General features: G+C 42.6%; 1 protein-coding gene across 4 annotated transcripts; it reads left to right on the top strand.

The window, feature by feature from the left end:
• Nucleotides 1–19,916: 19,916 nt before the first annotated feature.
• LOC139474549 (serine-rich adhesin for platelets-like) lies at nt 19,917–54,402 on the top strand. Of its 4 annotated transcripts, none has more exons than XM_071257608.1 (7): nt 19,917–20,063; nt 36,422–36,475; nt 39,188–39,349; nt 42,722–42,877; nt 43,951–44,019; nt 44,627–47,896; nt 52,978–54,402. In XM_071257608.1, the coding sequence occupies exons 2-7, from the start codon at nt 36,466–36,468 to the stop codon at nt 53,031–53,033; spliced, it is 3,723 nt and encodes a 1,240-aa protein (XP_071113709.1). In that variant the 5' UTR covers nt 19,917–20,063; nt 36,422–36,465; the 3' UTR covers nt 53,034–54,402. The 4 variants fall into 4 exon arrangements, with proteins under 4 accessions (XP_071113709.1, XP_071113710.1, XP_071113711.1 ...); XM_071257609.1 differs by lacking the exon at nt 19,917–20,063 and adding an exon at nt 34,475–34,536; XM_071257610.1 differs by lacking the exon at nt 19,917–20,063 and adding an exon at nt 34,478–34,690 and having other exon boundaries at nt 42,722–42,865.
• Nucleotides 54,403–55,011: the final 609 nt, after the last annotated feature.

Raw genomic sequence — 55,011 nt, 5'->3', positions numbered from 1 at the left:
GATTGTTCTCAGGTTTCCTTCTTCATGCGCATGCATTACCCCCACCGTAAACTATCTCTTCACAGTGTTCTACTCCTTTAGGAATTACATTGTGTTACGCACACACGCACACACACACAATCACGCACACACGCACAGGCACGCACACACACACACACACACACACACACACACACACGCACAAAAAAATGAGGTAAATGTTCATTCGGTGTACATGTAATATATAATAAAATAATAAAGTCCATCTTCTTTATATCAGTTTCATATATATTGTGTTACGGGGACCTATATATATTGTGTTATGCATAAACATACAAAGGTAAAGTCTGTCTTCACTGATTTCAAGTTCCTGTGATTCAACATCCCATGGCATTAATTGTTTCGTATAGTTGTGAAGGCAATTTCGATTGACAAAGACGCAGACCCACCGTATTACATTCACTGCTCACGTCGAACCGAACACCACAGAGCGCATCTAAGTAAGCATGTTAACATAAATTACAACCGAGTATCAAAATGTCCCATTAAACTGATCCATGTCGGATAAATGTGGACATGCAATTCCCACTAAGCACGGCGGCATTCCTGAGGTGTGTCAATGTGTCAGGCTGGCATGTGCCCGCATCCAAGTAAATTCATTACCTCCTTCCATACAAATGTATACCACCGTCCAGCACATGGATCACTAACCACATTCTTTCGGAGGAATTTATATCACGTTGTTTGAATATTACACAAAATTGGGTGAAGTGACGTTTCAGGGAAACACTTCAAACGCATGGTTATGGCATGTGTTTGCACCTGGCGTTAGATTACTTCACGTGCAATGAATGGATTGGCTATGCTTTTTGAAACCTTGGTTAGTTTAAGGAACAGGTCATCCAATATTGCACTTTGTTTGTACCGTCGCAATTCCTGCAAAGTAACAGGTCAATGTGGTGATATCATACACTACCCAAAGTTTGATAGGGATGTTTGTGTTATCCCCCGCCCAACAAAGCATAAGTCAGAAACTGTTCAATATTTTTTCATGAAACTTTGCAGGTCTGTCAAGTACATGCTGAACTGGTGCCTTGTGCTATTAAGAATTTTTAGAAATTTATATTTTTTACGTTTCCATGGCAACAAGATGGACTTTGGTTCAAACTCTTCCTTTTTTTACAATTTCCATAACAAGTTCCACCTTAAAGGTTAGGGTTTGTTAAGATTTAATTATGTCATAAATTCCGCAACAGGGGCGGGAGATATAGCCACGTTAGTTGCAAACTCTTTCTTTTTCTTTTTCAAATGTTGAGTTGTATATTATTATTGGCCCATCGTCGCATTACACGTTTAGCCGCCCATCTTTATTGACAGTGTTCACCTTCTACAACTTGTCTGTCCTAGCCGTCACCTACCACCTGTCCATCAAGCTGGTCCAGGACTGCAGCGTAATGGTATACTCCGATAAAGCGCTGATAAAATACTGCTGTAATTATTGACATTTAACCTGAATTCTTCAAATGGCTGGAAGCTTTTTTCATTATCTCTGCCGTCCGTGAATATGTGTCAGGACATTGTATGAAAGAGCCCGGCTTTGTAACGTGAGAACTGGGTCGTCCTTATGTGTATTGATCTGATGAGGCACGCCGTACGTAGGTAATCTTAGCCCGCCCACAACTTACCTCCCTACTCATCGTCACTGTCGCTGCGATGTGGACATAAACAGGCCCATAGTGATGTATACGACCTTGAAGCTGGTAATATTTGCTTATGCGTATGTGCTTATAGTTATATGGTCTTTCCCAACGATTGCTCTATTGAGTTGATGGGTAAAGGTCAAAGTCGAGAATGTTTGGATTGTATTTAACAGTCACACATTAAAGTAAGATACTCAAACAAATACATTGTCTTTGTACCTGTGAAGTTATATAGGCCACGTTATGTTGTGAAAAAAGAATAAACACTGACCATGGTCTGTGAAGCAATACTCTTCGACGAAGTCCATGCTGACCCACAGATAGTTCGTTTTTCAACTTGCAGATTTCCATTCGATCGTATTCGTAATCATCGTTTGTAATGCATTGGGAGACCACACACAAATGTATTTGGATACACACTTAAGCATGGTTTTCCATTCAATTCAAAGCTCGACATGGATACGGGGGCACGGGTGGCCCAATCGTCTAAGGTGCCGCGATTCGCTGTGCAGAGTTGCGTCCCTTGGGCACGCCAGAAACCTATGATTGTGGGTTCGAATCCCGGTTCGCCCCGATTATGTTTCTAGGTGTGTCAGCACCATACCCGAGCTCGTTGGTTTCACCGAAGTGGTAAACGTCTGAGACCTGCATCACTTCGGGCTTTCCTCCCACATTAAGCTGACACGCCGCGATATAACTGGAATACTGTTAAAAGCGGCGGTAAACCCAACTCACTCACTCGACATAGATACACTTTAATACTAATAATAGCATTGTTTTGTAAGATGATTAATGTCTATAACGATATACACTGAACGTGGTTTCAGGCGGTTTGCGGAAACAACTGGGCAAAGTGTAAGTCCCAACAATATTACACACTGAGCAAGTTAATCCATGTGAATCTCAACAACGTTACATCCTGCGCAAGGTAGATCATGTCAATCTAGTTACTGTTTCACACTGAGCAAGGTGAGTGATGGAGTGAAGTTTTACGCGGCCTTTAACAATATTACGCAGTATCACGGCAGACACCAAAAATGGGCTTCACATATTGTACCCATGTGGGAAATCGAACCGTTCGGCATGCCAAGCGAACGCTTTAACCACCAGGCTACCCCACCGCCCCTTGAACGAGGTAGACCATGTAAATCTCAGCAACGTTACTCTCAGCACGGTAGACCATGTTCATTTCGACAACGTTACACATTAAGCTAGGTAGGCCATGCATGTCTCGTTAATGTTACACACTGAGCACACTGCAGCATGTAAATCTCGACCTTACACATTTAGCTGACCCGTGAAGATCCGGGGTAGAATAGATCTTCAGCAACCCACGGTTGCCGTAAAAGGCGACTGTGCTTGTCGTAAAAGGCGACTAATGAGATCGGGTGGTCAGGCTCGCTGACTTGGTTGATGCATGTCATCGATCCCAATTGCGTGGATCGGTGCTCATGATGTCAATCACTGGATTGGCTGGTCCGGACTCGATTGTTGACAGACCACCGTCATACAGCTGGAATTAAACTGAGTGCGCTTAAAACAACAAACCAAACCAAAACCTTGAACGCACATGATCGTGTTTTTAAAACCCGCCTTATCGGTTGTCCCCCAAATCTCCACCAAATTTACTTTTGTCTGAATTCAACTCGTGTTATATCTTGTGTAGAATTAGAGCCATCCATGATAAAGATAACAGTGAGAGTGGAATGGGATTAGATGTGCACGGTACCAGTCAGTTTGAAGAAGTGAGTGCGTGATTGCACCACATCAGTAAGGAACTGTCATCGGAGAAGCAAAAAGTCAGTCAACTAATCATCCTGGCATTTTACGCAAAGACAATATTTGGCTAAGTCCAAAATAAGCCATTAACACTGAAATGAAAACTGAAATTGTTTTGATTCTGTTTGAAGTACTGTTTTGTATTGTGTGTCACTTCCTTGTACCTGCGTCTGGTGTTGTTACCTTAATCCCCGCTGTGTTGTACAAGACAAGCATTGTTGTCCAGAGAGGTTTCCCTTGTGGGCCTTACGAGACATGTATACTAGACCAGGATGCTACTACGCGTTAGCTGGCCCAGGATGTCAGCCCGGCGTAATATTGTCGTTTAGCTATGGGTGGAACGGCGGTAGCAAGTCACAATTAACAACACTCAACACGGAAACTTGAAACATAAACTGACAGTTTTGCTTTATGGTAGTAGTAGAAGTTGTAAAATGAACCACGTGATCATACTGGGGAAAAAGAGTTGTGGAATAGAATGTAGAAATTACCATTATTGTGGGTCCACATTTGGAAAGGTGACATGAACGAGATATAAAATTATAAATGAATGCATCAAGGTGAAATATTAACGGTTTACTCCCACGTTTTCTCCTTTGTGCGGTGTGGTGTGGTGGTGGTGTGTGTGTGCGTGCGTGCGTGCGTGGGTGGGTGGGTGGGTGGGTGGGTGTGGTGTGGTGTGTGCGCGTGCGAGTGTATGTGCTGTGTATGCGGGGTCAGTTTGCATAAACATTTGCTCATTTCGTTATAGTTACATGAGTTTTCAAACAAAACAAACACATTTAGTAAAATTGTAACTTGTGTTCCAAATACCTCCAGGGAATTATAGCGATTTTCTTTTCGTTTGGGGCGGGTTGTTTCAGCAGATCCTCTGACTGTATGTGGACTACGAGTAAAGGAAACACACACTTAGCGAAACTCAAATCAGCACGTAAGACACAGGTGGTTCGGTGTTGTTTATGTGCTTTGCATTATTTCACAATGACAGGAATGTGAATTTAGGATTGGTTATGACCTTGGAGAAATAACGCACGGGTGAGTGCTCCCTACATGCATATACGTGGTGCGAGATGACGGATCTTCGCGATGAATGTGCCTCTTTTGCATCAACACAAATAGAGTTGTCAAAAAGTAAGGAAAAGGTGATGGTTTTGCCTGCGAATGACATACTGCGTCGTGCGACGGTGTCGCCAGTGGTGTTAGCGTATGTCGCTGAGTCATGTCGTAATGGGCATTGGAGCGTGAAAGTGCGGAAACGCACTACAGTCGACTTGATCCCCCGTTGCATGATAAAATGTACTTCAATCGAATTTATCTTATTTGTATTGTTGATGACACCTTCATGATCGAAACCCTGACCTCTCTGTGTACTGTACGCCCACTTTGGTTATGAGTGAGTGCGTTCGGTTAACACCGCTTTGAACAGTATTTCGGTAATATGGCCCCGATGGTGATCCGAGCCTTCGACGTTTCCCACTTTGTTGAAACCAACGAGCACGGATGTGGTGATGACAACTGATAACCTACAAACGTCATTGATCATGAAGTATTTTGTTTATGATACATGCATAAACATATCGATATTAAACCAGTTGAAACAGGGTTAAAAATGACTGTACATGCTGTCGATGGTTGCATTGTTTGTAATGACTAGATGCTGTTGAAGGTTGCAACGTTTGTAATGACTACATGCTGTTGAAGGTCGCAACGTTTGTAATGACTACATGCTGTTGAAGGTTGCAACGTTTGTAATGACAGTACATGTTGTTGAAGGTTGCAACGTTTGTAATGACAGTACATGTTGTTGAAGGTTGCAACGTTTGTAATGACTACATGCTGTTGAAGGTTGCAACGTTTGTAATGACTACATGCTGTTGAAGGTTGCAACGTTTGTAATGACTACATGCTTTTAAAGGTTGGAACAGTATCAGTAGAGATCTTCCTCCCATTCGTCCCCAAGACACCGATCATTGTGGCACGTCACAGTTATTGGTGCTCGGACAATGTACCCGGAAGAACGTACATGGTGTAGGAATCACACAGAAATCTAACGCATTGGTCAATCAACATTTAGTGGAAACCAAATGACAAACATATTTTGGGAAGCATTTGAAAATGAAATGCGTACCAAATCCCCGAGCCTCGTCTCACACGCGATCGTAGCCCTTCCACTAAAGAAAGTTAAGTTTCGTCCTCAAAGGCTTGGTGAAACGGGGCCAAGACGCCAGTGTCCGTAACACTATACTCTCGATTAACATACCAGAACTCTGATGTTAAACTATTCAGTGATAACACAAAATATTGCGTTTTAATTGGTATAATTATGTAGCAGATAAGATTTCCCGAACTCTGACAATCAACGGGGTCTCCTTAATACCTGATGTGAGCCATCGAAATGTTTGTAAGCCAAGGTTAATAATCCGTTTCGACTTTTGTATGTCCACACCATTCCAGTGGGTGGGTGTGTTGGTGGGCGTGGCATATTGACGCATGCTTGGACACCTTGGTAAGGATGACACGTGTTCTAGAAGCCATTCGCTGATGATACTTGACGATAACCTTTAAGAAACCTTGTTGTAATGACAGTCGACGAAACAATCTCTGGTCAGTGTGTTTACAGGCGAGTGTTGGCGACAATAATATGGCGTTCTTTTAACTTAGCTCGGATTCCACGGTGGAACAGGCTTAAGCGCTGATACACACGACTTATGTTTTGTTTGTTACTGCGATTCTTCGTGACAGGCTGTAATTTATATGAACATGTATCACATATGTCTGTGTATTTCTTTCAGTCCCCATGAAGATCCGGGTTAGAATTGTTCTTCAATAATCCATGCTTGTACAGAACAAAAATTATTTATTATAGTGCCATTAGTAGTGTCGTAGTAGAACGCGACGTTAAACCCCGTTGCACCCCACCTACAACCTGGTTGTCGCGTAAAAGCCGATTAACATTAGAATAATAATGTCACAATGGTTGATTTTCATCGTGCCCGACATCGTCATGCTTTCGTGCAGTCATCCATTTAATAGCGTGGCCCAGACTATTAATATTCTCCAATAGTGCCGACAACTGTGTAAAACAAGATTCACGCTATCACCATTATTGACACCACGAGTGTTGACACCGCCTTGGTGTCATTCTATATCAATCTCTTTTACATCCCTGGGAAATGTTTTATTTTGCCGCTGGTCCATGTGGGGCATGGTGTATGACCTTAAGAACAACCACAACCATTCAAACACTTGATTACACACAGCTTAAGAAATATTTACTGTATCTCAATGACACTTGGTATATGAAATGACACACGAACGTATAAGGTCAAAATCATTCAAGTTCACACGCTTTAGGTAGGGGGGGCATGGGTTGCCCAGTCCTCTAAGGGCCCGCGATTCGCTGTGCAGAGTTGCGTCCCTTGGGTACGCCAGAAACCTATGATTGTGGGTTCGAATCCCGGTTCGCCCCGATTATGTTACTAGGTTTGTCAGCACCAGTAGTGCTCGTGCTCGTTTGAGACCTGCATCACTTCGGGTTTTCCACCCACATTAAGCTGACACGCCGTGATATAACTGAAATACTGTTAAAAGCAACTCACTCACTCACGTAATTACGTATATCACGTAATTACGTATATCTGCAGTGCATGAAGTGGTCACACGATTTGATTGAACGTACATATAGCATGGACAACAAGTAACATGCATACTCTTCAGAACAGTTAAAGGTCGCTGTCACCTACTTTTAACGCTAGAGATCACACTAGAGATATAGTTGATTTGACATTCCTTGTTACCTGTAGAAAGTTGAATTAACTCGCATGGTGATGCTCAAATTGAACTTGTTTACCCGATGACTTACTTCAAGTGGTTAGAGCTTGTTACAAACCATCCTTATTTATGGCGTGGATGGAATAACCTTCGCCTGTGTGTGTGCAAGCACGTCGCTGAATAAGTGCAATTATCTTGAACGCGACGTAAAGCCCCATTTCACCCCACCTCTTATTTGAGGAGCACATTTGATACTTTTTGGTATTTTTTAGATCATCCTGATCATGGTGTGGGAAGTTGTTGAAGCTAGTGATGTCAGCAGATGTACGATGATGTCAACAGATAACCGCCAACTTTGCAAAATTGTGGTCTCAGACAGACCCACTTTGGTTCTGAGTATATGGGAAACCATTCACGTCTTGAAACGGTATAAGCGAGTGTATGCTAGTCTGCTTCTTTATTCGTGTGGGGCAGTGGATTAGCTGAGTGGTTAAAGCGTTCCCTCGTCACGCCGAAGGCCCGGGTTCGATTCTCCAAACGGGTACAATGTGTGAAGCCCGTTCCTGGTGTCCCTCGATGTTGCTGGAATATTGCTAAAATTGCTAAAATATTCGTAATGGTAGTAGTCATCATTGCAATTCACTTTAACGGACACTGTTTGTGGCTGTCTTTCGCTGTCTTTGAATACTTGATTCCCGATACATGTCTTGACTTTGAGCGAACTGAGTTTTTTGTTCCTTAGCGCATCGATACTATTCTGATGACTGAAGAAGTTTGTATTTAAGCGTTCGTCAACAAGATGTTCCCCATGACCCTTCACTAAACACCCCAAAGGCAACCGCTTGTGGCTCGTGGGCTCAGTGGCAAATTGCAGATTGATGTAGATTGGATGGTTGGTTTGTTTTACGTCGCACTCAGCAATATTCCAGCTTTATGACGGTGGTCTGTAAATAATCGTGTCTGGACCAGACAATCCAGTGATTGACATCATGAACATCGATCCAGGCAATTGGGATCAATGACATGCATCAACCAAGGCAGCGAGCCTGACCACCCGATTCTGTTAGTCGCCTCTTACGACAAGCATGGTCGCCTTTTACGGCAAACATGGGTTGCTGAAGACCTATTCTACCCCGGATCTTCACACGATGATGTGGACTGAGATCAAATGTACAAACCATATACAAACCAATACACTATACATGGTTGAGTTTGGTTTATAGTGTAATTCTTCTTCGCCGTGATATAACTTACCCCTCAGCTGAGGTAAAACTGTAATTGAGTATCGTTAGCCTGACAGCTTAATGTGGGAGGAATGGCCCACGTGACTCAGATTTCTTATTTTGTTTTGTTTGTTTGTTGTGTAACTCCGTAGCCAGTATTATTCCAGCTATATGACAGCGGCCTGTAAATAATCGAGTATGTACCAGGCAATCCAGTGATTGATATCATGAGCATCGATCCACGCAATTAGGATACGATGACATGCATCAACCAAGTCAGCGAGCCTGACCACCAGATCCCGTTACTCCTTTGGTGAAACCCACGGGAACATGTATTGTGCTGACATTAAAGATGACAACCAGGGTTAAACATTATCCTTCAAGCTGTTAACATATTTAGTGTCTGCCACCTGAAGTAACTGCCGAAAAGACGGGCAGAATCAGGCACAATGGAATGTTTCTAACTCAGATTAGTAATTCCTAGCGTCGCCAGATGGACTTAGCTCGCTTAGCTGTGACTTTGTTTATAAGTGGAACGTCATTATATTTGTTGTGTTTTTTATAACCGGCGTGTGTAACTGATGGGAATTACCATATTCGACGTAATAAGCGCCCACGGCGATATTTGCTAATATATTGGCTAGTGAACAATCCAAATTAGCACCCCTTTCGATTGATCAATGTACACTTATTTATTTGTGTCTAATACGCACTCGTGTTTTATATGTACCCTCAATTATGGGCAGTTAAGTTCTAGAAAATATATCTGTCGTGTAAAATACGCACATACTTTTCTTTTGTATCATTTCAGGCTGTCAGCATAAAACAAGAAATTTACGATCTTTCAACTCTATTTTTTTTCTCCAAAATTATATTCAGATTAGTAATTCCTAGCGTCGCCAGATGGACTTAGCTCGCTTAGCTGTGACTTTGTTTATAAGTGGAACGTCATTATATTTGTTGTGTTTTTTATAACCGGCGTGTGTAACTGATGGGAATTACCATATTCGACGTAATAAGCGCCCACGGCGATATTTGCTAATATATTGGCTAGTGAACAATCCAAATTAGCACCCCTTTCGATTGATCAATGTACACTTATTTATTTGTGTCTAATACGCATTCGTGTTTTATATGTACCCTCAATTATGGGCAGTTAAGTTCTAGAAAATATATCTGTCGTGTAAAATACGCACATACTTTTCTTTTGTATCATTTCAGGCTGTCAGCATAAAACAAGAAATTTACGATCTTTCAACTCTATTTTTTTTCTCCAAAATTATATTCTTATAAGAGACCACTACTTCTAATTTTGCGCGCTTATTACGTCGACTACGGTAGTAAACATCCACCGTGTTGAATGGCCGAGTAACTGTAGTGATGTATGACAATTTGCCTCCACATATCTCGCCAGCTTACGCCAGGTCGGAATAAATACCACTGGAGATGGTTGTGCGTGTGCTTGGTGTGTATCGGGGGATTTGGAGTACACCTGTGTACGATCTGTTTCCTGTTTGTTCGGTGCATATTTCCAGATGAAATACCAACGTTTTGTCATGGTACACGTCATTCATAGAAACTGGTCAGTGCGCCAACACTGCCTGTGGTGTTGTCGTGAATATGTTCAGTATGAATGAACTACATGTACAAAAAATGAAAAAAGTTTCGCCGCTTTCTAAAGTACCCCCCTCCCCATTTTAGTCCCTTTTCATCGCATACGTGCGATAGCTAAGGTAGGGACTACTACTCCGCAGTTTATTTCTGTCTGGTGGTTATGTACAATAGCCAGACTTTAGTAGAAAACAACTAATCCTTGATTTTCGCTTGATTCTGTCCCTGTAAAGATGAAAGCACCTTAAGAAGATATTTAAGAAGTGGCCTCAAGGGGTTAAGCTTTTTTGAAAGAACGTATGGATCCGCCTCTGTGTAACATGTAGCTGGTTCTCATCAAGATGGGGGCGGTCGGGTAGCCAAGTGGTTAAAGCGTTCGCTCGTCACGCCGGAGACCCGGGTTCGATTCCCGACATGGGTACAATGTGTGAGGCCATTCCTGGTGTCCCCCGCCGTGATATTGCTGGAATATTGCTAAAAGCGGCGTAAAATCATACTCATTTACTCACTCACCAAGATGACCCCCAAGTCGACCAGACTCAAGTTAGTGTCACTTCTAAACAGTACGTGCGAGCGCAAACAATGGCCAATTACGGCGATCGCCCTACCCAGCGAGCCGCAGCATTTACAAAATGTCTACCTCGTTACGTATGCTACCACACAGAAAGTTAATAGGCGCAACGAAATCTCGGTCACTTGGACGCTCATTAATTCTACATACTTGTGATACTTAAGTACGCTCATGTATTACAATAGCAAGCTCCTTGACATTTAGACATTCATCTTCAGTTACATGTGACGGTTAAAGAAATCCTGACACTGGAACGAAATTGAAACTTAGTACCCCACATACCATTTGCTATAAGCCTTTTATTTGTTAAAAGAAAGTATTACCAATACCTCCATTGCAATTTGGTATTTTTGTTCTTCTGTATTCTTGCTTATATTTGGGTATTCTATGTCATTATGTACCGTGTACAAGATATTCGTAGTCTTCGTCGAAAAACAGTTGTCCTGGCAATGTCACTGGCGATAGCTTCGTCTGACATGACGTGTGTTGTGAATGTCCAGCATGAGTTCCAGCTCTTCTTCCTATTTAAAACATACTTTCTTACTTGGCCACCCGTGACGAGCCGACACATGGGATCGGGTGGCCAGGCTCGCTGACTTGGTTGCTGCGTGTCATCGTATCCCAATTGCGTGGATCTATGCTCATAATATCAATCACTGGATTTTCAGGTCAATTTCAAATTTCAATTTCTGGTGCCCCAGATGTGATATTGCTGGAATATTGCTAAAAGCGGCGTAAAACCATACTCACTCAATAAATCAATCAAATGTGTAGATCGATTCTCATGGTGTCAATCACTTGATTGTCCTGTCCAGACTCGACTAGTTACAGCCCGCCGTCACATTGCTGGAATACTGTTGAGTTCGGCGTTAAACAACAAAGAAACACAGTTAATTTGACTGACATTTATCGTCATGACATTTTCACTGCCATTTCATCAGTTCCCTTTAGTTAGCTTTTCACTGAACAAACAAACAAACAAACAAATGTCACTTGGCCAGGTTCCTTTCCTTCATACAAATAGGTTTTATTGTACATTCCGTCATGTGCTACGGCATTGATCTTGTTTTCAGCTAATTGATATACCACAAAAGATAAACACGCTTTCTAACATAGCCAAGCTCCAACCCATGAAACGAGCTTTCGTTATACTTTCCGTCATGTGGGACGACATTGATTTTGAGTGATATGGGTAGTGGCTATATATATTTAAGAGGGGCCATACATTTTGTTCAGTTTATTTAGGGGGACAGGTAGAAGTATATCCCTGACGTTTTCCTGCCAAGGACGGGGTAGGTATGTTATATTAATATCTATCCTGGGGTTATTACACGGAGTAGAAAGTCACGTCCCCGGGGCTTGTTTAGCTGGTGTTGTACACTGTGTTCATTGATTCACCGAGATTTACATGACCAATTACTGTAACTAATCGCCCTGTCAGATTGCAGAGACATGAAATTGTTTTGCACATCTTAATTTAAATATTAAAAATATCACATCCAACCATTAAACGTGTGCCTCGATAGTTTACACATAACTGGTAGAATTACTTGGTACTAGAATAAGATTAATAACATTCATTTCGAACGCGCTCAATTTCAGGTCAAATGCTTTGTCGCGAATTTGTACCTGGACGTGGTCTCCTCAATGTTGAATGTTGCGCCACCTCCGGTGTTTCACCATATGCAGAATGTACAGGCGACTTTTCCAGCCCACAGCAAATGCAAGACGTAAGATGAAGTCTTAATTGATAATCAACATTAGGCCCCGAGTCGGTTTGGCTATCAGACGTCGTCTCATCACTGGAAACAGTGTACGCTTTATTTTCTGAGTGAGTTCCTCTCTGTTGTATTCTGATTTATGATTATTCATTGCCCAAGGCCATGTCAGGCAATAAACGTCCTATCCAACAAACTAGATTCACGGTTTGGCATACAACACATACCAACAGACGTGTGTGAAGTTCTGTTCTTAAGGGGGCACGGGAGGCTCAGTCGTCTAAGCCGCTCCAAGTCGCTGTGAAAAGTTGCGTCCCTTGGGCGTAACAGAAGCTTATGATTGTGGTTTCGAATCCCGATTCGCCTTGATTGTCTTTTCTTCACGGGCTGTTAGCACCATACCCGACCTCATCAAAGTGGTAAACACTTGTAACCATTAAGCGGGCATGCCATGATATAACTATGCGTGTGCTTATGCGTATGCGTATGCGTGTGCATGTGCGTGTGCATGTGCGTGTGCGTGTGCGGGTGCATGTTCGCGTGCGTGTACGTGTACGTGTGCGGGTGCATGTTCGTGTGCATGTACGTGTGCGGGTACGTGTTCGTGTACGTGTGCGTGTACGTGTGCGTGTGCGTGTACGTGTACGTACCATCTTTTGACTAAAAAGACGGGTTATCAAGAGCAGTAAAAACCACGCATTGCATTATACATTATGCCTTAAGCAGACATCTGTGCGTTATATCTCCAACGTCCCTGTGGTATGCACAGACTGACAGGGTCTCCCACTGTAATGACAGTAATGTCCCAGGTAAATGTAAATGCGTAACAATATGCTATGTATACAGAGTCGGGATTATCGGAACTGTCCTCCCACTTAGGGACGCGTATTGTGAATTAGGTAAGCGGATCATGTATGGTAATGTTTGGCAACCGATCATCAGGTTAACATCGAGGGCTACATAACGGTGAAATGGATAGCGTCTATAACGCTCATGTTTACTAACTTAGACGTAAGGTATCCAAAGATATTCTGTAAACAACACTGAACACCTTTAAGTATGACAAGTCATAAAACTTCCTCACGATTCTAACATTGTTATTTTGTACATCTGAAGACATGACTCCTGGATGATGAGCAAGTTGTTACAGATGTACATGTAGAAATGTTATAAATTCGACGGGTTCACAAGACAGAATAACTTCAGTAATATGAAACTTTGCGTGTTCTGTAACTTCTTGTGAGTTGTATTGTATTTTGTGTTGTAACAAATGAGGGGGCACGGGTGGCCCAGTCGTCTGAGGCGACGCTATTCGCCGTGCAGTGTTGTGCGTCCCTTGGGCACACCAGAATCCTATTATCGTGGATTCGAATCCCGGTTCGCTCCGATTATGTTTCTAGGTTTGTCAGGACCATACCTGTGCTCGTGGGTTTCACCGAAGTGGTAAACGTCTGAGACCTGCATCATTTCGGGCTTTCCTTCCACATTAAGCTGACACGCCGTGATATAACTGGGATACTGTTCAAAACGGCGTTAATCCCAACTCAGTAATAATGTGATAACTATATGTATATTCTGTGCACTGGTACATCAGTACTTCTCCTACCCTCCAGTTTTCTCTATAGACGTTCAACTAGAGATACATATATATGGCATGGGCATGGGCGGAGCATATTGCCAGATCACCAGGTATGTCACTCATCATACACGTAGCACGATGTCTTAAAGGGTGTGACATTTATAGCCTGTTTGTTGGAAATACAGGTGAGGTGAGGGGAAATTGGGATTAACCTCGTGTCTAAGATTATTGCACTTATATAGCGACGTGCGTACGTGCGTGGCTGCTTGTACTAGTCTGGACTGATGCCGATTTATAGTGTCAGCTCACTGAGATTCCATGCCGCAGTTTAACATGAATACCCCACTCAGACACAGTATACTGACTCGGAGCAGACAGGTCCTTGTTTTATCCCCTTAATGCCGAACGCCAGACAGGGTAACAACAAGTACCATCTTTTAACGTCTTTTGGTATGACGCGGCCGGTGATCGAATCCCGGACCTTCCGCTCTCCGAGCGGACGCTCTACCACTAGACCACGGAGGCGGTCTGGGAATACAGGTACAAGGGTATCCAGTGCCATGAAGGTCCGGGTCAGGCGACTAACGAGATCGGGTGGTCAGGCTCGCTGACTTGGTTGATTCATGTCATCGTATCCCAATGGCGTGGATCGATGCTCACGTTGTGAATCACAAGATTGTCTGGTTCAGACTTGATTATATACAGATTGTCATCATAGATATGGAATATTGCTGAGTGCGGCGTTAAACAGCAAACAAACAAGGATATCCAAGGAATACCCACAGGCTGAGGCAGTCGACAATGGACCAGTGTGATCTATACACGAACTTCTTGTGTGGGCTGGAAGATATGGTATAGCCTCATACCCTACATTGGCCTGGGGGCAGATGCACAGTCTTTGCTCAACAGAAATGTCTTATGAATATGGAAAGGGTTTTGTCGCTTTTATTTAAATATCCTCCATGTATATAGTGCATTTCTGACACTCATGATATTAACAGAACTAGAAATATGGAAGCACTGTCACAAGATGGGTAGGTACTGTCAGCCACGATATGCTTGCCCATAGTAGTTGTAGGGTTTCATTTACACCGATTGCAGGTCACTGTGATTTACCTGTGGGATATGTAATGGACGGTTTAAAGTCCAAACCATTTGCCCTTCCACTCACTCGCGCACCATGTAGGAACCTTTGACCACCCATGCCCATCTCCGTCCAGGCCGACTCAGGTGATTTACGACTCCGTGGTGCTAAACATGGGTTGGCAATCGGAAACCTCGCAGTTTCAATTAAGTACGACACAGAGTATACATGTATCGGGAAAGGCAGCTTGACGTTTTTCAGCGTCAGGTGTGCCTGTATGTGAAACTGATCTTGAAGAAATCTTGTCAGAAACATTTGACCTGCATTGCTGAGGTCTGAGACAGTCTTGATATATGCGGTATTTGCACTTTTATCTAGGCGACTCGTGATTCTCCGCAGTGAAATGACACTAAGAATCGAGAATAACCTTAGTGAATACGTATACGTGTGTGGTTTTAATTTGAGGTAAGAGCTTAATCAAGCATAAACTGAATTTTGAGAGCTATCTCTGTCAACGTAAAATGTATAACTTTAATGTAATTTGATTTTACTAAAATGGTGCGTATATAAGCTAAGTCAAATATTAAATCTTGCATCCACTTGTAATAATTATATAAACCACTCGATATGTATTCGTACGTTGATAAACAAATTGAAAATTATTTAGTATGTCAAAGGTGTGTTTGTCAGATGTTTCTCATCAGAACATGGCTCCATCGATCAGCTGAAGTCATTCATGTTGCTATTTGTGGCGGGTGCTTTGCTATTTTGACGGGACTTATATGTTGAAACGATGTGATCATAATTATATTTGTAACATGTGTCAGCCCTTATGTTCCTCTTCCAGATCGCTATACCAAGAGGCCAACTATCTCACATTTACATCGTCTCGTCCACGTACAAATTAAACTAAAGCAATTTCACAAAGCGAGGATATCACAAGTACCACTGAAGGTCGAGAGTATATGTAGGGATTTTAAAGTTGGATATAATTATATGTATTGGAGGCAAGAAGTAGCCCTGAAATGTTGTGTAGGTATATTAAAAAAAGTTGTTATCCATAATACTCCTTGTCATATTACTGTAGGACGAAGTTACAGGAAGAGAGTTTTGGAGGATCCCTTTGTGCAACGGAAACCAGGTTCTGAGAAATGAAGTACTCGGTTGGGATTCTGGGGCAGAATGGATCCACTGTACCCTGCTCAAACCGACAAACATTGGGGGTTGTATGGTCACTGTGGTCATGGAATACGATACCAAAATAGAGACGCTCCACGATGGATACATGAACGGGTCGTATCGTCGATCTCGCTATCGTCCACCGATTTGTCTGGTCCAGACGTTGACTCTGCTGCAATAATGCGGACTAATGCGTGACACACTACCCATTCGCTCTCACTGAGGACGTCGCTTGTGCGCCAACATTCGAACATTATAAGATAAAGAGCAATTCATTTATGCCGAGCGATGACAGTACATCCTTATCTGACCCGTGAAAAGTCGACTATGCTTGTCGTAATAGACAACTAACGGGATCGGGTGGTCAGGCTCCCTGTCTTGGGTGATGCATGTCATCATATACTAATTGCATGGATAGATGCTCATGATGTTAATCACTAGCTTGTCTTGTCCAGACTCAATTATTTACAGACCGTCGTCATATAGCTGGAATAATTCAGTGCGGCGTTAAATAACAAACAAAAACAAAACGTCTCTAACCTGCGTCACTTTGGGCTTTTCCCCCACATTAAGCTCCATATTAAACAAACAAAAACAAATATACAAAACATCATTCTCAGGACACACCATTTTCATTCTAAAAACATAATTAACAACTGGGCTGTTGAAGTATTGGTGCCTAAGACAAGTATAGAGTTAAAGAGCTTAGAGCCATAAGGGCCAATGTCATGTGGTGTCTGTTTTGAGAAAAGTGATAAAAACACATACTATTATGCATGTTAATAAACTTTTTTTTACCGATAAATTCCTAGACATTAACGCATTCTGACAGCAGAGATATAAATGTTGTTATAAAAAAAAAACATTCAAAAAAGGAAATAAACTTACATTTTTAATTTGTGTAAGGGTGGAAAGGGTCAATGTCTGTATTTTGGCCCTTTTTTACCCTCAGGCATTTGCATGGGATTTACCATGTGAGATTGATAAACTACTACTGAAAGTACAAACACATTCTATTGAAGTACTTTTAGATGATTTTAAACTAATGCCAACTTTGTTGAAATAGTTGAAATATGATTATAAGGTGACAAACTTTCAAAATCTCTCTCAGACAACCACTCTCAACCACACACGGAAATGAGAGCTAAAAGGGCCCAAATCTAGCGGGGTGACTTTGGCCCTTTTATAGAATTTTAAGTAGCTATATTTCAAAAACGCATCAATGAAAACATACAATATTTTTTCTACAGGTAGACAAGAACTCATAGATGTTATTTATGCAGTAATATGCAAAAAGGGCCAAAGTGCACTTTGGCCCCTTTTAGCTCTAAGCTCTTCAGTTGTAGTAAAGCATTGAATCACACCGGAGAGTGATTCACTAAACCAGCTAGGCTTCGGCAGAGATAGGGTCATCCATTCAAACGCTGTCTGTGCTGCTAGAGGTAATAGCCCTTCGTTACGGACGATAGAATGAGAAAGGATGGATCACGGTTTGTTAATTGTGCTACAGCGGTTTAGAATATCTACAACAGTTACTTCATTCATTTGTGGGTCATGACTGATCCTTTGTAGTAAACGTTTTCGAATGCACTTAAAACCCATCTTACCTCAATGACATGTGACATTCGTCTTGCTTATGACATGTGCCATTTTCAAAGTGCTGGAAAGCCTTAGCTTCCTGTCAACAAAGCAGATTAATGCTGACATCATCGGCCTCTAGGTTATTTCCGGGGCTGTCGGGTAGCCTAGTGGTTAAAGCGTTCGCTCGTCACGTCGAAGACCCGGGTTCGATTCCCGACATGGGTACAATGTGTGGCGTCCCCAACCGTGACATTGCTGGAATATTGCTAAAAGCGGTGTAAAAGCGTACTCACTCACTGGCTTATTTCCTGCAAATTCAACATATTACAGGCCACCATTAACTTGTTGGCGGAGTTAACTCAATCTCACATTTGATTAAGATGCTGCCTTGCCATCTTCGAAGGTGTAATAAATGCTTGTGATGCTTTGTTTATCCATCGTCGTTATATCAAAAATATAAAACCAAGAAGAACATTAATTCTCGATTATCTGCCGAAACAGTCTTCATTTGGCGTAAAAGATCAAGTAGCGGTGACAATGCTATGAATGGATCACCAAAATGATGCCAGTTGTTCGGGGGACGGTCGGGTAGCCTTGTGGTTAAAGCTTTCGCTCGTCACGCCGAAGACCCGGGTTCGATTCCCGACATGGGTGCAATGTGTGAAGCCCATTTCTGGTGTGCCCCGCCGTGAAGTTGCTGGAATATTGATGAAAGCGGCATAAAACCATACTCACTCACTCACTCACCAGGTTTTCGGGAGAAGGGTAAGGATGTCTTGCCCTTTTGGCAATACGCGCCAAAAACATTTTGCATAAAAAGTAAGTGATCGTTTGTTGCCTGACGCCGCACATCAAGCTAAATTTTAGTATACTCCTGCCACACGACGACAGCCATGTAAAAGAAATCGAGTCTTGACCACTCGATCGAGAGGACCAGACAATCAAGTGAAACGATAGTCTAGAGTATTTACTGATTTTGTTGAAACTTTAAAGCGTCGTGGAGTACACGTGCATATTGTTATGAGGAAAAATACAACTAAAACAGACGCTTTCCTAAATTGTGTAAGTCATTCAAGTTGTATCGGTGGGCGATTAATATACTTCCTTGCTTGCAGCTGAAACTTGTAGACTGCTGTAGCTTAGGTTGTGATACATTCCAAGGCAACGCGCTGACATCGTACAGTAAATGTTACCTCCCCGAAACGTAACAGTTGATAAGGATTTATGATGCGTACGGAAATGTAACACGCGTTCTCGAATGTCTCCTAAATAACAAATTTATCTCCCTTCCACAGCTATTTTAATCACATTGGGTATAACGCTCAACAAATAGTTTGTCTCTCTAAGGTATAAAATGTCAGGTTTGGTCAACACGTGACCCGTCTCTTATTGTTTACAAAACGCACTGGAGAATTTGCCCTAGAAATCGTCGCTGTGGAATGCGAGGAAATCCGGGCTAACACTACTGCATATGCTACAATTAACATTGATATCTGTCCTTTATTGAAATGCCTAAGTGACTTTTCATTATCCCACTGAGCCACTCACTCAGAACGTACTTGGAAATGAATTTTGAGAAGTCAAAGCTTTTAAGTGAACTCTGTTTTCACTGCTTGGCTGACCATATTGTATGCGGGATTTTGCTGCCGCCTTTCAACAGCCTTGGGTATCAACAATTCTCAACTATCAAGCTCCGTTGGCAGAGGTATTAATTCACTTTGACGGTCGCCCAGATTCCTTGAGACAAACTGTCCAGTAGGAAAGTGTTTATAATTGTGTCTGTGTTGTATCTAGGTCCCAGGGGAAAGCTGTAACTTGTGTTATAGGACGTCCTGCGGAGTGGGGTTCACTCTCTCTCGGGTTGTCTACCTGTCGGTGAGTGGGACCTTACTTTGAAGTTAAAGGTACTTTCGCTTGTGGTTAGTCGATGCGTAGAACTGTCCACTCACCAGCTACAACTGACCGTAGTAGTAGCAGCAACAGCAGCCCATCTTATATTATATATTCATCCTCCAGTGTTATTTGACCGTGACCCTCGCTGACAGTGTCCCACTTGACGCATAAATCACGTCCCGACACTCGTCCAACGCTAGCGAGCTTGCGGGCTTATCTGCCATATACTTATGTATTATATATGAAGCGCGTCGCGGGGCTGTCGCCCAGTGGGGATACGAGAGACACACGGACATCAGCTACTGAGGCATCACCCTCTCCTCCATCTCCCATCCTGGCAGTATCCGACACTGGATTGTACACGGCTACACACGGATAGAAAGACCTCCACACACGTGAGTGGCTTCAGTTTGATGTAACACAATTCACTCCTGTATTGTTAGTTACGGATCAGGGCAACAACGTGTTCTGTAGCAGTAAATTCACACGTGATGGCTGTTATTGCCATTGACAAACATTGATACGTTACTATCACGTCCTGATAGGAAAGTCCAATGGTTCTTGTAATTCTGTGCTTGGTCCTTGTATAAGGTCATGGTTCCAAGGGATTTTCAGTTGATAAAGCATGTCTCGCATTTGGAACATTAAAAATAATTTCTCTTCTTATCAGACATACTATTGTGAACGACGTATACCCATCGTTATGGAACATATCAAACTGTGAACATTGATTATCACGGCTTAACAGCAGGAAGAAAGTTAGGAAGGAAATTTCTTGTAAAACATTTTACGTTATTTCTGTTATCACATGACGTACACATCTGTTTGCAACATACCAAGCTGTCCACATTGAGTATCACATCTTAATAGCAGGAAGAATATTTGGTAATTTCTTGTAAATCCAAGCCCAGAACCCAAACCTTTTGACAAAGTGTTGATGAATATTCTGACCATCCATCGTTGGTTAAGTGTTAAAGACTCACTTGCCTGGGGTATCACGTGCAAGATTAAAGTCGACATTTGCAACTTGGAGAATATGTGCTGCATATATTTAACGCGCGTTTATATTGTAATAACGTAATACTCCTCCATGCACGTGAGTGTAATACATGCACATCCAAGTAGACTCAAGCAGTGACACAGCAACAGCCCACTACCAACCGTAAATACATACATATACATGAATAGCGTTTGCATTGATGGATACAATAGCAAGGCCGGCGAGGACAAATATAACGTGTCAATAAAACCTCAGATGATGATAAACACGTCCATAGTTTTCATCCGTCCCTTTTTCAGCGTTGATGTTGCGATCAATTCACCCTTAACGTAGGTGTATATTTTTCGATTCCGCCGTGCATAGTTTAATAAAATTAATAGCATTATGTGTACCCTTGCTCCAGCACGTAACATTCTCTGCCCCAGTTGTAGTGTCTGCGACAGTCTCTGCTCCAGCTGTAGTATCTGTAACATTCTCTGCTCCAGCTGTAGTGTCTATAACATTCTCTGCTCCAGCTGTAGTATCTGTAACATTCTCTGCTCCAGCTGTAGTATCTGTAACATTCTCCGCTCTAGCTGTGGTGTCTGTAACATTCTCTGCTCAAGCTGTAGTGTCTGTAACATTCTTTGCTCAAGTTGTAGTTTCTGTATAGAAACATTCTCTACTCTAGGGGGCGGTCGGGTAGCCTAATGGTTAAAGAGTTCGCTCGTCACGCTGAAGACCCGGTTTCGATTCCCGAAATGGGTACAACATGTGAAGCCCATTTCTGGTGTCCCCCGCCGTGATATTGCTGGAATATTGCTAAAAGCGGCGTAAAACCATACTCACTCACTCTCTACTCCAGCTTCCGTGTCTATAAGGGGGCACGGGTGGCCCAGTCGTCTAAAGCGCCGCGATTCGCTATGCAGAATTGCGTCCCTTGGGCACGCCAGAAACCTATGATTGTGGTTTCGAATCCTGGTTCGCCCCAATTATGGTTCTAGGTTTGTCAGCACCATACCCGTGCTCGTGGGTTTCACAGAAGTGGTAAACGTCTGAGACCTGCATCACTTCGGGCTTTCCTCCCACATTAAGCTGACACGCCGTGATGTAACTGAAATACTGTTAAAAGCGGCGTTAAACCCAACTCACTCACTTACTCGTGTCTACAACATTCTCTGCTCTAGCTTTCGTGTCTGTGACATTCTCTGCTCTAGCTTTCTCTACTCGTGTCTGTAACATTCTCTACTCTAGCTTTCGTGTCTGTAACATTCTCTGCTCCAGCTGTAGTGTCTGTTACATGCTCTGCTCCAGCTGTAGTGTCTGTAACATTCTCTGCTCTGGCTTTCTTGTCAGTAACATTCTCTGTGTCAGCTATACAGTGTCTGAAACATTATGTACTCCAGCTGTAGTGTCTGTAACATTCTCTGCTCCAGCTGTAGTGTTTGTAACATTCTCTGCTCCAGCTGTAGTGTCTGTAACATTCTCTGCTCCAGCTGTAGTGTCTGTAACATTCTCTGTGTCAGCTATACAGTGTCTGAAACATTCTGTACTCCAGCTGTAGTGTCAGTAACATTCTCTGCTCCAGCTGTAGTGTCTGTAACATTCTCTGCTCCAGCTGTACAGTTGCTATTCTCTACTTCAACAATAGAGTGTATATGATACATGTTGTTACATTCTCTATCTGTTGAAATATATGAACTTATTTGAATAACAGCTTTTAGTCAAATCAAGATGTTCATCCTCCGCATTACTTGAATAGTTTCAACACTCGAGTACACAAAGCAATTCTTTTGAGCGTCCATATCTGATGAAGACGACATAACTATCTCGTCATCGCCATAGTTTCTGTATCAAACATTCCACTGACCGTGGTCGGCGATGCAGAAATACAATGTAGGTGACATACTCACGATTTCGGGGCAGACACAAAAGAGCTTGGTGTATTCATACACATAATGTAATTGAGAATTCATCTCTATAATCAGATTATGGATTGAATGTGCGACCTTGATAGCTTGATTAAATGTGAAAATGTGACTAACTTATTACTCATAAAGGTAGACATACACGACAGCTGGTATACGAGGATAGGTATTCAGGCACGAAATTTAGTATACTCAAACGGGTGGACCTGTGGACACTACCTGGTATTCTTAAACGGGTAGACATACACCACAGCTTGTATACTTTCACACGGGCAAACATACACGCTAGCTAGTATGCTCACACGAGTAGACATACTTTCCAGTTAGAACTCCCACACGGGTAGACGTGCACGCTAGCTGGTACTCCCACACGAGTAGACGTGCACGCTAGCTGGTACTACCATACGGGTAGACATGCACGCTAGCTGGTACTCCCACAGGGGTAGACGTGCACGCTAGCTGGTACTACCATACGGGTAGACATGCACGCTAGCTGGTACTCCCACAGGGGTAGACGTGCACGCTAGCTAGTACTACCACACGAGTAGACATGCACGCTAGCTAGTACTACCAAACGGGTAGACATACTTTCCAGTTAGTACTCCCACACGGGTAGACGTGCACGCTAGCTGGTACTCCCACAGGGGTAGACGTGCACGCTAGCTAGTACTACCACACGAGTAGACATGCACGCTAGCTAGTACTACCAAACGGGTAGACATACTTTCCAGTTAGTACTCCCACACGGGTAGACGTGCACGCTAGCTGGTACTCCCACACGGGTAGACGTGCACGCTAGCTGGTACTCCCACAGGGATAGACGTGCACGCTAGCTAGTACTACCACACGGGTAGACATGCACGTTAGCTAGTACTACCTAACGGGTAGACATACTTTCCAGTTAGTACTCCCACACGGGTAGACGTGCACGCTAGCTGGTACTCCCACACGGGTAGACGTGTACGCTAGCTGGTACTCCCACACGGGTAGACGTGCACGCTGGCTGGTACTCCCACACGGGTAGACGTGCACGCTAGCTGGTACTCAAATGTATAACATCAGCAAGAGAATATACCCAATAAGCATGCGTACAAACGAGCTATGTTCCGAAACACAATTACGAGCCAATTTCTTTCCGACTCAATCCTTTATATTTAGAACCGTTATATACATCTAAAACATTATTTCATTTTTGGTAAATATTAAAATGATCACTTATGTTGGGAAAATACCAATAGAGTGATGAATAGATGAGTGAAAAAATATTGGTCACCCAATGAAAAATGTAAAAAACAACAATTAAAATAGAGACCTTCGAGTAAAAACTAAATTGCTTAAAAGGTTATCTCGAACTCTATACGATTTTCATAATGCAATTCGTCGTTACTTTGACGTATTGGTTACACAGTAGAAAAAAAAAAAGTTCTTTGATACAAAGTACCTCAAATAATTCAGCAAAAGGTGATGACATGGATGCAGCTTCTTATCCCGTTGTTTTATCTGATTCATAAGTATTCCACATACAGGAGTAGACTTTTAAACATGAAAATAACGTTCATACCATACAATCCCTGCTTGTCAACAAAAACGGGATCCACATGGACGATGTATACCAATTCGGCAACAACCTTTTGTTATTCCCTTGCACACATGTCCCTTCAGTTGTCTTCTCTCCCAGACCCTAGTGATCAAATTCAATTTAATCTAACTAGAAGTGTAGAATGACGTGGCAAGTCTAGATTGCCTCAACTCTTAAGCTTTGTTCTTGGTAATTTATCCATTTTGATTATATTTTGTCTATGGTAGATACATATCATTAAATATGATGTCTTTAACACGCCTTTAACACGAAATGGATAGCGATCTGTGTGTGACTTCATAGACATAGCCTACAGCTAATGTCGTGGGAGGCACGACAAGGTCAGTTTTATATCTATGTCAATGGAAATGGACACTTAAACCTTCAGTTCCTCGGTCTCCAGGTGTTGTTTAACGCTGGAATGTGACTGATACCACCGACAAACTCAAACTAGTCCTTGCTGAGAGCTTAGCCCGCCAGGTGAGAATCTCCACTGAATCGTGTATTATAGCAAAGGACTGAGTAATTATTAATGGTCGACAGATTCTATGTCTAAGCCAGGATTTAACTGTCGTGAGAATTAACATTACTGACAAGCCACACCCCAGTGTTAAATTCCACCTAGTCGTAGTTAAAAGAGGTTTGTGTTGTCACGGATTTGGGACTTATTTTAATAAAGTTCACCGGGGGCACGGGTGGCCCAGTCGTCGAAGGCGCCACGATTCGCTGTGCAGAGTTGCGTCCCTTGGGCACGCCAGAAACCTACGATTGTGGGTTCGAATCCCGGTTCGCCCCGATCATGTTTCTAGGTTTGTCAGCACCATACCCGTGCTCGTGAGTTTCACCGGAGTGGTAAACGTCTGAGACCTGCATCAATTCGGGCTTTCCTCCCACATTAAGCTGACACGCCGCGATATAACTGGAATACTGTTAAAAGCGGCGTTAAACCCAACTCACTCACTCACTAATAAAGTTCACCGAGCTGAGCATCGGTTAGCGGGCTATGTCTTGGATAGTTCAAATATTTACAGGCCATACTTACGTCATTAGATATGCCTTAAACAGCAGAGTCGAATCTGTTTCCTTTTGTGTTAGAATCTGGTCGCATGTCTTGCTGTATCAGTTGACGTCCCAACGGGTTTAAGTGTTAGGTATTAAAGAACTGTCTTAAATCACGTAAGGTAAAGTGTAAAATGTGATGAAACAGAAAATGACTGCGTTAACATTACTTCATTGGCATTACACTTAAGCACTCATTAAAGTATCTTTTCACTATAAGACGCCACGTTTAGTGGACATCACTGTTATGCGATAGTATAATTGTGGCAGTGCGGTGGTGGTGGTAATACTTATTAACTTCGGCCTGTTATTTCACGCCCCCGTCGAAGTAAACACCAGCCACCATTCGCGGTCGTCTCCTCATCCTCCGTGTACCAGGCTAACACTGTATTATGGAGGACATCCACAAAATTTAACCTGTAAGAATTAGGGGACAACAGGCCCGTGTCAATTTGTAGATAAACGCTAGAGCCGTGCCGTATGTGGGGTTAAGCTGGCGAGTCAACACGACCACAGCAGGTACACAGGACCACGACCCACGAGCCACAGCACAGTGAGATCTAGTTTACTTAAAATAATACAATTGTTTGGCCAGTCGTAACTTAAATTAGTTTTTCTTCTCACTCTCCCGCACAGCACGCTTTCCTGAAGTATGGTGTGTACAGGGTTATTCAATCATGTCAAAATATTTGCGTCTTCCCAGTTTGCAATTCTTTCATAAATAACAAAATAATTTGTTAAATAAACTCGGTAATCTTTGAGGAGCACAGGTCGCCTTGTCGTTAAAGGCGACGTAATTCACTCTGCAGAGTTGTGTCCCTTAAGTAGGCCAGCAGCCTGCGATTACAGGTTCAAGTCCTTTCCGAATTGCTTATGTTTGTAGTTGTCAGCACAATCCCCGTAGGTTTTTCAAAAGTGGTAAATGTCTGGGACCTGCATCACTTAGGGCTTGCATCCCACATAAAGCAAAAACGCCCCGAAATAACTGAAATACTGTTCAGAGCCAAAACTATTGTAAAACCTGGATCACTTCGGGCTTGAATCCCACATAAAGCTGAAACGTCCTGATATAACTGGGATTATCCAAAGCCCAAACAATCCTCTCTCGCACTCACTCACAACTCACTTGAAAAATTTACGTTGATCAAAGAGGGCAAATTTACAACTATATGTTAATTTAATCTGCATGATATATCATGGGTGTAACATAAATTAGTACTGTACAATTCACTTGTCATAACATCCTTCTCCAGTGTGCTATGACGTAGGCTAATGAATATAATTAATTGTGCATGGTTATGTACAAGGTTATGTACAATCGCGTCATCTGGCAATTAAGTAGCCACATTGTTCGTCCAGCGATGACAACAGGAATCTAGGTATGTTACCTAACAGGATGCATGTCGTATGTCTACTAACAGATGACCTGACAATGTAAGGCGTTTGCAATGTGGAGAATAATTGACTGTCCGCGCCCGACCATCATTCTTGTCCCCGTCTCCACGATACTTACCTGTCAATCACACTTCGACACGTGTTGTGCTCCAACCCTCATCAATCAGAGTGTATGCAGGTAGGAGGCGAACACGTGTCATCAGGTCAATAGCAGTAATACTATGTCAAATTGTGAGTTACATGATTCAAACCATGTTATCAGGTTTACTTACATCATCGAATGATTGGTGACATGGCCTGAAAGTTTACACACGTAACATCCAACTATGTAAGCGCTCGTTAGACAGTAATAGTTAGTGAGTGACTGAGTATGGTTTTACGCCGCTTTAGGCGATATTCCAGCAATATCACAGCGGGGGACACCAGAAATGGGCTTCACACGTTGTACCCATGTCGGGAATCGAACCCGTGTCTTCGGCATGACGAGCGAACGCTTTAACCACTCGGCTACCCGACCGCCCCTAATAGTCAGTGAGTGAGTAGGGTTTAACGCTGCTTTGAGCAATATTCCAGTTACAGGGAATGAGTTTACTTGTGTGGAACATACTTGGTATGTATATGTACATATATCGTGTCTCGTCATGGCCATCAATGCAACCTTCTGAACTAACTAGGGTACGGTCGGGTAGCCTAGTGGTAAAGCGTTCGCTCGTCACGCTGAAGACCGGGGTTCGATTCCCGACATGGGTACAATGTGTGAAGCCCATTTGTGGTGTCCCCCGCCGTGATATTGCTGGAATATTGCTTAAAGCGGCGTAAAACCATACTCACTCACAACTACACTAGTGTTCGAAGTGGGCCATCAATATCCATTAGGTTTATTGCGTTATGTGCACGAAATCATCTCAAGCAGTCGAGATGATGCAACTGTCAATTATGTTCCTCAGTCGTCACGATCTGCTGAGTGCAGCTTCAAGTCCAAATTTTGGCCTGATCGTGATTCGTCGCCATTTAGCAACATGCACGTGCTCGTACGTTTCATCAAAGTGGTTAATACTACGACGTGCGTCAGTGACAGTCAGTGCTCACATCTCTCAAGTGGTGTTCTTATTAATCAACAGGTGCGCTTGACTGATACCACGTATATGATAACAATAATAACTCGTGTCTGTCTCGTAAATATATAGAATTATTTTACTTTTATTGGAACAAGTACGACTGGAAGTTTGTAGTGTGTATTTTATGTAACGCGTATTAACGGATATCTTACTACATAATATATACATATCTAGTAACTTAAACATACAAGAGTCGTATTTATGGATTTAACACCACTTACCGTAGAGAGCCTAATGTCCATCATTGAAAATATGTATACACTGTCCCTAGCTACTTCACATTCAATAAACTTGATGGGCTTGAGATCCTTGAAATCCTCTTGTGTGACGGCTATGCTTCACGAATCACTTTCAAATATATAGAACGCATATTTGCTTTGTACCATAGGTTTTTATATACTGTGATGAATAATATGAATATTGGTATTATTTATGGTTGTATATCTCGGAAACTGTGTCGCCAACTCTCGTCTCGAATCGTAGTCGTGGGCATTTGTTTAAAGATGGACCCTTGAATGAGATGTGATTCACATTCTTTGTTTACATTTTGCGATTATGGATTATATGCACCACAGGGTGCTAATTGCATTATTGAATTCGAGAACAGAACATGTGGTATAAAAGGTGTTTCGGTTCATGAAGTGTTAGTTTCTAACACTACGTTAATACACCATTGCGTACACCTCGAATCCAGATGTTGGTGATCTCACCACCTATGCATTCCCTGTTGTTGAGAAACCCTACACTCTGTGACATCTATTAAACACTATTGTAGCAGGTGACAGGGAGCCACGGCGGGTTGTGGCCTGGTATGCAGGCGTTGTGTGCCCAGCAGGGTGGATGAGGTCAGTCTACTGCTACCCTGTCCACCTCCACTCCTCCCATTGTCCACGACTGCTGGAGCAACGGGACGTGACCAGATTCCATTCTTCTCGTAGCATCTCCAGTGTTTGTATGGTCAGTCAGGACAATACAAGTCGCCTCGTGTGTACATACCCGGATATACTTCCAGCTTGTCTGAGTGTAAGGGGGGACCTAGACGTACAATCATATCGTAGTCCTGGGGATAACGCTAACAATACTGTCACCATACCCAACACAGCACGAAGGATTTTAGAACCGAGGGGCTTTGCTTCATGTGATCTATAGCAGACATATTTCATGTCAAGGGCGTAGAGAAGCCGCATTCGCATGTACGGACACAGATTTACTGGCTTAATAAACAAGACTGATTTCATAACTGAGTATTTCGTACCATTTCCGAAAACCAAATGAAATATTCATCATTCACGATGCACGAGAACGGTTATTTTTCCATACTAGTGTATTAGCACATCCTAAAACCTAATAGCGTACCTAGAGCCAGTGTATGAATTTCTATCTATCTGATATATATCTTCTATCTATCTGCCTGTCTGTCTATCTGTCTATCGATATATCTGTCTGTTCTGTCTAATCTATCCTATCTATCTACTAGACAGTCGGGCAAGCTTTACGGAAATGTTACTTGCCCAATTTCAAAGTCAATGGCATTTGGCTAGCGGGCAGGCAGCTATTTCGAGCTCTGCCTAGACCTCCCATCTATTCATAATGCTTACTACGGTGCATGAATTGTACCATTAACATTGAACCGCTGACCTTGAAACGCGGTGCTGAAAACGATAAGGAGAAGAACGCCAGTGTCGAGACGCTATCAAACATACTTAACAAATGAAGCCGTTTACGCTTAGTTCCGTATCTAAATTGTGTACATAGTCTGTCTATTTCCAGATTTACTGCCCGTGTACAATGAGGCGATGAAGCCAGCGATTTACTCCATTTGTCGGTTGTTGTCACCAGATACCAACGACTGATGGTGCCCGTGTCATTGAACCTGCCTGTACATTCCTCAAACGTAGAAGAACGTTTTAAGTACTGGATATCACGCGAAAGTAAACGATCATTCTGTTCAGTGTGAGATTCGTCATGGCTAAGACATCTCGTTGTCTGGGCACATTATCGCATGCACCATTAACGGTGACACATGCTATCACCGGATATGGAGAATCTTTTCGCACATTGTAGGCTGAGTCTATACGTTAGGGTGGCCCCGGAAACCAGTAAGGTGTCCGATATACAAGTTTCCTGGTCAAATTTGTATACGTACATGCATACGAGTTTTTTTGTCAATACATTTTTTATGACGTTTTACGATCGATAGTTTAAGTTCGACGCTACTTTTGATCTTAAATCCCTCGCGCACCCAAGGATAGATTTTCTGGTTTTTTTTACAGTGATTGGAGCATTGCGTCCTTAATATGAGTTGTTATTGTTCTGATGCCATTTGTAATATTGGACATGTATATGGGAGGAATTTTGTCGTCGTCTTGACGAAAGATGCGGTAGACCTGAATATCACACATGCAGTATCAGTCTGTCAAATGGTAGGACATGCGATGACCGGAGATAGCTTGTGGGAGTCCGACCGTTGCGTTGGTAAGGTCACCCCCGACGTCAAGGTCACCTTCCATCTTCTGCACTCCCCTGGGGGCTTAGTACTGTCTGCACCTGGAAATTCCACCAGGTGTTAATTAAGTCTCCAAAACATCACATTGACCTTTTGAAACTAAGTCTTTAAGCCATTGTTTGCTTCCTTGTTGAATTTACAACAGCTTGAGAAATGTTGCTCTATTCTGAAGGTATGTCTTTGATTGTTGGCTCCATGTAGCTCCTTGGCGTACGTTCCCGTGTTGCCTGATGGCAATACTGTAACTATATGTTACCGCTCTCTCTTAGCTATCTCAACTATGTCGACTGACCCGACTCTCACCTAACAAGCACGTGGAATAAGGAAATGTGACAACCTTTGGCATTTTCATCTTTGTGGTGAAAGTGTTACTTCGTGACATGTTCAAGGCCGTAAGAATTAACTACCTTTTATGTATGAAGATTTTATGGACTGAGCTGTTTGTCTGAAGAATGCATTGATATATACATGGTCATACTGAACTACGCCGTTAAGCTGGTGGTATTTTATTTTTTCGTTCCCGTTATGTTAGTGAATGGGCCCGCTAAGCCACTAGCTTGACATTATTTTTGGTGTTTTTTTTCTATATTTCAGCCTTTAGCTCTGTACGTGAGAGAATATCTGTATTTTTGTTTCCTAAAGAGCGAGACTCGCTCTTTAAGTAGGATTGCACCTCCATGATGGTATGACTGACCTTCACACCCGTGTCAGTGGGACTGAACATGTGCCCCCGTGTCTGTATGATGAACGATGTGCTCCCGTGTCTGTATGATGAACGATGTGCTCCCGTGTCTGTATGGTGAACGATGTGCCCCCATGTCTGTATGGTGAACGATGTGCTCCCGTGTCTATATGATGAACGATGTACCCCCGTGTCTGTATGATGAACAGTGTGCCCCCGTGTCTGTATGGTGAACGATGTGCTCCCGTGTCTATATGATGAACGATGTGCTCCCGTGTCTGTATAATGAACGATTTGCTCCCGTGTCTATATGATGAACGATGTGCTCCCGTGTCTGTATGATGAACGATGTGCCCCCGTGTCTGTATAATGAACGATGTGCTCCCGTGTCTATATGATGAACGATGTGCTCCCGTGTCTATATGATGAACGATGTGCTCCCGTGCCTGTATGGTGAACGATGTGCCCCCATGTCTGTATGATGAACGAAGTGCTCCCGTGTCTGTATGATGAACGATGTGCTCCCGTGTCTGTATGATGAACGATGTGCTCCCGTGTCTGTATGGTGAACGATGTGCTCCTCCATCTGTATACATGGCAGTGTGCTTCTGTCTGTCTGTCTGTATGACTGACTATGATCTGGTATCAGTATGATTGACCAGGTGCCCTCGTGAAAGTATTATAGACTAGTGCCCCCGTGTCTGTAGTATTGAACATGTGCTCCTTCGTCTGTATGCTTGAACGCGTGATCAAGTGCCCTCGTGTCAGTATGATTGACGACGTGCTTCCATATCAGTATGATTGCAGATCAGTATGATTGGGGATCTCGTAAAAATGATCTCCAATCATTCTGATCCGCATTCATACTGATACGGAAGCACGTCGTCTATCATCCTGACACGAGGGCACTTGTTTAAATCATATGTGTGGGTGTGTGTTATGATCAATGTTAGTCTGGGTATCGAGGTTTTCCAGTGCAACTTCTCTACCATGGGATTGGTGACGATGTTGACATTTTAGTACCCCACGTTGGCAGTCAATTATCACTTGCTGTGTCGGGAGAACTTGCAGTAATTAGGATGGGTTTGTGGTGAGCATAAAACGCTCGTCGCCCAGCTCGATTACTTGATAGGTGCGTATCAAAGTAAGTTTCCCTTTCCATAATTTACCTCCTAGTAGTATGACGCTGTGTCCAATTTCGGAGCCTTCATCGCAACGTGTTTGCCGTGAAACCACTCCATATCCCTGTATACTTTGTTAATTACACATGTGGAGTGACCACTGTCGTCACATGTGGTACTTTTTGTTACCCTGCCTGGCGCTTGGTACAAGGGAAGGCAAGGACATCCGGTTGGAGTCACTATACTGTCTGGGTGGGGTATCCACGTTCAATTGTGGCATAGTATCTCAGTGGGCTAGCACTATAAAATCGGCATTGTCACAAATACACACACGAGCATGCTACATAAATGTGCAATAATCTTGTACGCGACGTTAAATTCGATGCCTCGCATATTAGGAGTACCGAAAAACAGCTGGAATATAAGGAATCAGAGCGCGACAGGAGTTTACATGTAAGGTCTCTCGAATGCTGTAATTATAGGACAGGCGTGGGCTCGTTTTGTTTTACGAGCATCACCCGTTATGTTACAATACCAGCGGTGTGTCAGTCTCCGCACGCCTGGGACCAGAGGATATACGAAGCTATGTGGGTGTAACGTAATCCACGACAACTCGTGTATTACTGTTTTAGTAGCATTTTAGATGTTCAGGGGTATGAACTCTGTGGACTTCTTCATACATGCATCTGATATCGTCAAGGCGTGAGACGTTTGGGAATTGTGCGTTTTATTTGATAGTCAGGATCGCACTAGATTTCTGCTTTAGGGTTCTGGTTCACCAATACAGGGAACGGAAAGGGGAAACGTAATTTGATGCGGACCTTTTAAGTACTGGAACTGGTTGACGACAATTTTGTCACTTTACAAATTTAAGTACTATTTCATCCTCAGCAGGGGTGTACGGGTGGTCCCGTCGTCTAAGGCGCCGCGATTCGCTGTCCCTTGGGCACGCCAGAAACCTATGATTGTGGGTTCGAATCCCGGTTAGCCCCGATTATGTTTCTAGGTTAAACGTGGTAAACGTCTGAGACCTGCATCACTTCGGGCTTTCCTTCCACATTAAGCTGACACGCCGTGATATAACTGGAATACTATTAAAAGCGGCGTTAAACCCAACTCACTCATCCTCAGCAGTCTCTCTCTCGCCCCCACCCCCCCAAACATCTCACCCACCCACCCCCATATACATATATAAATATATTCATCCATTCATCCATTTTTATAGTGGACCAATGTCAATGTTAGGGTAAATGTTACTGTTTTATGTTTCTACCCAGTGGTGAAATGAATGTATGATAGAGGATACAAGACGTTTGTAATAACTCTTTGGCGTGAAAGTTGTGTCGAAAAAAGGAACAATTTGAGCCATAATCAAGCTCACTTCCGAGTAAACCCCGGGCAGACCTCAAATCATTGAAGGAGATTAGTGTTTCCTTATCTGCATATCATGAAAATGTGACAATATGAACCTTACATAAACGCGGAAGTAAAGGGACGATATTTCGTTACCCCTTATGCAAAGAAGTAGGACAAATGCCACTTGTATTCTTGTGTTACAAACGTAAAACCAAAGCGTCCTGGATATCAGTAACATGCCAGTTGGTAAATTTGGGACACTCTCTCTTGAAGTGTGGTGAGGGCGTAATCCCTTTAAGAATCCATACGAATTCATCATTAAGATTGGATATTGAAATATTTCAAATTTTTGGCGAAACACAGATAAGGGGACTGGTAATTTGTTATAGGGGAGGGTCGGTGAGAAAAGGGAAGGGTGTGGGTGGGTGTGCTGGAGCATTATTTAGGGATTGGACTTTTATTATAGGGAGTGAGGGGTCGGACGGTAATCTATCTCTCCATCTCTCTCTCTCTCTCTCTCTCTCTCTCTCTCTCTCTCTCACACACACACACCCACACACCCTCACAAACACACACACACACCCACACACACACACCCACACACACACACACACACACACACACACACACACACACACACACACACACACACACACACCATAAATATAAATGACCAGCCCCGATCAAATGATGATCTATATTCCTTTGAACTTGGCATTAAACTGAAAAGCGCCAGTTGAATGACAATATCGAATAATATCCGTAAGCTTCTCCATTTTATCTGTCAGATTTATTCCCCACCTATGTACTAAGAAGACCCCTATCACAAATTGAGTGGTATATGAAATATCGGAGTTTAACACATCACGTCGATGTAAGACGTCGCACATAAACTCCCTGATAGAAGATGCCATCTACCGCTGACGCTTGAGCTGGTGCGTCCGTGAAAGACATGGTGTGACTGACAGGTGGTCCAGCCAATCGCTCGCTCACCAAGTCGGTCGCGACCATCTGTGTGGTGAATATGACATAATGAACAATCGCCGTCACCAGAAAGTAGTATTGAATAGGAGCGGAGATGATCAGACAAGCAACAGGTTGCACCCGGAATGTTAAGGCGCAAAGCTCCGCACAGTCCACAGCTAGTGAGTGCAGACCTGTTGTAATGGAATGCGTCTGATCAACTTGTGCTCTCCCGCCCCGTGTGAAGGGACTTGTGTGAAAGCGTCACGCACTGTTTGGGATACATTTTATTGCGTTTATTCTAATACGGATGTACTACAGCCTTTCCACTCCATCGTGAGTATCGTTAGTTGCCGGTTCTTGTGATTAGTACGATTTCGGCTAAATGTACTTGCCATGAAGTGTTGTCTACCTAACATGAAACATTTCCTTGAACGTTTTGTTGACATTCCGCATTACCAATGTCTTTTTGACATTGTCTTTATTGAGAACCAGCTTATGAAAACTGTCAGTATTCATTCATTGAAAACGATCGGCATAAACTATAGCTTCCTTTTTTAATTTTAATGTTTATCGTGTGGCTTTTATTTTAGATTAACACATAGGTAATCTGAACCATTATGGGTTTCTCGTTTAAAGTTTTGACATTCCAGCACACCTTCTATCCCTTAGAAGATCCCCAAACCCAAATCCGCACACCTTCCTAGAGTCGAAATGCAGTAGTATATGTATGACATTGTTTAGAAGAAAAAAACCAGCACAGTAAATATACTACTCAAAAGAAGTCAAAGAACGCCTGATTCTTTCATGTTACTATAGTTAATCTGGCATGTCATGACATATCTACTCTAGTTATATGAGGGGGCACGGGTGGCCCAGTCGTCTAAGGCGACGCGATTCGCTGTGCTGAGTTGCGTCCCTTGGGCACACCAGAAACCTATGATTGTGGGTTCGAATCCCGGTTCGCTCCGATTATGTTTCCAGGTTTGTCAGCACCATACCCGTGCTCGTGGGTTTCACCGAAGTGGTAAACGTCTGAGACCTGCATCACTTCGGGCTTTCCTCCCACATTAAGCTGACAAGCCGTGATATAACTGGAATATTGTTAAAAGCGGCGTTAAACCCAACTCACTCACTAGTTATATGAGAGTGGTCGTTAACTTCTGAGAAGTGTATATCGCCTGATGTTGAAACGTGCATTTGTTCATGTTTTCCTGCTTGTAGATTGTCAAAGTAACATCAAATAGTATTTTGTAAGAACCGTTCACATAATAAGGAAGCGAAATGGATGTCAACTTCTTTATTATGAGGAACACAACGTTTCGGAGTATATACGTTGTCATCCTGATGAAGGAGTAAGCATATCCTCCCAAACGTTGTGTTCCTCATAATATAGAAGTTGACATCTATATATTCTCTTCATTATGTGCATCACTTCTAAATGCCTTTCAAAGACCCGTTCACATAATGTTTGAAAGTGTTGACACATATTTGATTTACCATCCGTATAGATTTTTCCAACGCTGCGGGTGTTGGAAAGTGTTTGAAACTAAAGGCCGATTCCTGTATGTGTTGTATCAGTGCAACAATAGCTTCATGTATCGGTACGTTGTGAATAACAACGTCGAGTTTTAAAAGTGATCACATCTGCATGAAACTCCATTACATACCGCTCCAGCACTGCTCCCGTATTTCTATGTTCATGTCGTGGTTTCACATATCATATTCGTCTTATTGTGATCTTGTTTTGGTCTGATGCATATCATGATAGATACTTTTCACTACCGACTTATCTTGTCGAAAAGAGACCGATTATTTAATGTTCATCTGTCAAAATTATGTCCGGAATTTAGCAGTTTTACGCTTAATGGATTCCAAAGGCGAGGTCATATTACGACAGTCATACAAGGCATACCTGACGATACTTATCCGCAGGTCATTTGAGGTCAGCCTTGTTTTGTTTTGCCTATATGTCAGGTTGATTATGATCCGGGTGTTGGCGTCATTTTATCGGTTGTACTGTTGTGTCTACTCGCACTCGAGATTTACGGTTGTTGTTTTTTCCAGACATAACAAAGACGATCTGAAGTGCAGACAGATTCTTCACGAATATGGGTCAAGGTAAGCCAGTCAACATCGAGGCTAGGGATTTGTCATATTCAGTCCACGTCTGCTGTAAAAACATGTCGGTTATGATGAAACACATGAAATTAACTTATTGATCAAAGTTTTGTTTAAGCGAACAGGTTCAAATGTACTAATATACTACTCATTTTTAATAGGGATATTGTAGTTTCATATATCCCTATCAAAAGTGTGAGTAGTATACTTCAAAGTATCATGGCCTCTCAAAAAACGTTATTTTGCAGATGAATAACGAAATTCAACGAACTAATTTTCAAACTCTTTCCCTGTTTTGTCTGTCAGTTGTGGATCGATGATGTTTTCTTTTATTTTGTAGAATTAAAACACATTATTTTATAGCATGTCAGAAAGACAGATAAAACATGTCTTTCCCATATGCAGTACATATCAACATAGTGTTTTCCACCAACAATGTCAGTCTTCAAATACATTATTAGAAATATACATCAGACATTTCAACTCAGTTTTAATAATACTTCAATTCTTTATTTACTTTAAGCTTTGCAGCTTATCGGTATATACATATACTGTTGAAAAACACAAGTTTGCCCCCTCATACTTACATGTATCGATGGTTGGTCTGACAATAAAATCGCACCGATACTTACATGTATCGATGGTTGGTCTGACAATAAAATCGCACCGATACTTACATGTATCGATGGTTGGTCTGACTATAAAATCGCACCGATACTTACATGTATCGATGGTTGGTCTGACAATAAAATCGCACCGATACTTACATGTATCGATGGTTGGTCTGACAATAAACTCGCACCGATATATTTATTTATTGGGGAGAATGTAACTGAGCACAGAATACACTTGTAGAAAAATATCACTTTCAGATGCCACCTATATATGTTACGTGAAAAGGACGTTCTGTAGGCGATTGCTGCTACTGAAAATCAGTACATTTATATGCAGAATTAAGATGTTCTGACATTACTGGTTTGTCTTAAACGTTTCGTCGCTTACATCGCTACATAGAGCATTCCGGTTATTCGTTTTCAAGCCGGCAAAAACTTAATCCAGTTTCCAGTCGAGACAATGAATTTCAACGAATATTTACACTCACAAATACCTAATTACATCTAGATGGCTACTGTGTAAACACATTCAACTTTCAAACACACTTGGCTTAATCCGCTCCCCTTACGTATTCTTGTTTTCATTAGAGATCTTATTTCACGGGTGTCAATTACGCTAAAGCAAACACCGGCACTCTGAAGAGGGTTAATAAAATAACCACTAATTGTTAAGCAGCTTATCCCGCCACAAGTCGCTAATTCGTTGCGGGTAGTCGGTTTTACTTGTGGCGCCTGTGGCGATCTGTTCACAGCCTGAGGTCTACAATGCATCGTCTCAATGTTATTTATGCACGTGACGTGCAGATTGACAGATGCCATTGTAGATAAAGGTACCTTTGTTAGTTTTACGTGTTGACAGTTTCCGTACGACATTCTTAGTTCATTTTGTGAAGATGTGAGTCGACAATGCTTATATGTTTTAAACCCGAATCGTTTCCCTTTAAACTTCATGTAAAGAATACTTGTATACGTGTACTGAACTTCAAGAGAAATAAAAATTAGGTTTGATAAGTTTATACGTGCTAAACTCATTTCAATTTTTGATAGGTGTGCGTTAACATTGTAGTAAATATAGGTGTTATAATCTCCATTAGTTTAAAATCTACACTACTAAAGAAGAGTTGAGGACGACTTTAATCTTTCATATTACTATAGAGGGACGGCGGGATAACCTAGTGGTTAAAGTGTTCGCTCGTCTCGCCGGAGACCCGGGTCCGATTGCCCTCATGGGTACAATTTGTGAAGCCCATCTCTGGTGTCCCCCGCCGTGATATTGCTGGAAATATTGCTAAAAGTGGTGTAAAACCATACCCATGCCATGCTAGAGTAGTGAGTGAGTATGGTTTTACGCCGCTTTTAGCAATATTCCAGCAACATCACGGCGTACCCATGTCGGGAATCGAGCCCGGGTCTTAGGCGTGACAATAGTAGTATGAAAGAATCTGGTGATCCTTAATTGTTTTAGGATTTATTTGCTTAATTAGGAAATGCATTTATTTTGGATTTACTCTACACTGTATTTTGCAGAACTTGATAGCAGTAATGGATAGAAAACTTCCAAACGCTACTTTTTAGAACATCGCCCACTTCAACTAAATTTAAGTAAATCCGTGTCCAGTGTTTCATACAAAGTGTGTGTAAATGTATAGGTTACGCATGTCCTGCGCTGGGGAATAGGATGAATACTTCCTAAAGACTGTGTCTTAATCTTTAAGACACGGAACCTTGAAGGCCCGGGTAAGAATAGGTCTTCACCAACCCACGCTTGTCGTAAGAGGCGACTAACGGGATCGGGTCGCCAGACTTGCTGACTTGGTTGATGCATGTCATCGTATCCCAATTGCGTGGATCGATGCTCATAGTGTCAGTCACTGGATCCTCTGGTCCAGACTGGATTATTTACCGACCACCGTCATATAACTGTAATATTGAGTGCTGGGTAAAACAACAAACAAACAAAGTTTGAGACACATCCATGTTTACGTAGGTGATACCATGCAGCTGAGTTTCTCTGAGAGTGCACTTCAGCGCAGCATGGACACAATCATAATGACACACTAATATTTGGAATCAAGATTACATCACATTTCTTTTTCAGTTTTGTCCCGAAAACGGTCTGCGTCAGCCAACATAACTGCGCACAAGAGCGACGATGTGACGACTAGCAGCAATGGCGACGTTGTCAAAGCGGAGGCCAACGGTTCCGCAATTCAGTCGACGGGAAATGATACGAAAGTAGAGGTTACAGAGACAGATTCAGGTATGACGAAGATTTCCTTAGTAGTACCACAAACCTCATTTCAAGACAACCAAAATGGCACGACTAAATTATGTTTTTTTTATATGTACATGATGGTCTAGAGTGAACGAGCCTAGGATATTTGTTTAAGTTTTTTCATATTACTAAATTCCCAACTTAGTTACGCTACGTAAAGATCATTCTTAATATTCTCGCCGTGATTTGTATGGACTGTGGCTAAGAGCTTGCTACTAGGATATTTACTGAAACAACGACCCCTGATCAGGGCGCAGGTGATGCTGATACATGTACAACAGTCACCCGTGAAGATCCGGGTGGGCATAGGTCTTCCGCAAAACATGCTTGTCGTATGAGGCGACTGTCGGGATCGGGTGGTCATGCATGTCATCGTATCCCAACTGAATGGATCGATGCTCCTGATATCAATCACTGGATTGTCCGGTCCAGACGCGGTTATTTACAGACCGCCGTCATTTTGCTGGAATATTGCTGAGTGCGGTGTTTAACACCAAAGCAACGAAACAGTCAAGCAAGAAGTTCAATGACGATTGTTTCCTGTGCTGTTCCGTGTTTTACAAAATCTGTTTTCATTTCCGAAAAGTCGAAATGTTTCTTATTGTGTCCTGGTAAACGGTATATGTTTCCGAGTCCTTCAGGTCACATTAGACCGCCTCCGTGGTCTTGTGGTAGAGCGTCCGCCCGGAGAGCGGAAGGTCCGGGGTTCGATTCCCGGCCGCGTCATACCAAAAGACGTTTAAAGATGTTACCCTGTCTGGCGCTCGGCATTAAGGGGCTAAAACAAGGACTGGTCGGCTCGGAGACAGTATACTGTGTCTGAGTGGGGTATTCATGTTAAACTGCGGCATGTTTTCTCAGTGAGCTAGCACTATAAATCGGCATCAGTCCGGACTAGTACAAGCAGCCACACAAACACACACACGTACATGCACGTCGCTATATAAGTGCAATAATCTTGGACGCGACGTTTAACCCAATTTCACCTCACCTCACCTCAGATCACATTAATGTCTTTGCGCCTGCACTCATGATGTATAGTCTCTTCTGTCTGGAGTCACAGACAAGCTATTGGTCATACGTATTTTGCCATCAACCATAATCACCCTAATATAATTCTGAATTATTTTGGTATTACAAGAAATACATAAAAATACGTTTAACGTCGGTTTGAACAATATCTCAGCCATATCACGGCGTGTCAGTTTGTGTGGTTAAAACCTGAGATGAAGGAGGGCTCAAGCAATTTCCACTTTTGTATAACCAATGAGCTAGAGTACGGTGCTGAAAAAAACCCCTAAAATATTGCGATTCGAACCTACGATATTGTTTCTGGCATGCTTAAGTAACACGAATCTGCACAGCGATTTGCGACCAATTACACGACAGTGTTACCGTGCAATCCGCATGCTTATTTTCAGGAACAAGCTGTATTACAAATTCATTTCACCATAAAAACACACAACCTATTTCACTGACACCGCCTATGATCAATAGTTACTTATGAAACACACTTATGAACGTGTCGATTGTTCAGGATCTGTCATTTATGGTGCTTTTGAAGAACTTTCCTGTTACCTTGACATGACCAGGAACTCTATCCACTAGTCACGTTTGGCATACCTGTGAACCAGGAAACTCTTTTTACTTACGTAGTTTTGTATCACGCCAGTGAACTGTTAAACAGTTGTTGATGGTTATACTTGTTTGCGCAACAATGGTTTGTTGTATCAGGTCTTTGAAAGGCATTTAGAAGTGATACACAAAAGGAAGAGAATATATGGATGTCAACTTATTTATTATGAGGAACACAACGTTTCGGAGTATATGCTTACTCCTTCAGCAGGCGAATCATTATCATTATCATCATCATCATCATCATCATTCACCTGATGAAGGAGTAAGCATATACTCTGAAACGTTGTGTTCCTCATAATAAATAAGTTGACATCCATATATTCTCTTCCCTAATGATTTGTTGAACTAATATACATTTGGATAAAGGTTTGTTTGGAACGCCTTTGATATCTGTGTACATGCTTTATTGGTCAACACAAAGACATCATTATTGTCTTTATTTGTATACTTTAACACATACACACCTGCAAATCGATTATTTGCTTGTTAATTTTTGTCGCCTGAACAGTGTTATATTTTCGGGAGTAGTTTGTATATTGCGTCCATTTCATGGCCTCGCAAGTACACATACGTGTTGTTTAACGCCGCATCCATACTTGTTGTTTAACGAAACATTGCAACTGTTTGACCGCGGCCTGTAAATATTCGATTCTGTACCAGACAATCCAGCTATTAATGGCATGAGCATCAATCCTCACAATTGGGATACGATGACATGCATCAACCAAATCTGACCACCCGATCCCGTTAGTCGCCTCATACGATGAGCATTGATTGCCGAAGACCTATTCTACCCCGGATATTCACAGATTACACGTACTCGTCATTCGTGGTATAGTGCCGGTAGTTGGGACGCATTAGGTAGTTGTTTGTACCATTCGTCACATACACCCACCACGCTTGTCATCCCTCAAGCAACATCCCAATCAACTGTAGATATCGCCCGATGAAAGACATTCACATAGGCAATAAATAACCCACTCCCCAGGACGGGGGCATAATGGCGGAAACTCTTAATGTTAGAGGAGAGTTGAAATATATGTCAGAATAACACCGCAGGAGAAAGAATATTTCTCCTTATTAATTTTATGTTCTGGGAGGATGACACACATTTGCAATGAAAATGTACCCATCGACAAAGAACAGATACAAAAATTGTTGTAGGTTTTTATCCTTGTCACCGGGCAAACAGTGATTTAGACGCAATCATAATAAGATGATATTGCCATGAGATATATAGTTCCCCGAAACTTACAGTATCACCCGTAACATCAGGTTCTTTTTAATGTGGTTGATCTCAGGTAAAACCGTCATGGGTGAGAGTAAATACAAGGTGACTGGGTCACGGATGTAATCGCTAGCCCAAAAGGAATGTGCGGTGCGGTGCGGTGAAATGGGGTTTTACGTCGCGTTTAAGATTATTGAATTTATATAACTATGTCCAGCCAACGTACATGCATCTGTATGTGTCTGTGTGAATATACTAGTCCGGACTAAAGCCTGTTGTATAGCGCTTGTTCACTTAAATACAATGCTGCAGTTTAACATTGATAGACCATTCAGACAGAATATACTGACTGACCGACCAGACCTTGTTTTGTTTGGTACATACGCCCTCACGCACGCACGCACGCACGCACGCACGCACGCACGCACACCACCCTTCCCGAAATGAATCTATATAGGGTATAATAAACTGACATTGATATATTCTCCTAGCACCAGTCAAAGAGAAGAAGAAGAGGAGAAGATTCTTCTTTAGCCTGAAGCGCTCGCGTCCTGGCAGCGGGCGGAAGAAGAAGGCGAAGAAAGACCGGAATGGACAGGTCAACGCAGACACATCCGCCAACAGCGGCAAGAGTGGTAATAGAACCAGTACGTTCTGTAGACTAGTCGGATGTGGTAGTATCAGTACTTTCTGTAAACTAGTTAGTGGCGACAGAACCAGTACGTTCTGTAGACTAGTCGGATGTGGTAGTATCAGTACTTTCTGTAGACTAGTTAGTGGCGACAGAACCAGTACGTTCTGTAGACTAGTCGGATGTGGTAGTATCAGTACTTTCTGTAGACTAGTTAGTGGCGACAGAACCAGTACGTTCTGTAGACTAGTCGGATGTGGTAGTACCAGTACTTTCTGTAGACTAGTTAGTGGCTACAGAACCAGTACGTTCTGTAGACTAGTCGTTGGTGGTAGTGTTAGTACTTTCTATGGACTAGTTAGTGGCGACAGAACCAGTACGTTCTGTAGACTAGTCGGATGTGGTAGTATCAGTACTTTCTGTAGACTAGTTAGTGGCGACACAACCAGTACGTTCTATATACTAGTCGGTGGTGGTAGTATCAGTACATTCTGTGGACTAGTTAGTGGCGACAGAACCAGTACGGTCTGTATACCTGTCGATGGTGGTAGCTTAGTATCTAGTCGGTTGTAATAGAAACAAGCCTTGAAGACAAGCCAGTAGTATGGGTAGTGGAATCGAAGACTTCTGCTTTTTAGACACTGCTTAGATCCAGCACTTGATACCCATATCCCTCGTCCTGAATATCAAATACGGTTCATATATGTACGTAAAAGCCAACATTCCTATGTTGAATATGACAGCTGGTATGTTAGTTTCCTACATGAACAAAGATAATATGCGAGTCGGAGTGGACGTCTTGTCAGGTATAACATAGGCCAAGTCAACAAGTCGACACCACGCCTTCAAGCGCTTAATGGGATGCTTGCCTCGTAAATGTGGCCGTGGTCTATCCCGCGGGCAGTAGGGAACCTCCGGACAATGGACACGGCACACTGTTATCGCACCCATCGCCTTACCGACTCCTTGAGTTATGCGAGTCATGTACAGAGTTGAATATACAATGATCCATTATTGTTCACTGCACAACTGACATCGAGACATATCTGCTTGCACAAGCCCCGACTTATTCTCTGTATCATGTTTCAGGTTTGTTTATGGACGAGTTTCAGATACCGGAAGATGATGGCATTGATTCAGTGAGCCTGTCCTCAAACGGTAAGGTCAAACTCAGTCGTCAATGATTACGTTACATATTGTTTGGTATACCGGAACAACGTGTTATGATTGTCAGCAAGGTGCTTTTGTTGTCTATATTCAGTAATATTTGTGCGATGCTGTCGTACAGGAAACAGGCAATGAACAGCCAAATCTTAAAAACGTGTGCCTACTAAAGGTTAATACAACGTAGGGGCGGTCGGGTAGCCTAGTGGTTAAAGCGTTCGCTCGTCACGCCGAAACACGGGTTCGATTCCCGACATGGGTACAATGTGTGAAGCCCATTTCTGGTGTCCCCCGTCGGGATATTGCTGGAATATTGCTAAAAGCGGCGTAAAACCACACTCACTCACTCACTCACTCACTAATACAACGTGAAAGATATTTACATCAATTATGATAAATAAATTAGTCAACAGTAATAACTTCACAAACTGCTTATTTAATCATTGTCACAAAATAAACAGAAGTCAACGACCTGGAATTATTCAGCGCAAAAATACAACACGCTATTTAGGTTTAAATAAAAAACAAAAAGCTAAAACGGCTAGGTTAGCCATCAAATATGAAGGAATCGTTTGACATTTGTTTATTTATTTGTAAACAGAAGAGAAAGATAACAAGAAGGGGAAAGATAGTGGTGTCGCTATCAGACGAAGCAAGCGGAACTCCAACAGCAAGAATGGAAAGAAAAAGAAAAAGAAGTCCGAGAAGAAGAAGGAAGAAAAGTCTAAGAAGAAGAAAACTTCCAAGGATGAGGACAAGAGCAATGTTGTCGTTACTGGTGCTGGCGAATCTTTGAACATCACCCAGAGTGTTGAACCACTCCACGAATCTGTTAAAGCTGCCGCAGATGAAGCTAGAGTGTTAGCATTGTCGGAGGAAAATGGTAGTGGGGTTCCGAAATCAGATGATGTGGAGGAAGATTTGGTAGCAGCAGTCACTGCTGTCATGGATTCCAGCGTGTCTGAAGGTAAGATGGAGGTTGGACCAGCGCAAGAAGAAGTATTAACACCATCTACGGCTACAGACGTTGCGACGGCGCCTTCTATTGAACAGAAGTCACTAATGGAAGAGGATCGAGAACGAACTCTCAAACCCATTGTTGAAAGTTCTGCACAGGAAGAAACAATTCAGTCCGTCGCGACACCAGTGCAAGCAGCTGCACCCTGCCCCGAAACATCTGATGGAATCGTACCTTCATCGCCAGATACTGATGTTGTCAAAGAGGCTGCGAGTCCTGCCGTATCAAACGCTGGCGAAAATGGTGTCTTGAAGCGTGTGTCACTGGGACCAAGGCTGAAAACAGCTATTTTGAAGAAATATAGCGGTGCTGGCGATGCACAACCGGAGACCAGGGTAACTTTGACCAAACCCAAAATTGTAGAAGTAACTGATCTTGTACCTCCTCCCAGGAAGAACAGACCCCGACGTACTCTATCACAGACGACGAGCTCTACTTCCAGCAGTGAACTTAACACCAGCATCAGTAGTAGTGTAGGTCCGTCTTCACCCAAGACGGATGAGGACAAAACAGTAAGTTCACCAGAAAAGTCAGATGTAGAATCAGTTGTTACAAAAACACTTCAGGCCGGCAGTGATCTTGATACTAGCGTCAGTAGCAACGTAGATCCCTCAGCATCCAACAAGGACGAGGGCATTGCAGCTAGTTCGTCAGAAACGACGAGCAGTGAACTTAACACCAGCATCAGCAGCAGTGTAGGCCCGTCTTCACCTAAGACGGACGAGGACAAAACAGTTAGTACACCAGAAAAGTCAGATGTAGAATCAGTTATTACACAAACACACCAGGCCGGCAGTGAGCTTGATACTAGCGTCAGTAGCAACGGAGATCTACCAGCAGTCATCAAGGACGAGGACATTGCAGGTAGTTCGTCAGAAACGACGAGCAGTGAACTTAACACCAGCATCAGCAGCAGTGTAGGCCCGTCTTCACCTAAGACGGACGAGGACAAAACAGTTAGTACACCAGAAAAGTCAGATGTAGAATCAGTAATTACACAAACACTTCAGGCCGGAAGTGAGCTTGATACTAGCGTCAGTAGCGACGTAGATCCACCAGCAGCCACCAAGGACGAGGACATTGCAGTTAGTTCGTCAGAAACGTCGGATGTGGAATCAGTTGTTGCACAAACACTCCAGGCAAGTAGTGAACTTAATACTAGCGTCAGTAGCGGAGAAAATCTACCAGCAGCTGGTAAGGACGAGGACGCTGCAGTTAGTTCTCAAGGAAAGTCTGATATTGAATTAATTATTACACAAGAACTCCAGCCCAGCAGTGAACTTCGTACGAGCAACAATAGTGACGTTAGTCCTACTTCACCTACAACTGATGAGTATGCACAAGTTATCTCTCCAGGAAAGACCGATATAGAATCGAACGTCACACAAACGGTCGACAATGTCGTCGAATCTCAAATTACTGCCACCTCTGACATTGACAAAACAGATGGCGATGGGAGTGCCGTTAATGATGTTCTTGAGTCATCTCTCGGCGCAGACGTTAAATGTTTGGCAACTGAAACTGTGTTAGCTCCAACTGAAGTGTCAGTAACACTTGCAGAGAATGAGCGTGAATCTGTTGTTGAACCCATGTCCGCCTCTCAGGAATTATCTGGAGATGGAGCAGATTCAGAAGTCGCATCTAACCCCACACCTGCTGAACAGGCTAACGTTGTTGTCGATCATGATATGGAGACAAAGTCAGCTTCACTCAGCATCGAGTCAAATCCAAAAGGAGAAACAAAAGATCATTCTACCCCTGCGTCAGAGTCTGTTGTTGAAACAAGTGTAACAGGGGATATACCACCTACAGAGCATGCAGAGGAGGTGGGTAAAACTGTGACGTCCAAGTCGGAGAGTAGGGCTGAAAGTGTACAGCCAGATGCTCTAAATGAAGGGGTTGTTTTGAAAGACATTGAGATTTGCATTGAACCAACGAGAACATTTGAGGCTGAAACCGAAAACCACGATACAGACACTGAACCAGTTATCGTGATAGAGAGGATTCACTCTGAACCTTATTTTGGGCCTGTTCCTGAGGGTGAGGATGGTCAATGTGATGACACTAAGCATGGTGAGGATGTGACAGACCTCATTGATGCTAAGAGACAGAAATTCTCACACGAGACTGGAGAAGTTTGCAAAGAATGTATTTGTGACGAGGTTCACAAGGAAGATGACGAAGTTACTCAAGTAAAAGACGTGACGATAGTAGGTGAAGTCGGTAAAGTGGACGAGGAAGTATCATCCACAGAGAATGAATCCACGCCAAGTGACCGTCATAGCGATAGTGCTACTGCTGAAACAACCAGCAAAGCTTCAGGTGAGATGCAAGAAGAAAGCGCGGCCCACAAGGACGCTATTTGTGATACAGGTCTACGCGTTGACGACCCTGACGACAGTTCCAGCACGGGAACGGACAGCACAGTTGTAGACGAAGATGAACACGACAGGACGATTGTTGAAGAGAAGAACACAGCTAAAGAACCCGAAAAAGAAGACGCGTCAGATGAACGCAATCCTGCTATATGCAATGGTGACTCAAAAGGACTCGCTCATGAGAGTGGCAGTGGTTCTAGTTCCAGTGACTCTAGTTCCAGTGACTCTAGATCCAGTGTGAGAACTGAAACCTCGCGAGATCTGGAGGAGAGTACAGACACTGTTGCCCATGAAGGCGACGGGAAAATTGTGGTAGACTGTAACGATGGGCATAGTGAGACAGCGGTTGGCAAAGTTAATGGTGAGCACAATGCTTCAAGTGAGAGTGGCAGAGACATTAGTGACAATAACAACAGTAAAGGCGTAATCTCATCAGAACAGATGAACATCCTCGAGACCAACCAGAAAGTGTCAGGTAGGTGTCTCTAATTGGTGTCATGTTATTTGAATATTTCTATTGATTATCATAATTGGTAACTGAACTGATTATTGATACTAATGTTATAACTGTTGCAGTTAAAATAACTGAGTATCACTTTCGTAGGACCATTATATCTCCGGATCTGAGTAAGCAAAGGTTATAATTGTACAGCTGTCATATTAGACACGATTATTTACAGGCCGCCGTTATATTCCTAGGGGGCACGGGTGGCCCAGTCGTCAGTTCGCTGTACAGATTTGCGTTCTTTGGGCACGCCAGAAATCTATGATCGTGGGTTCGAATCCCGGTTCGCCTCGATTATGTTTCTAGGTGTGTCAGCACCATAACCGTGCTCGTGGGTTTCTCCGAAGTGGAAAACGTCTGAGACCTGCATCACTTCGGTCTTTCCCCCACATTAGGCTGACACGCCGTGATGTAACTGGAATACTGTTAAAAGCGGCGTTAAACCCAACTGACTTATATAGCTGGAATATTGCCCGTTAAATAACAAACAGACCAACATATTATTCTTCAGCAGAAGCCAACCCTGTACGTTACATCATTCAGTCTGTAGTGAAACACCCCTGAGTTAGTAGTCGCTGGGTGAAGCCCCATTTGCCTATGCACTGAGACGCCTACCTCTGATATACGACATGGATTTAACTTGTCAGCTTCATTGTGTGTAGCTTTCACACGCTTCGTTAGGGAAATCAGTGTGGCGGGTAACGCGTCTCTGTGTTTCGCCAGTAGTAGGTGACAATATTAGAAACCATCGCTGAACTTGCCAGGGTGCAGATTCGGCAGATGCATAAGCTATCCCCGTGTTGTGCGTTTTCGGACGCTTCAGAAACAGGCGTAGTCTTCTCTCGAATCACATGACCAGCTTTAAAACAGCTTTCTCTTAAAAACAAATCATCTGAGAGTTTACAATTTCCCCTGTGATGCTACGGCCCCCGTTATAGCGCGAGTAATCCCGATAAAAATTGCGTCCGAAAACGTGTGATCTGACGATATAATTTCAGAGTTAGACAGGCGCCGATTCAATTTACACAAAAGCCTTTAGACCATTAACATGACGAAATATGTGTTTCTCGTATTCTTGTAGAATATAATAATCGCCTGTTAGGAAATGAAGTCTCTTCATTCTTTTCACCTATTTATAGAGTCCAGGATGTCGACAGATTTTTGATGCAATGATTGTGTGGTCAACCTGTTCATAGCATCCCATGTTCAGATGTACCTGTCCTGAGACGACATGCTGCCTGTGTCTGTAATCCACCATTTCGACCACGCCAAGCGCATGATAAAGAAACTCGCTTACAATTCATGGTTACTTCTTTTAAAGAATGGCAGTGTGCGATTCTGTAACATGCAACCGTACTTCACGAAGAGGTGTCCAGCCACTTATATGAGAGTACACAACTGCCACCGATATATTTGATTTCGTCTGTTTCGTTACAGACCAGGTTTAGTGTTTGATATATCATGTACGACCATTTTGTGCTATGATGGCTTATGCACTGTCACTTTTATGGCTGGCATTGCAGCAACACTTTCAACGGCTTCCGTTTAAAAGGCTTTAGCCGAGACATGGAATGAATGCTGCTGTCCTCTCCCAACAATAAACCCCCAAATGCTTGTCGGATCTCATTTCCATGTAACGATGTAAGCTGAGCAGCGGGACATGATATAGCCCTACCCTGTACACATTATCTGGATTAATGTGGAGGGGCCATCGTGTCAGACCAAGACAGATTTCAAACAAAACATCTCGGCTCCTGGTCTTAAGTAGGTTGTAAATATACACCAGTGACATGGGGCAGATTGCAATTTCTAGATTTATTACAGCTATGCTCTTCTTAACCATAACACGGGCGTAATTGACATTCCTCTGTCCTTGTCGAGGGGCGGTCGGGTAGCCTAGTGGTTAAAGCGTTCGCTCGTCACGCCGAAGACCCGGTTTCCATTCCCGACATGGGTACAGTGTGTGAAGCCCATTTTTGGTGTCCCCCGCCGTGATATTGGAATATTGCTAAAAGCGGCGTAAAACAATACTCACTCACTCACTCACTCACTGTACTTGTCGAACTAAAATACTATTGATGATACGACTGGCTATTATAACCTGATTAAAAGTGGAGCCGTTGCGTGGGTTTAGGGAGTTACTGCGTTAGCACTGGTTACCGGGTTTGGGAGCTCAATGAAACGTCAGGCAGCTTGTGATGTTAGAAGCACACGGCAGTATGGCCAGATGACAAGGTGGGGGTCAATGTCTACCTGTGTTGTCCGTTGTACACTAGAGTCGGATACAAACATTATACAATTTGGCACAGATTTGATGTTCGCTGTCAAAATATCCAACAAATTCGTACAGCGCCCTGCACCACACGCGAAGACGTGCTGGTCGATGTTCTCAATCCAACAAAGTTGTAATAGCTTCAGAACAGGAACCCTAAGGGAGAATTGGTCTTCATTGCCCGATATATTTCTTAATAGTCGAATAAAAAGTGAAACGGTTTGCCATAGTGTGTGATTTAGCCTATTCTGTGTCACATTAGGGCGTGGAATTTCGCTTAATATTCTATCAAACTATATCTCTCAGATATTACTACTACAAATCGTAGGTATACTCTGTGATGCTCAAAACTGATTCTCATAAAATATCTGATTATCCTTATCAAAACTTGAGTAGTATATGATATTACAGCCCCCCCGTGATGTGGCTGGAATGTTGCTGACTGCGATTTAATACAGCAATCGTTCACTGACGCATCACTGTTGTTGAATATCTGTCAGTACATGCATCATTAAGTGAAGTGATATATGCATGAATGTGTTGTACCAAATCGTCGCCCTTACACGAAAACTGGCAATTCTAGGATGACAAGATGTTTACTTCTACTATTTCTGCTTTAGTTCATATACGTTAATCGTGCCATTTCCCGAATATTTGCGATTGTCTTCACAACGTAACCCACTCGTAAAGTGTACTTGTGCGTGGAGATGTGTGCTATTTTGCTACTTAATCCCACCATGGACAGATAGTCACGTTTTGAGGGCCCCCACTTGACTGTTTTCGTCTGGACAATGTATAGTGGACTTGACGAAGTAGATTTTAGCAGATCCAGGAGGTGAAATATAGCCCTAGCTCTCGAGAAGACAAGCCTAATCCATTGCCAGATTCCTCCGTTCTTTATGCTACTTGAGAAATGCCACTATTTGCGCTAACCCACCTGCAAAGACAACGCTTACCTCTCAACACGTACACAGAATAGACATTGTACACGTTTTGCTCAGTGAAGAGTAATATATGAGCACTGTTCGGTACTCCTTGTGATGTTAAGATGATGTTCCCGTGAGCGATTGACTTACCTTTGCATGTGTTTGTACCAGGTGGGACAGGAAACTCTCAACTTTTAGCGAGATTCATAAACAAATGCTTATGATACAGTCGGAAACGTACAATGGGCCCCCTGGCGGTCGCTCGTCACGCCAAAGACCCGAGTTCGATTCCCGAATGGGTACAATATGTTAAGCCAATTTCTGGTGTCCCCGCCGTGATATTGCTGAAATATTGCTAAACGCGGTGTAAAATCATACTCACTCACTCACTCACTTTCAAAGAAGAAATTTGTTGTCTTTATGGAAAAGGTGTTGTAGTTTTTATTACTATTTTCAACTTAAGGCCCACGGTCGAATGTTTGACACATTATAAATCGTACAACAGACTCTGCGTTTAGCAGAGCTTTCTTATCTTTAAGGCCAGGGTTTTGTCGTATTTATTCAAGGGAATGCGTGATTATTGTTCGCCGTGGAATAAGATCATCTTCAGGAGTGTCACTCGCTTGAAACCATGGAAATACATAATCATGCATACGTAACTTGAATCCGAGTCCTGACGAACTGGTAAATACTGACGACTGAAACCGGTCCTGCGGGTGGTGGTGCAGATTTTACTGACGCTTCCGTCGGTTGTAAAATGAATGCAAACGAATTTGGTCGATCGCCTTGACGTTTGTTTTGTTAAAATGAATTGTTTTTCGGTATCTGTAGACAATTGGTATAGTTGTAAACATCTGATGCCTGCATCACTTCGGGCTTTCCTCACACATTAAGCTAACACGTGCACGCCGTCATGTAACTGGAATACTATTCAATGCGGCGTTTACTTCACTCACTCACTCATTGATGGTATGGTTAAATTGTTTTGTTTCGTATTACGAGCTATAGACAAAAAGCTAGTGGACGAGATACTCTTTAGACACTCAAACGAATTAGGTCGATCGCCTTGACGTTTGTTTTGTTAAAATGAATTGTTTTTCGGTACCTGTAGACAATTGGTCTAATAATAGTTTTGCAACTTCGTGAACATGATGGTATAGTTGTAAACGTCTGATGCCTGCATCACTTCGGGCTTTCCTCACACATTAAGCTAACACGTGCACGCCGTGATGTAACTGGAATACTATTCAAAGCGGCGTTTACTTCACTCACTCACTCATTGATGGTATGGTTAAATTGTTTTGTTTCGTATTACGAGCTATAGACAAAAAGCTAGTGGACGAGATACTCTTTAGACACTGTTATGGAGAGCTGCTCTTTGAGTTTATTACTCAGAAGGCTGACTTTAATTTTCACACCTAATCGACCACCCCACCGTATTGTCCCCCCCTGAGATGTAAATAAGTCCTTACCTGGCGACCAAAATATAACTGGGGTAAAGAAACATCAGCACGGGCGACCCGTGAAGATCCGGATTAGAATCAACAATCCATGCTTGCCGTAATTGCGTGGATCGATGCGCATAATGTCAATCACTGGATTGTCTGGTCCAGACTCGAATATTTACCGACCGCCGTCAAAAAGCTGGGATATTTCTGAGTGCGGTGTTAAACAAAAAACCAAACAAACAAACGGAGCTCGGGCAAACTATGAACACAATGTCAAGATGTATTGCGTGTGTACCTATTGATAGCACTTTTATATGTTCATGCTGGAGTGCAAAGTCATGATGGTACAGCAAAGTTTATTTGTTTTTGTGTCACATTTTGTACATTTTAATCATCTTGTTCCAGATCCAATCTTGTCCGACAATCACACGGCAGCTGCCGAAACGGGGGCAGGGGAGTGAAGTCGGAGCATCGTCTATCACGCGACTCACTAATAGGCAGCAGCGGTCGGGTGGACAGTGGAGGGAAACAACACGTTCAATATGCTTAACGCATACATTTACTCACAGCACGCGTCCACCCTAGTGTTTAGAAGAACACATATTTAGGCCGAGGAAAACATAAGATGTACATGTTTTATACAGCAATGATGCTGGTACTGCCATTTACAAACGGCCACTGATGCCACTGAGTTCCATCTTCCATTGACCTTCCATTGACCTTCCTAACGTCATGTGTGGGACGTATGCATGTGTTAACACGATCCGTGTAGAGTGCACATATGGTTCTGAATGGAACTCGCGTTCAGAACAGAACTTCAATCAGTTGTACCTGTCAACCAGCGATTATATGGATTCCAAATCCTGGGATATCAACTTGCATTTTTCTTTATATAAACTTAATATGAACATTGTTTTCCAATGTGCAAATCATTATTTATGAATTACGTATTTAATACCAAAGAGATTTTATAACCTGCAATATGCGTTTTCCGTGTTTACTGTGAGTTAAATGAAAAGGTTGTGTATTGGAAACATACGTTTCTAAATATTGCAAGGATGGTCTTCAAATTTCAAATGAAACTGAAAGGCGAACATATTCCACCTAGAGAAGAAATGCATCTAGCTATATTTTCTGCATGTTCATTTTCTGCATGCCATGTAAAATTGATAACCACCATGTTCCAGTACAGCACATCAGCAACGTCAGTGATGGGATTCAGCCTGCACGTACATATCACAAGTATGCTTGGTTGTGATACGATAACAGACGCCAAGAACACGGAGGAGCAATGCGTCCAAATAACGCCAGTATGTGAACAAACTTTGTGTTTCATGTTTGATCAACGACAACCTCACCTCGCGATTGATCAATCGTGTTTTCGTCTTGTAATAATTGTTTAATTCGATTATTGAACACTTCAGAAATATACTTAATGGTCATTTCAATATTTTCTTTTTGTAATCCACAAGGGCAGCAAAGTATACAAATATATATACTCCATGAACATATTTTCCGATTGTCGATTCTTTGAAAGATTTGTTACTGGCTCTTGGGGCTGCATATCTAACCAAGAATAATAGCAATAACACATATTTCAACACCTGTAACAATACACGTTCGCACTCTCATTGGTGTGGGTGGCGTTGCTTGGCGAAATACGCCAAAACATCTCTATCATGTATTCAATGGTATTGCGTACATTCCATATTCACAACCACGAATTTGAGAGTGGAGATAATCACTGTCATTATTCCTGCCTAGAAAACACATTACGGGTCCACAAAGCATTATCAAGTTATTCGAATACTACTTAACAGAAATACCAGGTTGGATTATTTGTTATGATATATGTATACTATTATGATTATTATTATCATTATTATTGTACATATTATGTATATGTATATTAATCGATAATGTTTACATCGATTATTATTGTATTTTGTTACTGATGAAACATATGGGAATAAAATCGTGTAAGCAAAGTTTGTCTTGATACTTGTCTGTCCAGTTTCCTCAGAGCGCTAACATTTATTAAAAATGTTTAAGTTGAAATTAGCTACCATTTGGCATGTTCGGAAATGAAGAACGTCATGTCAGAGGATGTAAAATAATACGTGCATTGAGGACAGTCAAACAACGTTATCATATACTTGAATGATTTCCATTAATCGCACAAGAACACGTATCGTGTTGCAGCCAGGCAAACGAATTGCCATTTAGTTAGCCATGGTTCACGTAATCGGAGTCCGGTTATGCTCTTATGATCATCATTAAAGTGGGAGCGTTATTGATGCAATTATAAAGCACATACGATGAAATAAGACTTACCCGAGTACTCATTTACCTTACTTATATCCATCATCATGGGAAAAACATGGGATATGGAGACAGGGCTATCCAGGCGAGCTGGTAGAAAAGAACCATTCCTTTGCT

The sequence above is a fragment of the Haliotis cracherodii genome, unplaced genomic scaffold (assembly GCF_022045235.1).
Source record: "Haliotis cracherodii isolate W230 unplaced genomic scaffold, xgHalCrac1.p SCAF_3, whole genome shotgun sequence".
NCBI lineage: Eukaryota > Metazoa > Mollusca > Gastropoda > Lepetellida > Haliotidae > Haliotis > Haliotis cracherodii.
Note: the sequence above shows the minus strand (reverse complement) of the source record. Positions and strands in the feature narration are given on the sequence as shown.

Bases quoted from the DNA above. Each gene is read 5' to 3' on its own strand.
- LOC139474549 (XM_071257608.1), top strand. The intron at 39,350-42,721 runs GTATGACGAAGA...ATATTCTCCTAG, and splicing joins GGTTACAGAGACAGATTCAG to CACCAGTCAAAGAGAAGAAG. The intron at 47,897-52,977 runs GTAGGTGTCTCT...ATCTTGTTCCAG, and splicing joins GACCAACCAGAAAGTGTCAG to ATCCAATCTTGTCCGACAAT.